The following is a 60,948-nucleotide window of genomic DNA, read 5'->3' as shown; positions in this document are numbered from 1 at the left end:
GGCTGATATCACCAAGTTCCCATTCACTGCTGTCCATTTGAAGAGTGAATATGAGGAAGAGAAACCTCAGTCCTCACAGCTTCATCAAATCCAAACTGAGGAGAACAAAGAGGCAGAGCCTCTAGCCAACAGCTCAAACGAACAAATGAAAACAGAAGCTGATGGAGAGGACTGTGGAGTATCAGAACCAGTCAGGAACTTAGATCCCGCTAGTAATTCACTACCAACTATTGCTGACAAGACATCACATTCTTCTGAACCTGAAAGTGAAGACCGTGATGATGAATGGATGGAAACTAGTGAACCTCAGTCAGGTTTAGACTCTGTGTCAGTCTGTGGTAAAAGTTTTGGTCATAAAAAAGACTTAAACAAACACATGAAAATCCACACAGGTGGACAATTTAATTGTTCAGTCTGTGGTAAAGGTTTTGGTCGTAAAGATCACTTGAAGTCACACATGATAGTCCACACAGAGGATAAACAATTTAATTGCTCAGTCTGTGGTAAAGGTTTTGGTCAGAAAGGACACTTGAAGTCACACATGAGTCAGACACAACACACAGGTGAGACACAATTTAATTGCTCAGTCTGTGGTAAAGGTTTTGGTCGGAAAGCAGACTTGAAGAGACATATGATAGTCCACACAGAGGATAAACAATTTAATTGCTCAGTCTGTGGTAAAGGTTTTGGTCGGAAAGCAGACTTGAAGAGACATATGATAGTCCACACAGAGGATAAACAATTTAATTGCTCAGTCTGTGGTAAAGGTTTTGGTCAGAAAGGACACTTGAAGTCACACATGACACAACACACAGGTGAGACACAATTTAATTGCTCAGTCTGTGGTAAAGGTTTTGGTCGGAAAGCAGACTTGAAGAGACATATGATAGTCCACACAGAGGTTAAACAATTTAATTGCTCAGTCTGTGGTAAAGGTTTTGGTCATAAACATCACTTGAAGTCACACATGATAATCCACACAGGAGATAAACAATTTATTTGCTCACTCTGTGGTAAAGGTTTTAGTCGTAAAGATAACTTTAAGTCACACATGACACAACACACAGGTGAGACACAATTTAATTGCTCAGTCTGTGGTAAAGGTTTTGGTCGTAAAGCAGACTTGAAAAGACATATGATAGTCCACGCAAGAGAGTAACCCTTTGCTATCTGTGGTGGAGGGGGCATTTGAGTGTTTATGTATTTGAGTATGTACTAGTTTTTATTTTTTTATGCATAGAGAATTATGAAGCGGCCTCCTCCGTCAAATTCCGTGCCACCTCCAACTCTTGACAAAACTCTGACAGGTGTCTTCATGGAAAACACTATTTTCTAACAAGTGTTGCCCTCAGTGGATTTCTGTCATTTGTAATTGCAGCATTACGCCGATGTGTTGACAATTTAATGTTGAATATTCTTTAATAAAGTTATTTGTTTAAGAAAGTAGCCTTCTGAATTCCTTTGCATAGTCATATCAGTGCACAATCCACATAGATAATGGCTCTTTTTTAAATGGATGAGTCCACTGTTGGCTTATAACTGTTAGCAATACAGTCAAACAATGATCATTTAGATGTAAAAGTTCACTAAATGTCAGGCTCAGTCGTGTCGGTGGATCAGATCCAGGTTTTGTCTCTCGATTTGTATCAGATAGTGAGGCAAAGTGACCGCCTACTCCCTGCTTCAACACTACCAGATCAGATTTTCATCTGCCATTTATTTTCCCATAGACATTTCCTAAAATGCTTTAAAAAATAGTTGTACTATATATATATATATATATCATAATATGTCCATGCTACAGACCTGTTGTATCAGAGGATTTAGGTCAATGTGCAGTGACGTAGTTTAACAGTGTGAGGCAGCAATGCACCAACCCGTGCCTAGTCTGCCGGAAATCTAAAGAAAAAGAAGAAGAACATTACTTGCCCGGACTTTCAAAGCAAGGAGGGAAAACAAAACAGTGTGGCAGACAGTCAGCTAGCATCGTTAGCAGCAGCAAACACACAGCAGTCCGCCGCGACACAAGAATAAGTTTTAGCAGAAATAGAAGCGTTGGCAGCATCAGTCAGCAGATAAGAAGAATGGCGAAGGCTGAACCGCTGAAGGTAGGTACCGTCACTTTGGTTTATGCACGCAACACGTCGTATCAACGACCGAACTTTAAGTAGCGAACGCTAAATTGGCTAACTCTGGCTACTAGCGAGTAGATTTAGCAACACGATAACGTCGCTAAAATGGCCGCAAGCTACATACACGTTATCAATCACACAATACAACTGTACCTAACGCTACCTCCTGCACACAGTTGTTATCCAAAGTTTGGGACCAAGCGGTCCAATGCCGAGCCCTTATTCACAGGTGCCATGGCACGAGTCCGATACCTCACGAGTCCGACACCTCACGAGTCCGAAAAAAGAGGCTAACTTCCCCCAGACCCTAACCCAAAACCTAACCTCTCCCACCCCCACGCCTAAACCTAACCTCCCCCAGACCCTAACCCAAAACCATGAGGTGTCGGACTCGTGAGGTATCGGACTCGTGAGGTATCGGACTAGGGGGCAGTCCCCTATTCACATGGCAAATGTAATTTCTGCCTCCCTCCCCTTGTTGTCAGTCTGCTTCCTTCTCTCTCCTCCCTCCCTCTGTCCCCTTGTTAGCGCACATTCCTTTCCACCAAGCAGTTGGATTGCAATAGGCTACGGTCTTTGCACACACAGTCCGATTGTTTTCGTATGCGTGTTTTTTAATCCGTCATCTGAAAACACAGACGGGTCCCAGCTCGCAAAAATCTATTGACTGATGCGAAAAACGCAGAAAATCGAACCTCGTCCGAAAACTTAAATGACGGACGTAATTGTCGGACTCGGTGTGTCAATCATGATTGACACAAATGAGGTCGTATTCTTTTTTTTCTTTGGTGCGTCAATTTCGGACGAAAATACGGACTTGGTGTGCAAAAGCCTTTAGTCTGAAAACCAGTGAATGCAAGAATGATAATAATGTCGGCATCTGTTACCATTTATGCCGTTGTAGGAAATGTTCCCCTTAATTTCAAAGACCTTCACTCAAGGATTATATTACGTCATTAACACAAGCCCCCCAACACACATTTACCCCAAACTAAAGCTTCAATTTGTCCTGTGTAGTACCGCAGGGATGACGTATTTTTGTAGGCTTTATCCAGAAATCGCCGCCATTTGGTTCTTCAGTGGGAAAGTCTAGTATGTGGGTTTAGATGGGGATTTCACTTAAATGCATAAAATAAGGTCTGTGGTTAACATAAGTTTATGGGAACGCGAATTTGGGTTCAACACGATACTCTTCACAAACGTGAATAACGTGTATGCCTTTTGGAGCGTTTTATAAAAATCACGTTTAAAAAAAAGTTATTCACGTTTGTGAAGATGATCATGCACAACCCAGATTTACATTCCCATAAACTTTTGTTAACCACAGACCTTGTTTTATGCATTTAAGCAAAACCCCCATGTTAAATCCCATAGACTTTTCCACTGAAGAACCTACTTCCGGACTCATTCCTGCGGCTCTCTATTTACATTTTTCGGAACCCCTGTTTTGTTTGTTTGTCACAGAGCTTGTTCGAGAACAAGCTGGTGGAGAAGACGAAGAAGGATCCTAAGCGGCTGTCGGTGGAGAGGATCTACCAGAAGAAGACCCAGCTGGAGCACATTCTGCTCAGACCGGACACCTACATTGGCTCTGTGGAGCCTGTCACTCAGGTAGGAACCCAGACAGCAATGTCTGTCTCTCTGAAATGTATTGCTTCATTAAATCACATTTTATTGCCTTTAGTTTGTGGGTAAAAATCAACAGGAGATGAGGTCAGGCAGTGTTAGGTGGATATTTCCTTGGAGAATTATGTTCTTACTGCAGTGTTTAGAGATGTTAATAGTTGGGAGGAAAGAACACGCATGTTCATATTCCACACATGTAATGCATAGGGTGCATTCACTCAGTTGACTTCTCTTCTCAGCAAATGTGGGTGTACGATGAAAATGAAGGAATGATCTGCCGTGACGTGACCTTTGTACCGGGGCTCTACAAGATCTTTGATGAGATCCTTGGTGAGTAGAAAACACCTGTCATTGTGTTGAATTGTACATGACATTAAAAGGCAAAATGCTGCAAGCCATCTCATAGTAAACCTACCAGTAGGGCCATATGAGTTCCGCAAAACGGGAAAAACATACGGAATCACAGAATTTGGTAATAAAAATGGAATCAACTGCAAAACATGGAATATTGCAGAATTTTTCATAATTTGGCTGAAATGGATAAAAGTAAGCCTAATTATCAAAATAAGAAGTACGGTAGATCTAATTATCGTAGTAACCTAAATGATTATTTTATAATTAAAATAAGTAAAATAAGCCTAGAGAAATGATTCAGTTTTCGATTGGGGTGTTTTGAGAGGGGGGTCGGCCTTGCGTGGGACCCTTACTCCACATCACAACTTAGTTTTCACATTAAGAAACCTTGAGAAGCTGTCTGAGAAGAGCCAAGTCATGAAAAAAGAAAAAAATGTTCGCCCCTGGCCCTGACCCCTAACTTAAAATTAAAATGGAGAAAACGGAATTCGGGGGGAAAGAAAACGGAATTTGGGAAAAAAAGAAAACTGATTTTATAATTGCTCTAGCTACCACACTATGAAGCAACCTTTGTTTGTTACTCTCCCCACAGTGAACGCTGCGGATAACAAGCAGAGGGATCAGAGCATGTCCTGCATCAAGGTCAACATTGATACGTGAGTATGAGAGCATGGTGCACCCATTTAAAATCCCAAAATATATTTTCAGACCCGCCTCCGTGTCCCTTTTCATCTTAGGTGTTCTTCTCACTTAGCTATCTTCAGTGTTCTCACAATAGCACATGATGAGTGTGTGACTTTTTTCCCCTCTGCAGTGAAAACAACATTATCAGTGTGTGGAATAACGGGAAGGGTATACCTGTGGTGGAGCACAAGGTGGAGAAGGTCTACGTGCCTGCCCTCATCTTCGGACAGCTCCTCACCTCGAGCAACTACGATGATGACGAGAAGAAAGTCACTGGTAAGACTACTTAGGGGAAATCTGAAGGACTCACTTCAGTTTCATTGGTAAACGCCAGATTTACACTACACATACAATGCGGTATAGAAAGATGCATCCAGGGCTTTGCACAAAACCTGCTACACAGCCATGTTCAGCATTTAGTCTAGGTAGAAAACAGCTTACAGCTTTTTCTAGAAACGTAAGTAGCATCTTCATCAAAATGCTTTGTTCTCTAGGTGGACGTAATGGATATGGCGCTAAGCTTTGCAACATCTTCAGCACAAAGTTCACAGTAGAGACGGCCTGTAAGGAGTCTAAGAGGAGCTTCAAGCAGGTGGGAAGGATACTGAACCAAACTGTTTCAAGCCTTTTTAGTCATCCTCCTAACCTTAAAGGGCTAAACCCAGACTTACAGTGTGCCCCCATGTTCCCTACAGACCTGGCATGACAACATGGCCAGGGCTGGAGACTCGAACATCAAACCGTTCGAAGGAGAAGAGTTCACCTGCATCACCTTCAAGCCAGACCTGTCCAAGTTCAACATGAGCATCCTGGACAAGGACACAGTGGCTCTGATGACCCGGCGGGCCTACGACATCGCCGGTACCGCCAAGGGTGTCCGCGTGTTCTTTAATGGCAAGAGGCTGCCGGTATGTTAACATGCTGAACATTTTAACATTTTGAATTTTCTCTCTGCCTGTCATTCATTCATCCAGCTATCAATTATATCGACTATATCTTTAACCAGATTCATAAGGAACTTGATAATCTGCCAACATGAAGCCAGCTGCCAGATATTTCTTTGTAATCTTTGATGCTATGATGATGAATTGAGCTTTATTAGAAAATTGTGCAGTCTTGCTTCCTCCAGCTAAGAACCAACTCTTATATTTTTTTCTTTTATTATTTTGTGGAGAGCTTGATTCTGGCATCAGTCAAGACAAGAGTCTTCAGCTCATACAAAACCTGGCAGCTAGGATTTTAACTGCTGCAAATAAGCAAAATCTCATCGCTCCAATTCTATTCAGGATATTGGAAAAGTGCTACACAAATCCACTTTTATACTATCTAGCTATTGTTTACATTTTGAGGTGTAGTCATTGCATCAGTCAGTAGGGGGTTATTCTTGTGTGAACACACCGTTAAGGCAGCCACTCCTTGTACCCCAGGTGACTGGCTTCCGTAGCTACGTGGACATGTACCTGAAGGACAAGGTGGACGAGTTGGGCGCGTCCCTCACTGCGGTCCACGAGGTGGTCAACGACCGCTGGGAGGTCTGCGTCGCCATGAGCGAGAAGGGCTTCCAGCAAGTCAGCTTTGTCAACAGTATTGCCACCACCAAGGTAACGTCAACAGTTGATTATTATATAGACTGTGCATTTATGTAACAAAGAGTAGGTAGTCATGACCTCCGTGTCACATAATGAAGAATGAAATTGGGTCCAAGTTTGGCTGCTGTCCCTCCCAGCCACTTTGTGGCACTGTGATGTGGATGTATGAGAGTATTCTGTGAATGGGATCTTTAACTTTGTCTTCTGGACCCCAGGGAGGGAGGCACACTGACTACGTGGCCGACCAGATCGTGTCCAAGCTCATTGATGTAGTGAAGAAGAAGAACAAGCATGGGGTGGTCGTCAAGCCATTCCAGGTACAGTCCCCCTCTTGAAAACTCTGGTCTCGCTCCCTTTGCCCGACAACACAAAAGGGGAGATGTTGTCAATGGTGTCTCTGTTCTCACAGTGCTAATACCGTATTCTCCACTTCTTCTCCATCCAGGTGAAGAACCACCTGTGGCTGTTTGTCAATTGCCTGATTGAGAACCCCACCTTTGACTCTCAGACCAAAGAGAACATGACTCTGCAGCAGAAGAACTTTGGTTCCAACTGTTCTCTCGGTGACAAGTTCATTAAACAGGTGCAAATTAACAACCACCTCACACAACCAGACTACAACCAACTCTGAGCTGTAATTTAATTGAGGACACTAGCTCCTCCTCAACCTTATTTTCTCGTTTGTTCTCCTCAGACCGTCTCCTCCGGGATTGTGGAGAGCATCATGAACTGGGTGAAGTTCAAGGCTCAGAGCCAGCTCAACAAGAAATGCTCAGCTGTCAAACACACCAAAATCAAAGGAGTGCCAAAACTGGATGACGCCAACGATGCAGGTATTGTACACAATCTGTTTTTGTTATGTGTTTTTTCCCCCCGTAAATAACATTTTAGGCTTATCAGGGGGGGGGGAATGTCTTGACTGTGATGACCGTGTGCTTTGGCAGGTAGTAAGAACTCTGCAGGCTGCACGCTGATCCTCACCGAGGGAGACTCGGCCAAGACGCTGGCGGTGTCTGGGCTGGGCGTGGTGGGCCGGGACCGCTACGGGGTCTTTCCTCTTAGGGGGAAAATGCTCAACGTCCGGGAGGCTTCGCACAAACAGGTTAGACCCGCCTCCAACACAACAAAGTGTTTTTAGATGGCAGCTGCCTGGATTTACCGATGCATATTAGTGCACTCTGTGCCTGTGGCAGGACCAGGAGGAGCAGATAGATGGCCTGTACTGTGTTTATTCTGAATGAAAATGCCAATTATTACAGCAGCAACAAACTAGAGGCACACAATGCACCAGAGCACTACAAGAAAAGCTAAAAGACGAATGCCGTAGTATCCCCCCCACCCCCAAGAAGAATTATGTTTTTTATGATATGTTAATTATGATTCTCTAATCCAAAAGAGGCAGCCATTAGACTCCCATAATCATTCTGACATTGAATGATTCATATTGGTTTTTGTATTGGTTTGTCTGTCTGTTTGGGGGACGATGGGAAACTGCACTGTTGATCCTCTGTCACACTGATAGTTGAGCAAGCAACTGAGAGTGGAAATCATTTGGTTCCTCACCTTTCAGATTATGGAGAATGCGGAGATCAACAGCATCATCAAGATCCTGGGCCTCCAGTACAAGAAGAAGTACGACGACTCCGAGTCCCTGAAGACCCTGCGCTACGGCAAGCTCATGATCATGACAGATCAGGTACACTTTGCAACCTACTGATCGATTTCATTCGTTTTTCCATCCACTTTTCTTTTGACTCTGACTGTACGGGCAACAGAAGACGCAAGGTACCAGTAGAGGGTCTGCTTGACGTCCAAACTACAGTATAAAGACAAAGCTGTTATGAAATGTCTATTTTATCCTCTTTTTTCTTTTTTCTTATGTCATCCATTTTATGTGAAGTAGGGATGCACCGATCGATCGGCACGTGACCGGAAATGGCCGATTTTCACGTGATCGGCCTCGATCGGTGATCTGTTCCGGTCACTCTAAATAGCCGATTCTGTGAGCCGATTTTCACATGACGTGCGCGCACCCCAAAGCACCGAGACAGGCACCCAGCCACCACACCACACACGCCAGCAGCATACCTTCCTCGTTGTGGATTTTTTTCACCGTCAGTGAAGTAGACAAAGCTCGCAGTTTGTCACACATGCAAGTCGAAAATAAGCCGTGGAGACAGAGATGCGGCCGAGTCCCGCTCGGCTGGAGTCCAGTCAGAGCGGCTCGCCGCACCTCACTGGCCCCTCTCTCTCTGCTCTCTCTCCCCGTGAAGCGGTGCTCCAGCAACCCGCCACCGCGCACAGCCGGCTTGGCGAGGTGAACGCGAGCATTGTGTCCAGCGCCAGCAGAGGCTGTATCATGTAATATCAACAGAGAACCGAGACACGAGCTGAGGAGGTAATCAGGCGTTACTCGGAAGAGACAGGAGAATACACAGGTGCAACGGCCAATATAACCATTCCCCGACCTGCATTCTCCATTCCACATCAGCGCTGCTGCCTCAGACTGTCACTCATGTTGCAACGTGGTGGATACAGGAGAGACTATTTGTTTCGTATTGCAAATAGAGCGACATGAGAACGATGGACATAATAATAAAAATGCATCGGACTCACAAGTGTGCAACGTTTTCTGTGCGTGATGATATTTTTTCGGATGGCAGATAAAAATACGCATACCAAACTTCGGACTGTATGTAAACTCCGCCTGATATTCAGACTGAAGATCGTTACTGTAACTCATAAACTAATTTCCCCTCTACTTAAGAGGACTGGTCTGGAGCCAGGCTATAAACTCCTTGTCCATGGATCATTTTGATGTTCTGTTGCACCTGTTTTCTTTTGGAAAAGTAAATGCATGATAGCTGTGGGATATAGGCTATTGGATTTAATTTAATTTTTGTATTCATTGTATTTGCACAAAAAAGCTCTGTCCAGTAGCCTAACCTGGAACACTTTTATTTTGAGATGTGTTTGAGTGAGATGGTCCTACTTCATGCAAATGATAAGAATTGTTTATTTGTTTATTTGGATCCCCATTAGATCTAAGAATTGTTCTATGAATCTTAATTTTCAAACAAAGTTACAAAAACGTTTGTGTAAGCTGTCAATTGTTGTTTTTAGAAAAAAAAATCGGAATCGGCAAAAATCGGTATCGGCAAGTCAGACTATTCAAAAATCGGAAATCGGAATCGGCCAAGAAAATGGCAATCGGTGCATCCCTAATGTGAAGCACTTTGAACTGCATCTGTGTATGAAATGTGCTATACAAATAAATTTGACTTGACTTGACTTAGGATATCCGGGTATCTTGAAAAGTATTAAAAGTTGATAAATCAATTTAGGGCAAAAAAGTATTAAAAGTCTTGATAACATTTGAGAGGTATTAAATGTTGTAGCTATTGTGCTGATTGTGTTAAATGAGTAATATGATATCGTCCCATATCGATCGCAGACCCCTGAATTGAATCCATATCGTATTGTGGTTGTGGCAGAATTTGTGATATCAGAAAATATTGTATCATTGTCCAAATAATCAATACAAGATCGTATCCTGATGAAACTTGTGATTTACACCCCTACCGCTGATGTGACGAATAATATCTTATTTTACGATTCCATATTCTACCATAGAATTATATCATTGTCTTCATAATCTTAAACCTTGCTTTTCATTCATGATTACCTAACATTAAGGTTGACAGTAGTTGTCCACTTCACATTTGTAAGTTATGACTTGATTTGTTTTTGTGAATTCAATAGGATCAAGATGGCTCCCACATCAAGGGACTGCTGATCAATTTCATCCACCACAACTGGCCGTCTTTGCTGCGCCACAACTTCCTTGAAGAGTTCATCACCCCCATCATCAAGGTACTCGGCCCCCTCTAGTTGCCGTAGAAGGTACTCCCTCTAGTTTACAGCAAACCGTCTGCAATAAACACTAGGGGAGGGATGTGCCATGTGCTGGTGAAGTTTTGGCAGCTTTTGGCAAGGAAGCAGCTTTTATTCCGTGGTTCTGTTGATATGATTTAATTGGCTGGAAAATGGGTGGAAGTAGCTTGTGAATTTGTGCATTTATCAGACGCTGTGTAGATTAAAGTTTAATTCCAGCCTTAATGGAAACCTAAACATACTTAGGAGTTTGGATACACAACAAAACTGCAATCTGGTGACAAAACACTGAAACACTCAGAACTGAATCATGGCTTCTGAAAGGGATGCAGCCTTTCCTCATTTTTGTGGGCCAATTCTACCATTCACATATCAAATAATAAACAGAACCTTTTCACGATTCCTCTTTCATGCTGGTCACATCATATCCAATACCGCCCCCATCTGGCAGTGTCAGGTTATCATATTATGCCTGCTTTTGAACATCATCTTGTGGCTCATATGGCAACCATCAAATTGATGGAAAGATTTTTATTTATTTATTCTGTTTAGGCCTCTCACAAGAAAACGCAGATGTCTTTCTACAGCATCCCCGAGTTCAACAAGTGGAAGGACAACCAGCCCAACTTAAAATCTTGGAAAATAAAATACTACAAAGGTTTGTCTCAAACCCCTGTGTGGTAGTAAGGCAGAGCAAGTAAGCCCACCACATTATACTTGGCCTTTTTGGTATGTCGAGTCGGTCAGCATATTACTAGATCTAATGGGGTCTCCATTGGCTTATGTCCATCCAGGTTTGGGAACCAGCACATCGCAGGAAGCCAAGGAGTATTTCTCAGATATGCAGAGACATCGTATTCCATTCAAGTACTCCGGTCCTGAAGACGATGAGGCTATCACCCTGGTAAGATCTTTTCCCCCGACATTCCCTGTCATCAAGACTCCTAGCTCTTACGTTTATAACGCTCTTAACTTCCTAAAATGTATTTTAGGTGTTTGGCTGATGTTCTTAATATGCAGGGAAATTTGCCATGAGTGCAACAGTAGAATAAGTTCTATTACCTAACGAAAATGACAAGCAACCAATTGGGCCACAGTGCCCCAACAGACAAAAACGAGTGCTTTTTCTGACTAACTTAAAAATGCTGATATTATATTATGAGCCGTTGCCTGGATATTTGCCTTGAGTCAACGATTTGTATGGCCAATATAGCTCATTTCTAAAATGTTTTTTCCCTCGGGCCAGGCCTTTAGCAAGAAGAAGATTGAGGAGCGCAAAGACTGGCTGACCAACTTCATGACCGACCGGCGCCAGCGCAGGCAGCACAACCTGCCCGAGGTACGGCATTAATGACACCTCATTCACTGTCCAAAACTATTGAAGGTCCACACTGTGCTCCTCCGTCACGCTTTGCTCTTAGGTCTCATTGGATTTGTTGTGCTCTCTCTCTGCACAGGACTACCTGTATGGTCAGGCCACCACGTCGCTCTCCTACAACGACTTTGTCAACAAGGAGCTGGTGCTCTTCTCCAACTCTGACAACGAGCGGTCCATCCCCTGCCTAGTGGATGGTGCGTGCCACAATATTGATACAATCACCAGGAACAAATGCATGTTCATCAATTATTTGATTTGTGTGAAGTTTTTGAAAATGAAAAAAAATGTGCTTGAGAAAGTGCTTGAAAGTCCTTGAGTTTCGTTTTGTAATGTCTGTATGCACCCTGTGTGTGCGAGGTGTAGAGAGTGTCTTTGCATTGATTCTGTCTGGCCGTATCTTTATCTGTATGTCAGGTCTGAAGCCGGGCCAGAGGAAGGTGCTGTTCGCCTGCTTCAAGAGGAATGACAAGCGGGAGGTGAAGGTGGCTCAGCTGGCTGGCTCCGTGGCTGAAATGTCAGCCTACCACCATGGAGAGGTGAGACCATTTTCAAATGGAAAGAGCTGCCCTCTTTAGTGATGATTTTAAACTCTAATATAAAGGATGTGGCATATTCTGTAAAGAGCTTTCTTTGCTTTGTTTAGTCATTTAAACCAGACCGCTCCATTAGCCGGCTGTGTTTGACATTGGACTACTGCGTATTGTTGCATTTATATAGAACATTTTGACTTTGCTCTTTGCTTTTATTTGACTTTGATTGTATTCTGCTGTTGTCAAATTTGGTACGCACAGGGAGTCATGCTCAATTTATATATTATAAAATAAAATAAAGTGGATATGTCAGACCAAATGTTCATGCTGAACTAACCTGTCCATTCTACACACCCATAGCAGTTTTGTTAATACTGCAGATTGGATCTCATCAACTCTTTGTGCCCTCTGTGTTTCTCTCCCCCGCAGATCTCTCTGATGATGACCATTGTTGGTTTGGCCCAGACCTTTGTGGGAAGCAACAACGTGAACCTACTGCAGCCTCTGGGTCAATTTGGAACCAGGCTGCACGGCGGCAAAGACTCTGCCAGCCCTCGATACATCTTCACCATGCTCAGGTCAGCAGCTACTGAAAATAATAAGATACATGATCTTCACCATTAGCCTGGGTAAACCCATCCCCCACGTGACCTGCTCTCAGACCTGTTCTCAGTCACTATGACTGGGAACTGAGAGAGCAGGTCACGTGGGGGCTGGGTTTACCTAGGCTACTTCACCATGCCCAGGTCAGCAGCTACTGAAATTAATAGAAAGATGCAGGCTTCCAACATCCTATGGAAAATACATTTTAGAATTTTGAAGTCTTGAAACATTTTGAATTGCACAAGAAGTCTTTCAAAGTTTGAGGCATGTGATGTGTGACTTCTTGTGCTTGCACATCCACCCAATCTTCACGATCCCATGATTTTCAGCTTTAAAATGGTTATGGCTTAGTTGTCCTGTTACCCTGCCATTATCCGGTGCTTGTGCGTACTTATGAAATAGGATCCTGCCGTCGCCACTGCCTTATATTATTTATGCCGTTAAATGTGAACATCAATTTGATTATTGATATTCAAAATGTGAATTTGCGTGCATTAGCAGAAATAATCTAATAATAGTTTTCTGTAATCTGTAGAAAATGATTACTTACAGCCATGTGAATCAGAGCTCAACTGTTAATTTGATTGACTATATAGATTGACTATAAAATACCCTCAATGCAACTACAATGGGGAATAGTGAATGAGTGAACCATTCCGAACACAGCTAGTGAGTGATTCGCTCAAGACTTTCGCCAAAAACAACTCCTTTCCCTGCAGCTCTCTGGCTCGGCTGGTCTTCCCTCCTGTGGACGACAACCTGCTCAAGTACAACTACGATGACAACCAGCGCGTGGAGCCCGAGTGGTACATCCCCATCCTCCCCATGGTCCTCGTGAACGGTGCCGAGGGCATCGGCACAGGTTGGGCCTGCAAGCTCCCCAACTACGACGTCCGAGAGGTCGTCAACAACCTCCACCGCATGCTCAACGGGGAGGAGCCGCTGCCCATGGTCAGCAAAGGAAATGGCTGCTGTTGATTTTTGATTGTATTTTATCTCAGGATGTGAGAAGGACACTAAAAATGTTTCTTCTCCTGCAGCTTCCAAACTACAAAGGCTTCAAGGGCACCATTGACCAACTGATGGAGAACCAGTACCTGATCAGCGGAGAAGTCGCCATCATTGATTCCACCACCATTGAGATATCGGAATTACCTGTCAAATCCTGGACACAGGTTAGCAGTACTTACAACCCTGTCATTCAATCATTCATCATACTGTTTGTTAAATACTCACCATATCAAATTCAATTTTTTTTTTTTTCATTTATTAAACTAGATTGATCTTCTTGACTCCATGTCCGTTTCATCCTCTCCTCTGTGATCTAGCCCTACAAGGAGAACGTGCTGGAGCCGATGCTGAATGGCACAGAGAAGGTCCCAGCTCTGATCACAGACTACAAGGAGTACCACACCGACACCACGGTGCGCTTTGTGGTCAAGCTGACGGAGGAGAAGATGAGGGAGGTGGAGGCTGCTGGCCTCCACAAAGTCTTCAAGCTGCAGAACCCGCTCACCTGCAATTCTATGGTAATGGCTGCCCCACACATCCACGTATTGATTTGATGCAGCAAAAGGATAGAATCTAAGAACTTCTACTCTAGTGCATTTTGATGAAGCACGGCAAAGGGATGTGAAGAAACATTGTTGGAGAACTTGACTTGCGATTTCTTCAAACCCTTCTCAACCTGAGACTTGTCCTTGTTTTAGGTGCTGTTTGACCATGTGGGCAGCCTGAAGAAGTATGAGATGGTGCAGGAAATCCTGAAGGACTTCTATGAGCTGAGGATGAAGTACTACGTGCTGAGGAAGGACTGGCTGGTTGGCATGCTGGGGGCAGAGAGTGCCAAGCTCACCAACCAGGCCCGCTTCATCCTGGAGAAGATCCAGGGAACCTTGGTCATCGGTTCGTGGCTCATACCAAACTAGTTATGACTTCTGGTTGAAGCAGACTGCTACAGTTTGATTTCAACGTGACAATTAACAATTGCTGAATACTTGGACATCAGCTGTATTGAAACATTTGTTTTAGAACGTCTATTGTAGTTGAACATTTTGTTCCCAAATCATTAGTAATTGCAATCACAATATCTACAAAATTGATCGTGATTAGCATTGTAGCCATAAACATGGCTGATGTGATCTGTCTGTTCACCTCCAGAGAACAAGCCAAAGAAGGAGCTGATCAGCATGCTGGAGCAGATGGGCTATGATTCAGACCCAGTCAAAGCATGGAAACAGGCTCAGGAGAAGGTAGGACACCATGAATAGTTTCCAGGTTTTGCTATGATGGAAATTGGGTTTGAGAAGATCGGCTTCCACCTGAACAAATAACATTGTATATGTCTGTCCCTGTTCTCAGAATGAGGAGGTGATTGAGGACTTGGATGAAGAGGAGAAGGAGAAGGAGGACACCAGCGGGCCAGACTATAACTACCTGCTCAGTATGCCCATGTGGTACCTGACCAAGGAGAAGAAAGATGAGCTCTGCAAGCAGAGGGACGCAAAGGTCCGATACTGATCCAGTCTTACTGACTTCATCTTTTCAAATTAAAGCTTGAAATGGCAGATTGGTGATGCTCCCAGAGCGATAAATTAAGTCCGCAACATTCCATCAGGATGTTATGATTCTGCTTGTTTTTTTAAACTGACTTTGTGTGATATTGCTGATTTGATGAAGTGGTCTATCTTGGGTAGATCTTGCTCATTTCTGACCCAACTACTTTCCTGTAGATCACGGAGCTGAACACCCTAAAGAAGAAGAATCCAGCTGACCTGTGGAAGGAAGACCTGGCTGCCTTTTCCGAGGAACTGGAGGTAAATAGGCCTTTACCTATCGACACTAAAGTTATTTCTTATGCCAAACTTTGCGTCAGCTCGGTCCTCAGTCCCGCCTGTTTCACCAGGTTCCTCCGCAGGCTTGGAAACACAGGCAATTTATTTTAGCATTTCTTCCTGGTCCTGCAAAAAAAAAAGTGAATTTGCTCAAACAGTCAAAAGTTTCTGTCAAGGTCTCGACAATATGGTTGTTCTTTCTTGATCCACATAATGTCTGCATCTTTTCAACATAGCCAGTCACCTACAGTCATTTATGTTGAAATGGGGAAACGTGCAGAAAGCTGACTTCCATCCTGCGTCTCCTCTGTCTTCAGCGTGTCGAGGCAAAGGAGAAGGAGGACGCGGCCATGCCCGCCGTGAAGGGGAAGGGTGGCAAGAGCAAAGTGAAGGTGAAGCAGGAGACCATGCCCACGCCGCAGGGTCGCCGCGTCATCCCGCGCATCACCAGTGCCATGAAGGCCGACGCCAACAAGAAGGCTGGCCTCGCTAAAGGAGAGGCCAAGAGGGGCAGGAAGAGGAAGGTCTGCCTCGCTTTACCACTATTTATATCAATTAGATCACACGACCGTCGACACTGATTGTCTTTTAATTTATAGCGTGACTGACTTGGACATGTGTTTTAGCATGAAGTACCAATCTGATTATTTTGTTAGAGATTGCTGTCCACATTGTTATCCGGATTAATAATCCGAATTATGACTATTATTAGTCTTGACGAGTTGAGGAACACAATTATTTTCTACACTTTTACATTTTATATCGGCATCTTGACCATTTTAAACTGGCAGGCATTTGAAATATTTAAATTCTGCTGATATGTCAGTGTTGTAGATTTATTTGATACATAAATAAATTAAAATTGTGATGTGCGGTTTTCCGTGATGTATTGTGGTGATGTGCTATTGATAGATTTGAATTGTAAGCATAAACACCATCTCTCTCTGATCTTAGAGTGATGATGCGGTGATGAAGATGGAGTTTGGAGAAGATGGAGAGAATGAGCTTGAGGGGATGAGCTTGGCCGCACGGCTGAGCAAGAAACCGAAAGGCCCGGCCAAGGACAAAGGTGAGGCTGGACATGGTACTCTAACAACACTTAAAGATGCACTTCAATTAGACCAGTGGTTACACCAATTACCACTATATTATGAGAGGAGAGCCCCACGTACCACCAGTGCTACCCGTACCACAGGTTGAGAACCACTGCATTAGGCAACAACGTTTTGACAAAAACAAATGTGTGTTTTACACCATATATTGAAATGTTTCCTGCAAGTTAGTGTCTGCTGTAGTTAAAAATATTCGATAGATGCAAAAAAAAAATGCAGTAAAATATTTGTACTTTTACAATTGAGACTACCGTAATAATATTTGACAGGATCATGCTCTATTGACCCTTATTGTAATGAATTTCGCAATGCATTTTATTTGACATAACACCACAAACATACTCTACAACAGTGTCGAAGACGGGAAAACAGACCGCCCTTCAGTTCAAGCCTGTGACGAAGGCCAAGAAGAGCGCATCTTCGGACGAGGAGGCGTGGTCCGACAGGGAGATGGAGGTGGAGGAGGAGGTTGCCCCCAGGAAGAAGGCTGATCGCAAAGCTAAAGGTGAGGCTGCTAGCTAATCCCCGACCACTGTCATCACTGACAGTTTGTCCATTGTATCTATTGTCGTTTTATTTATCCTAGTCTCTACACTGCTGAAATAGACCCTTTTCATGGGGGCCATTTTGGGTCAAAAAGGTAGTGGTAAACACGGGTGCAAGCAAAACGGTAATGAGGGTTTCCAATGAGGGTTTACCACTGCCTTTACAAAATGGCCCCCGTGAGAAGGGTCTATTAATCAGATCCCCTAAGTGATGGCAGGGGATTGTGCGCCTCTAGTTTTAGCTTTGTTTGTTTAATCAATCTGATATTGCGTTCTCTGGTGCCCGTCACAGCCTATGACTGTGCTAAATTAATGTCCTAAAACTGTTACCTTGCATATCGCATGAGAGAAGATTTAATCACTCTAACAATGTAAGGCTGTGGCTCAAAAAAAAAATCATATGAAGGACCCCTAAACTGACACAAATTAGACCACAGACTCCCATTTCATAGGATTTTGTCCCACGGTCCCCCATACGATAATAAGATTGATGCTTTAGATGTTTTATTACAGAAAGTGTTTAAAACCCATGACCAAAATAGTCACCGTGTTACTTGAATGGAATTATAGCTCAAATAAATTACCCCCCTTTTGGCTGGGGACCCCCTGGAAACCCTTCCCCCAAGGACCCCGGGGACCCTCATTTGAACCACTGATGTAAGGGAGTTTAACCCAAAAACAATGATAAAACTCTAGTCATTTCCTAAGGCTAATTGGCTCCCTTTCCTCATGTCAACCCTAATTGTGCTTTTCTCCAGCTGTGATTACTGAAAACTAAATTACTGAATCGCAGAAATGCTAAAACAAAACATGTTTCTAATTGATGTAAAATAAAGGTGGAGCGTGACTACGAAACTAATTCCTGTAGTAATTAACCATGGTAACAACAGTTTGTGTGCATTTGTAAGGATGTTTAGGAATATAGAAACATTCAACGGTGCTAATCAACCCATTTTGTTGCCCATTTCTAAAGCTGCGCTGAAGTACAGTATGTCCAGCAGTGAAGATGAGTTTGAAGACTGCGGGAAGAAGGATCCTCCGAAAAGGAAAGCGGTCGTCAGTGACGACGACACCAGCTTAGCCGCCGAGTCCAGCGTCGTGATCGACGACAGCGACACGGACTCCCCAGCCCCGCCTCCTAAAGCCACGTGAGTATGAAGCAGAAGATGGCGTACTTGGTGCCGTCCGTTTTGACATCGCCAATTAAACATCACACGCGATGAATTTAGCAAATTTTTACTCAACCTAACTGTCAAACTTCTATCTCATGCAGGAAGAAAGTGGCAAACGGCAGCTCGGAGATAGTCAAACAAAGCAAACCCAGTGGTAAGTATTTTCCCTGGATGCCCTCGTTTTGAGCTTGTGAAATGTATATGGTAAAGATCTGAGATGTAATTAATGAGCTCTGTGTTTTAACTTGTTCTTACAGCTCAGGCTAAGCCCAAGGCCAAGGAGGCAGCGCCCAAGAAAGAGGCAGCACCCAAGAAAGAGGCAGCACCCAAGAAACCTGCAGCTGCAAAGAAACCCCCTCTGCCCAGGAAGAAAGCTGCAGGTATTGAAACAGGCCCCTGTGCCCAGGAAGAAAGCTGCAGGTATTGAAACAGGCCCCTGTGCCCAGGAAGAAAGCTGCAGGTATTGAAACAGGCCCCTGTGCCCAGGAAGAAAGCTGCAGGTATTGAAACAGGCCCTAGGCTATAAATAAGAATGCAACTTCTCTGTGAGTGAGCAGAAATTGTTAGCCCACAGCGATGCTGTTTCACTTGTGATCGCGCTGAATCATTCGGGAAGTGTAAAGAGCACCCCTGCGAGCAATCTGGGAACCCAGAGTCTATCAGTCTGACGACTAAGAAGACTGGTAAAAAGTGAAGCATGCACATCCACTTGATGAACAGATGCAGGACAAACGATCAGTAATCAATAAACGAAGTAGAGTCCGCACACTGCTTTGTAGACTTCTCCCAGTAGATTGATTTTTGACATTTCAAAAATAAATCTACTGGGAGAAGTCTACAAGCAGTGTGTGGACTTGTCATTGTTTACAGTCCGACAATGTCTCTATGTAGCCATTTATCATCCATATAAAACGTATTAAGTGGGCTCTGTTGGTTTCAGTTTTTGGCCCACATTGTGATGTCACAATGTCTGACATCACTGATGACGTCGGTGTCACTCAAGCACTCAATGTCATCAGTGATGGTCCCTCGAGCAATTGTGATGTCATCAGTGATGCTATTCACTGCACGGGTATTCTGCTAGTTGTAATAAGAGCAGCTATATGTGGTTCATCTCTGTCACAGAAAACTACCACAAGCCAAAGATCAGATCTTTATTTTTTTTTATTTTTATTTTTACACTTAAGGTTAGGTCAAATACATTAGGTTTAAAAAATATGGATTCTCTGGCATTCTTCATCTGAAAAGCATGGGAAAAACATTAACACACTTTGTGCAATACATAATTTAATTTAGGAATATGTTGTTTTTTTGTCCTGTATCCAAACTGCAACCTGATGTGTGGAAAAGTTTTTCTAAGCCCACGTGGGCTGGAGGACATTGGAAGAAAGTGAAATGAAATAAATTGTAACATTTTGATAATATAATTTCTTTACAAGCAACCAAAAACATACTGCAATGATACTGGTTTGTAAATGTGTTTCTAACTCATAACCCTGTGACTCCCATAGATGTAAAGCAGCCGTCCATCTTGGATGCCCTGTCCAAGCCCAAACCTGCCTCCAAAACCGCCGCCAAGAAGCTCCCGTCCTTTGACTCCAGTGACTCGGAGGCTGACGTGAAAGCCCCAGCGGTCAAGGAGATGCCCGCTGCCAAACGCAAACAGGCTGTGAGCAGTGACGACTCGGACAGCGACCTCATGTCCCGCCTCAAGGGCAAAAAACCCGGCAAAGCTACCACCAGCAAGGTTGGTGTTGGCTTGTGTGCGTTTTGACACTTCGGCAGTTGGAGAGTATTTTAAAGGGCTTATATTTCAAAATGCTAATGCTTTCTGGAAAAGTTTCTGCCTGACATAAGTTGTTCAAACCCATAGATAATTTGGTCCTCCGAAAATGCAGCCATTTTGTAAGGAAAGGTCTTAACAAGGGCTCCTGATAGTGTATTGTGCTCGACGATCATGTTGCTAATCATTTTAGAAGAGTAGGTGTATTGGGTATGAGAAAATTTCCATATTGGCCAGCATGCATTTGTGTTTATCCAGTGGGTATTGAAAAGATCTCATGAGCCAAAAAGGCTAAGGCCATTGAAGTGAAAACGTGAGAAACCAGCAATATTTTTCTTGGCATAGGGTTTATGTTTTCACATTCCCTCTTCCGCCAAATAATAATACAAAAATACACCATTTGCCGCAGTCGCTCACTATAACACTTAAAACATGTTTTCCATTAATTCTCTGTGTTTGTGTCATTGTAGAAAAACAAGATTTGGGACGATGACAGCTTCCAGATTTCAGATGAGGAAGTGACTGCACCTTCAGCGGCGCAGAAGACCTCACGAGCCAGGAAGCCAGTCACCTACACCATGGAGTCTGACTCCGATTCCGACTAGGCACATGGTCCTTTTTCTTTTAGATTTGTTCTTGTTACCTTACCTACCCTTTGTGTGTTTTTTTACATGTTTTTATATGTTGTTAAATAAAGTTTATATGTTGTATTGTGTGGTGTTGTTGGCTTGGTTAAAAAGCAGTTGCTTGAGGCCTGTCCTGACTCCTGACTGTCATATTAGTATGACAATGCATTCCTCCATTGTTGAATGATACAGCTACTTAATTTGTAATCAATTATTCACTAATTAGCTATTGCAGAAAGTCCCTCGCTTTTAGTTTCTGATTTCTGTGTGCTGCTGATGAACAGCTCCTTTTATCATTAAGATAAAAAGATCTGTGAGAACACACTATTTGGCCTCATACTGTTTACGGTTGGATGTGGGCTGTGAACATTTTTGAGCTTTTCAAGTGGGCCATGAGTTGGAAAAGGTTGGGAACTGCTGATCTAGTCTAACCACAGGAAAGGGGAAGTTGACCTAGGTTCTGAAAAGGGGCAGGGCTTAGGAAAGGTGAATTGTCTACTGGAAGGTTACCAGAAGGGCAACATTTGTCAACTGTTCTCAAGGACAGGAACACTATTAAAAAAAAACTAAAAATTAGAATGCTCAAATGCTAAAAGAACACAGGCTTTGAGACCAGATACATTATACAATTCGCCCTAACCTGTGTGAAATTGGGCCCGAGTACCATTGCACAAATGCAATGGTTGCTAGACCCGTGTTAAGGTGTGAGGGTGATGTGACGTGCTTATGGGCTAACGACAGCTCATAAATGATCACCTTGGGTTTGAATATTGGAAATCACACCGTCACCGTCTGCAGACGTCTGGTCTGCAGAGGATGATGCCGGGTCTGTGTCCTCCCAGATGTCTGTTATCAGAGAAGGCTGTTGTCTCGCTGACGGCTCAGCCTGGCACCCTGAGCCTGGGCATTATCAATTATCTGACACCAGCCGCTCACAGTGCGCATCATCTCATCCATCAGAGCTGACAACATAATACGTCTTTTATTGGTCACTCAGATTGACTGTTGTGGCAGTGACCAATGGTGTGTTTTTACCACGTGGTCAAGAGAAGTTGTTTTGGGGTGAGTCTGGCATTCATTCAGTCAGGAATTGACAATGGTGATGATGTCATCAGTGCCAAACTTGGGCTGTTGAAATGGTGGTGATGATGTCATCAGTGGTGATGTCATCAGTCATGTCATCAATGGCAAACTTGGGCTCTTGAAAGATGTATATCCTCAAATGGGCTTGAGTTGCATGAAGTCGCCTGGTTGCTCCAGACCAATCCTCTGCATCTGATTGGCCTAGCGTCAAACACTGTTCATCCAATCACATTCGCTTGGCTATCCTAAATACGGTAAACCAAATGCCTCTGCAACAAAAGACATTCGAGATTGACAGGGCTCCCTCGTCCTCCGGGGGACCTGGAGACTGGAGAATGGCCAAAAGAGACCATGCAGTACATTTGCAGCTTCTTAGGGACCGTTCGTTATTTAGAAGGGGGGGGGGGGGATCACGGTAGGGATTTGGGGCGCTCTGAATTAAAAAGCTGTGTGACCCTTCTCTGACCAAAATATATTTTTCCTTGAACCTCCACAAGTGATTTGAAAAATATGATTGACACTCCCTGACAAAATGTTATTTTCGCTTGTGAAACAAATGTGTCAATATAAATAAATGCGAATGCAGCACGCATGGGACAAAAAAAAGCACATAAACAGCTGCACTATGAGATAAAGGCCACATCTGGCCATGAAATTAAATATTAAATTATGATGCATATTCGGACAAGGCAGCCAGCAGGGCCGCGGGAAGTACAGGTGCTGCAGCACCCCCTAGTGGCGAGATTCCAAGAGGGACCGAGAGTCCCTTCCTCCCAGCACCCCCTGCTTAAAGTGACTTCCAGCGGCCCTGGCAGCCAGTGCAGCTCTGCACTGCGCATTCCACAACAAAACAACCTCTCCAGCTCAGATTTTTCATTTGTTTTGTTTTCTCCAGATAGTCCCATATTCTGGTTTACAACTTGGCCCAGTTCAGTATCAGTTGCAGGACAAAACATACCATTATTCAGTATTATGTGTAGTGGAAAAGTAACTGGCTTTGGGTAGGTGAACACTGAACGCAGTTACCGCTCTAAATCAATGGGTGGTGGTAATGCACTGTTGATCAGTAACCCAGTAACAATTTTTATTATACCGGTATGTAGATATCACAAAAAATGATATGTCCCTAAATCCACTATAGCACCCATACAGTCTATGATAGCACCACAGACACATCAGTTCATATATAAATATGATAATGATTATATTGATTTTACATTATCTTTATATTGATGTATGCTATTGTTTGAATTAAGTGAAATACTTGTGTATTTATTTATCTATTTATTATTCATACAGGAAGGAGAAAGTGTCTGATACGTTTTGTATTGCTTTATTGCAACAATACTGCTATCAGACACTGGGTGGTAATGTTTCGCTTTCAAAAGCTGCTTGGAGGAAGTGGAAAATGTTTAACAACAAGGAAGTAACAACCAGCTAGCAAACTGCTGTCAAGATGGCACCGAGTGGGTTAAAAGCGGTGGTAGGAGAAAGTAAGTTATCCATTCGTTGTAATATTGTATATATTCAGATGTATCAGACATTTAAAGCCACATTTTAAATTGACATAATCTTTTAGCGGCTTGGTAGTTGAGCATATCAAACGAAATAGAGGGTCTGTGGGTCGCCCAGACATTTCTTCCTGATCCAGTCTTATCAAAAATGCTCGTTAGCGTTTGGAAACTTTGCCAAAGGAATAAACGAGTTTTGTTTGAAAAGTAGCAGTATGCCGTTGCATGTGTATGTGGCATGTGTTGATATCTACATTTGCTGAGGGTGAACAGTGGTTTATTGTCGTCAAAATTGATGGTTGTGCTTGTGGAAGAGAAATTTCAGACAGGTTGCTGGCGTCAGCTGCTGGAAATGCTGTGGGAGCCTTTATGCTAACGTTAGCTCTAGGAAGTGTGTTCGGATCTCCCTCAGTTTCTCACAGTTTCTGACTGATGAATTTCATTCTATTCTATTCTAGATTTATCCCCCATGAGCCAGAAAAGTATAAATTTATGAAAGCCTCTCTGGTACATTACAGTTGATTGATTGACAGACAGACAGACAGACATTGGCCAACAATTAGGCCTACTTGTTATTCACTTTGTTAGTTGTCAGTCACAGTGAGCATTGTGAAACTATGCAACTCAACCTTAATACAGGTTTTATCGCAATGCATTTTAACCCCCGTTGTATCCATGGCATTTCTTTGAAAATGATGCATGTTACTGTCATTTGATTTGCCATTGATCGAAAGACCAGTACATCACTATGTAGGTGCTGGAATAAGGAAATCTCATCGGAAAAGGAATGAGTGTGTGCTCATTGCTCATGGGCTTCATCTAAGAAAGAGCCTTTGTGCTCCAAACATTGATTGTACATCCACTAAATGTGTTGGAGGAGCGTAGAAGTGTCAGAGCGCTTTCTTATTTCATTGCTACATCATTCATAATCATCAACTCGGAACAGTGACAGACTAAAATCAAGTGTGAACATTTGGAGCTCTCCTACAGGCCAGACAGGCTGAGACATTGGAAAGAAAGTGTGTAGCATTAACATCGCTCGGATTTGTTTGCTATTTCTATGTCAACAAGAGAACTTGATGTTGGCTAGTCATGTGTTCCAATTCCCTTTGGGATTTTAGCACTGCAGGGCGCAATGGAATATTTTGTGATTCAGTCATGCGGTCAGAAATCTGTCAAATTGTGCCAATGGACAGTTTGTCAGTGGGTCTTTTCTGGAAGAAATCCTGACGTCCATATTATCACTCGATAATATAGACGTGAAATTATTTCTTATTCTTGCCAACTACTGTAATGTTACCTAGCTGATTTATGTTCAATATATCCTGGGAACAGTACTGAAACATAATAGCTCTGTCCGGTGGCACTGACTGAAACAATTCATAGCATAATAGTGATTACAATTATGCATAAAGAACAGAAGCCTCCAAATCAAGTCCTAATTATTTAATCAGCCAACTATCACCTCAATTAACCAGAGGATTGTCATGTAATTCGAGTTTGAGCCTTATAGAGCCACTACTGAGTTTCTCCTGATATTAAACAAGGAAGTTCAGTGAAGAATGCAACGTCACAGACTTCTTCTTTTGTCATTATGTCATCCCACGACACTCTACTTCCTTCAGCACAGACATTGGTTGGGCGATTCAAGAAATGGTTTTGCAGTTCATTTTACTATTGGTGTGTAGCATTCATTACAAGGTCACGGCTACAACTAAATTGAATATTGACTTTGTTGAAAGCCGGTTTAGCCACCACAGCGACTGTGCCCGAGAAATCAATGGGCCAACTGTGCGTTTAACTGATCTGTAAACTTAAGAATGTAACACAAGGACGTTGCCCCGAAACAGCTGACCAGGTAGTAAATAGAAGTGACGGTAAATATGGGCTGGTTCCAAGATAGTTCCTGGTTCCTGACATAAAGACTTGTGACACTTGTGGCATGACCACAAGTATAATTAAAATGTATATTTGACGAGGAGTTAACAAACCACACAGGTATCAAGAAAAACCGGTATTAAGGTATATATGTCGCCATATATTTTGCTATTTATTTAGCCACTGCTATACAAGATATTGCATACGTCTCGGCCAAATCACCTTGAATAAACTGCCACACTTGGCTGCTAAATAAGGAGGGTTTTGCCCAAGAGATGAAATGTGTTGATTTCATTCCTGTTTGAGCTGAACTTCTACCTACCTCTGTATTCACAAATGACACTTGGTAGGTACACTTCACATGTCTTGGTTGTCTCTACAGAAATCCTCAACGGGGTAATCAAGAGTGTGAAGAAGGATGGAGACTGGAAGGTGACCATTGCCCCAATTAATAAATTACTGTAAGAGGTTTTCATAGTTTTGGTCCCATTCAGTTTTTAACCCACACTTCTCCTGTGTTCCTTTAGGTCCTCATCGTGGATCACATCAGCATGCGAATTCTGTCCTCTTGCTGCAAGATGTCTGATATTTTGGCAGAGGGGGTGACCAGTAAGTATGCAGCCAATTGTTTATTGTTTATTGTTTAAAAGGATCCCCATTAGCTGCCGCCAAAGTGACAAGCTAGTCTTCCTGGGGTCCACACAGAAAGACAACACAAAATACAAAACATAGCAATACACGAGATACTTATGAAAAACACAATTCACTTAACAATGATAATCTAAGAGCAGTAAAACATGATAGACATCATTATATACATCATCAGAAAATTTTCAGAAAAAGTGGTAGGGGTAGGTATTCATTATTACATTCATACATTAGGTATTTCCACTCCCAAACGTGAACGGTATTTGCTCACATATTTAAGTAGTGCGTTCTTAGATGGTACTTGAAAGATACCTTGCTATTTAAGTTACGTATATTCTGGGGGCAATTATTCCAGTGATTGATGGCACGATAAACAACTGTCCTCTTTAAAGCATTTGATTTTGGGTGTGGTAACATAATCTGTCCATCATCTGCTGACCTGGTGAAATTAATGAGAATGAACCTGACTGAAGGTCTTATATACCCTTAGGATCACTTGCATAGATGGGAAGGGGGGGGGTCAAAGCTTAATATAGTGGGATCCTAATGATCACTTTGGGACAGTTAAAATTGATCACTATAAGCGGATGATTATTATAAGGGTCTGTCGGTCTCCCCCCCGTTTCTTTATTTCTCATGCAGATTACCATCGAATTGGCATTTGTATATTTATTATATGAATACAGTACATATAAAGTAATGAAGCGGACACCGTGGCTATTTACTGAATTTTATCGACTGTTTCAAAAGTTAGCCTACTGTACAGCTGTTTCAAAGACAGCAGTCTCACAGAGACAGACAGACGCAGTGTCTCTCCAGAGACAGACAGACACACACACTAAGCTTTGCTGCTGCATCTCTTTGGCTTGTTTTTGGCAGTTTGTCATACATTTTGAGGAGATTGTTTTTCATTTCAGAAACTGGCTTTCTTGTCATGATCTCAATGTGCACACAGCACCAGCCTGTTACCAGGGTAACGCAGCTGCTATGTGTAATCTAAGTTTTTTAAGTACAAAAAATAAATAAATAAATTAAAATAAATACAATTACCGCCGTTTTAAACATTTGTCCATTGTTCTCATGTATGAAAAGACCCCAAATGATCACTGTAAGGGGACTACAGATTGATTACTATAAGCGACAACAGCATGTGTATAGAAATGATTCTTTGAGTGTCTAATCATGGTTTTGGATGAATACAATTCCAACAATTCAATAAGAAGTTAAGAAATTAAGTAATTACAAATGTAATCATACATTGAATGGATTGAATATATATCAATAAATTTGTAATGATCCAACACAACATTCCACTATTTTTTTTTATCAAAAAGTGCTTCAGTACACACAATACACAGTACACTCAGACATTAGCATGAAGAAATTAAACATAAGCACTATGGCCTGAAGTAATCCTTCACATTTTTGTGAGTGATCACACTGTGCCATAAAAAGAATAATCATAAAATAACCTTGGTAAAACTGGCTTATAGTGAAGGGATTTGAACAGCTTTTTGCTCATCCTCCCAAAGTCGGGGTGTAGCCACTAACCAGCTGTACGAGCCGAGGAGGAGCTAAGCCCCGCCCTCAGTGAACACACACACACACACACACACACAGGACAGAAGCTGATGCAGCAGCGCGTCCGTAAAATTTAATGACACCAAAACACTCAGGATAGTTTATATTTTTTCTGTTAATTCGGCTTAGCTGCTATGAAACAACACTTATAATGTCAGGAAAAACCCAGATTTGTCTAAATTGCAATTACATTTTGGCAAATTCACGATATTCTGCATTTTACTGTTGATTCCATTATTATTATTAAATTCGACTATTCCGTCCGTGTTTTCTGCATCGTGGGAAATCATGCCAACATGCATTGAAGTTGTCCTGGCAGCTGGTGTTGGTGTGTTTTAATGATCACATCACTTCCCATTGGTGTTTTCTTTTATTGTCCTTTTCCCTCCTGCTTTACAGTTGTGGAGGATATCAATAAACGCAGGGAGCCCATCTCCAGTCTGGAGGCCATTTATCTGATTTCACCAGTGGAGAAGGTGAGATGTGTGTCTTTCCCTCATTCCCCCTTCATAATGTCATCATGACCTTCTGTTCTGTGTTTTATTTTCATATATTCCTAATCGTTTTTAAAAATGTGTTTGAACTGCAGTCAGTTCGCGCCCTCATCAATGACTTCAAAGACGCTGCCTTCACTTACAAAGCAGCACACATCTTCTTCACCGACAGTAAGATCATTAGTTGTTTATGTGGTATACACCATAACGGTTTTTGATATACATTATGTTGATGTCATGTTTCTCCTCTTCTGTAGCTTGTCCAGATGGTCTCTTTGCTGAGATTGGGAAATCCAGAGTTGCCAAAGTCATCAAGACTTTAAAAGAGATCAACGTTGCTTTCCTGCCGTATGAGTCTCAGGTGAAGACTGTTATTCAGCTCTTGATTCTCTTGAACAGGTTATGGTATGAGCCTCAGGTGAAGACTGTTCTTCCAGGTCTTGATTCTCTTGAACAGGTTATGGTATGAGTCTCAGGTGAAGACTGTTCTTCAGGTCTTGATTCTCTTGAACAGGTTATGGTATGAGTCTCAGGTGAAGACTGTTCTTCCAGGTCTTGATTCTCTTGAACAGGTGGCACAACTGAGACAATCTTCTTCCCTTCTACAGGTGTTCTCCCTTGACAAGCCCATGTCCATGCACTCCTTCTTTAGTCCCTTTTCAACTGGGGACAAAGGCAAAATGATGGAGACTCTGGCCGAGCAGATCGCCACCCTGTGCGACACCCTCAAGGAGTACCCTGCAGTCCGCTACCGCAGGTACAGGAGCCTCGCGTACAAATAAAGTCAAATGACTACACTACCAATCAAAAGTTTGGACACACCTGATTTGAATGGGCTATGTTTTTCATTATCTTAATAAAGCCATTTTAATCTAAAGGTTTATGCTTAAATGCTTGGAATTTGTTTATTAAACAAACAAATAGTAAAGTTGATGCCTATTTATGAATTTCTTTCCAAAGCCGTTGCCTTTCCATCAAAGGGTGGCTACAATTTTTTTTTTTTTTTTTTTGTTTAACAATTTTTTGGTCGCTGCATAATTCTTAAATAGTAAAAAATAAAGAAAAATGTTTGTGTGAACTTTTGACTGGAGTTGTGTGTCACTGAGTTTCTTGATTGTTCAAAGTTGCGTGCCACTCTGTCTCTTAGGGGCCATGAAGACAACGCTAGACTGGCTGAGGAGGTCTACCAGCGCCTTAATGCTCATAAAGCCGACAACCCCAGCATGGGAGAGGTGAGGAAAGGCTTCAGTAACACCAACACCACCTACCACCACGCTTCCTACTCTGTGCTTTTCTGCCTTTATGGTATTCTCTTGCCAACACGCTTGAACCAACTTCTTAAGACTGCTATTTTCAGCTAAACCAGCTTTTTTCCCCCATATTAGAGTATGAACTCTAGTTGAAACTCTTTATTTATACCGTTTATGGCCTCTGTGGTTTCTGGGTTTTATTTCCTGTTGCTTATTTTCTCACTTTTTGCTGGACCTTGCTCTCTCTCCTCTTCCTGTCTATCTTTAGCTGACATTTCCTTGCACCTGAGACGGCTCTCAAAAGGCATGTATTACCATTCTCTTTTTGCCCCCCCCCCCCCACACACACACACACAAACACACACACACACACACACACACACACACACACATACATACACACACAGCTGAGCTACATCAACATACTTATCTGAGCTTCCTCTATATCTCTTTTGACCGTAGTACTTGACATTTTAACAATTTGTTGAAAAGTGCTATTACAGTAGTTAGTTATTTTTGGTCATCTTTCTATTACATCTTATCTATTCTGAAAAGAACCTGCCTGGAGTTTGTGTTGAATGATCAGTATCTCAATTATGAAGTCTGACAACGATACTGAACTGTTATGGATTAACACCTGTTATCCTGTTGTCCGTCCTTCCTTATTTATATCAATGGGAGCAAGTTAGCAATGTTTGTCTGTTTCAATTTTGGGACAAATCCTCAGCTTTAGTCCAACTGTGCACTGTTTTCTGAGGCCGAAACCCTAGGCTCGCCCGATGACATGTCATTATTGACCAAATCATCTTATGACATCACTGATGATGTCATAGGCATTGTGACAGCATCAGTGACAGTGATGTCATCGGGCGAGCCTAGGGCTTCGGCACCAGAAAACAGTCCACAATTGGACTAAAGCTGAGGATTTGTTCCAAATTACGGTAAGTATAAGTCCACTGCTTGGAAGACTTCAAGATCTGACAGATTCACAGAAACTCAATGGAAATGGATGACAGTATTCATTGATTTCATGCTTGCACCTGCATTACTGTGCATCATTCTAATCTTTTTGTTTCGGTTGCTATCCATAATGTTCATCGTTTTTTAGGGTGCTGATAAGGCGCGATCCCAGTTGCTGATCGTCGATCGTGGCTTTGACCCCATCTCACCGATTCTGCATGAGCTGACCTTCCAGGCGATGACCTACGACCTGCTAGATATCAAACAGGACATCTACAGGTGAGTAAAGCCTGACTGCAATTCAGCTCTCTGCCCACCCGATTGGCCACGTCGGTGTACATGCATACATCTAACTTCATGACCATATCTCCCTCCCTACTCATTTGGGTTATGCACACTTGTTAATCTTTTAAGGTATCAGACAACCGGCATTGGAGAAGCAAAGGAGAGAGAAGTTTTACTGGATGAAGATGATGAGCTGTGGGTTCAGCTTAGACACATGCACATAGCAGATGTCACCAAGTAAGTCTGATGCAGCTAGATGAACCTCATCTCTGCACTCTTGGGTCTCGTCGCCCTTCCCAAGTACTGCTGAAAGTTACTCGCCAATGCCATTACATCAAAGTAATCACTTCCATTGTAAGATTACATCCAGAGGATTAATGATTATTTATTTATGTATTTAAATTAAGGCTGTAGGGTTGGCACGATGGACGATGGCATCGACCATCGTCGATGGTCCTGACCCCCATCGACCTCTGAGCCTTCTACATCGGACCATCGTGATTAATTATCTGTTTGAATAAAATGTTTGCAGATTTAATAATAAAAAAGGCCAACTCCACTCGACACACTGGGGATGCGCGGGCGGCATTAAGCAAGCATACCCTGTCCCCAGTACAGAGAAGCAGTAGAGCGGTGAGGGGGGGAGGGGAGGGGAGGGGAGGATAAGCAGAAGTCGGTTGTGGTGTTGTGAAAATGTTAAGACAAAGAAGAAACTTCATGTTCTTTCCTGTTTTCAACCCAATGTGAGTAACGTTACAAGTCTAAACTGTAAATTCAAGTCGCTCCATTACATAGGCTGCTGCTGTGTTTCTATCTCAAAACTGAGCCCACACGAATCTAGCATTAGCCGCCAGTAACTCTGTCCCGTTTTCTGCCAGCTAGTTAAATTCAACAGACACACGTCGTTGGTCAGGATCTGTAACGTTAACTTTATTTGTTTTGCACCTTTCAGTATAGCCTACTGTTTCAGTCGCCTGGCTCTGTGCTGTTGCTGTAGTAGCCTATCAAGCTTGCTGGTCTCTCATGACATGTAGAGCTCAGCTGTCCTGTTGTAAATGTGAACGTGCAGCGGCGGCGCAGCCAAATGGCACCGCAACGACTTCATAAATCATGAATTAATCATCCACTCCCCCCACCCCCGTCAACGATGATGCCGTCGTCCAGTGTGTTGACTTGTATTTGTATTTTTTTAAAGTGAAGGTAACAGTTTCTTGAATAATGTGTAACGTGACACTGCTGCTGCCCGTGGTAACGAAACTTGAACTAAATCTGTTTCAGGAAAGTGACAGAACTTCTCCGCACCTTTTGCGAGAGTAAGAGGATGTCCACTGATAACGTGAGTTTCTATCTGCAGCATTTTTGCACCTTTAGTTGTTACACACGTGCACATTTGGCTTTTCTTCTGCTGTGTTTTTGGTTTAAAAACGTGTGTCTTGCTCTGCAGGCCAACATCAAAGATCTCTCTCAGATGTTAAAGAAGATGCCCCAGTATCAGAAGGAGCTGAGCTTGGTGAGTTATTATTATCTCATTAAGAAAAGAAAACGCTCAATCTCTAATATCAGTTCATGACCATTTCACAGGGATAATAATCCTCTCTGGGGGAAGTGTTTTTCTGTTGTAACTCATAATGATCTTCAACTGTTCAGTTGGTGTTTGTGAACATCTTTGAAGTCATTGATTAAGAGACACTTTCTGAAGCCACTTGTAGTGTTTCCTTTTGAAACCTTAGTTTGAACCCCTCTGAACTTTAAAATGTGCCGATATTCCAACAAACCATAAACTCAGCCCTGTTCATCTTCAGTCTAGCGAAGTGTCTCTTGATGACGTCACAAAATGAGTTTTGGTCTTCTTGTTTCTAACCCTACCTGTTTGTGTTGACAAAGCTGAACTCTGCTGCTCAATAATGTGAATGCTTTTTTTTCCTTGATTTTTTTAATAGGCAATATAATGCCTTTTGTGTATAACTGTAAACTAATTGTTGGTGGTTAACCCCACTGAATGCATAACCTTTATTTACTTTGATTCACAGTACTCTACCCATTTGCACCTAGCAGAAGCCTGTATGAAGAGATTCAAGTCCTCTCTTGATAAGCTCTGTGAGGTGGAACAGGTCAGTGCTGTCGTGCAGTTCACAGTTTATAATGTCATGGATCTCAAGCAGAAATGACAAAACTGTCGTGATGAGGCGACCAGGTCTGAATTTTGACAAAAATAATTACAAGCAAGTGTTGGAAACAAACGCCATAATTTTCATACTGACAACAGATGAATCAAACTACCTGGGATGTTTTAGAAGATGCAACTGTGAAGGCAGTTGGGGACCTTGGTACGCTCATTAAAATAGAAGGGGTGGAATTGTAGTTGTCAGATAGATCTGAAGTTTGAGATTACGAAACATACTGTTGTCATGATCGTTTAAAAAAAAAAAAAGGCAACCAGACATGACCACAGGTGAACTTACTCTGTGTGAAATTTACACCTCAGTATTTATCCTCATCTGTAATAATAATTGACAGTCTGTAGTTTACATCCCATATTAATTTACAAATGTTTACAGTTCACAGCAGCCGGGAACAACTCCACTGTCCCACCATGTTGCCACTGACTAAGTATCTTAGAGCGTATGTCTGTTATAGAATAATAACATCCTCCCACTCACTCCTCATGACAACATGACCTCTCCATGATGGAATCCTGATTACCAGTTCCTCTGCGGCGTGCACAAACACCACTTCCACTGTGTAGCCATAGTAAACGGGTAATATTGCATAAAGAGCTTGAGACCAGACATCCACCTCCTTCTATGTAAAGTAATGCGGATGCAGCAGTTAGGTCACTACTCAAGAGTAACGACCTTTAACCTCACACACATATGTGCAACTGCGCCATCCGGAAATCCCCTCCATCAGCAGGAGGAAGCTGGGATAAAGCCATGGGCCAGACCCCTGCCAAGCCCCAGTAGACCATCTATCTGATTGTGTCAGCCATGGTTTGTCTGTCGGAGGGTGTGTAGTCTACCAGATTTATGTCCGTATCGGATGAGGCACATGCACAGAAGAACTGATAAACTACGCATGGTTGTGCTATTATGAGATGCGAGTGTTAATGGGGCCTTTTTGTATGAGTGATTCACTCGGCAGCGCACTAATGGATCTTTCACTATGTCTGAAAGCTGTGTCTTTAATCCGGGGCATGTGTGGGCATGTGTTGGCTCTAAGGTGGACAGCTTGAGCCAAGCAGCCACAACTCTCTGTCAGCTGTCCTCGTTTAAACGTTCTGCATTGTCTGGAGCAACTCGATACAAAATACGTGTGTGTATACAACTATATTCGAAAAATGGGTCTATGCTAATATTGTGGTACATTTTGATGTGCATTTCTAACCATTGTCTTGATTTCAGTTGCTCACACACATCTGCAAAAACCCTTCACATGGTGGGAATTTGACATTTTCATTTGTTGACATTTCCATCAATTAGAAACTCTCCCCTATATATACCTTTTTGAATGACTCAGATAGCTCTCTCAGATCAAAGGTTATGAGTATTCTAGTCCGTTATGTGTCTAAAAGTAAAACACGAGAAAAATGGTGTTAAACATTCCACAAGGTTGTATTTTCTACAGTGGCATTCCACCAAAACCATAGAAATACTTTCCCTTTTCTTTTATGAAAATAATTATTCACCATGATGTACGGAGATGCAAGTAACCAAATCACTCCAAATCTCAAAATACCTGCAAAACTCATGTTCAACCTTCTTTGACTCATTGCCACCAATGTACAGCAGCGACATGTGAAGGGTTTCTGCAGTCCACCACACAGTTTTGTTGTTGATTGGCCCGAATGAGGCTTAAACCAAATTCACTATAAAGTTTAGCCAGAGATTTTTAGGAAGGTCACACAGTGCTGAGATTGCTGACATTTGAGGAAAATCCCGAAGCTAAAAGTAAGTATAAAAGCCTAAGTTAAGTAGCCAGCAGTCGCCGGTGGTTTTGAGGTTGTTGATGGATTATGCGCACAACTCTGGGAATTTAAATTGTGCATTCTAGGCCAATTTCTTTGTTTTAAGAATGGTTTACTTGCCTTCTACATTTCATAGTATACAGTTTAGCATCACCAACGTGACAAGCAACCATAAAGGAGGAGTGCAAGGGTCAGAGCTATTCCTCTGACTGTAGCAGGGTCACGAGCGAGACGTGCTTGGGAGGGAAAAGAAAAGAAAAGCTAAGGAGATAGATAGGCAGCAGATACACCAAATGTTTAATGTGTGACTTAACGTCATATTTAACTTTGGTAGAAGATTTTCACTTGACCATATCCACCACCATTGGAGTTCAGGAGTATTCATCCTCCAAAATCAGCTGCCCTGTGAATCAACTGTCTGTATCAGTAACTGCTCACAGGCAAAATTACATGATGAAGAATGTGACCTTGGATCCAGTTAAATAAAATCAGTTGGGGTTACTTGGCTTTACTGTTCTGTGAATTTCCATAGAGGCATGATTGCAAAAAGTGAAAATGTTCTATGAAGTAAAATTCTTTAACATACACCACCACCACCACGCATTAGCTGAGTGAGGGGGGCAATTTGAAATTCAGACTCAAAGAGTACGAATATTTAAACATATTTCTTTGTTCCACAGGACTTGGCAATGGGGTCAAACGCAGAGGGGGAACCTCTAAAAGATGCCATGAAGAGCATCGTTCCTGTGCTCCTCAACAATGAAATTGACACCTATGACAAGATTCGCATCATACTGCTGTTTATATTCCACAAGAAAAAAGGTGGGCCCCTCAAAACGGGAGTTTCTGTTTTGACATTTTGTAACCAACATGGTGTAGAAAATAACGCATACTCCACATGACTAACACTTGAACTGACAAAGTGTTGGAATTGAGTGAATAGCTTTGCAAGAACCAGATGTTTGTCGTAGCTTTGCCATTTGTATATGAAGAGTCTGTGTGGCTATCTGTAGGCATCGCGGAGGAGAACCTTACCAAGCTCATCCAGCACGCCAACATACAGGCAGACAGCAACATCATCACCAACCTGCAGAAACTGGGCTGTAACATCATATCTGGGGTAAATTTCTTGACTGCATTTTGGTTACGGTCACATTGTTGTGTTCTGTTGTATAAAGGCATTACCTCATCATTTGTTATACAAATTGTTTATGTTTTGTCAGGGTCTCAATGCTGGGAAAATGCTACCAGACCGGAAGGAGCGCACTGAGAGCACCTACCAGCTCTCCAGATGGACACCCACCATTAAAGACGTCATGGAGGTATGGAAGTCTCCTGCTGGTAGACATGATCACAGTGTTTCTTTTATCTGTGTGTTGCCAGATTTTGATACACCATCTCTGTTTCTGTGTCCCAGAATGTCATCGAGGACAAACTGGACCGAAAGCAATGGCCGTTCATCGCTGATCCGGCTCCCATCAATACAACCCAGACTGCAGTCAGGTGGGTGCTGGTGGAAAAGGATGACTTTTAATACTAGCTGAATACCCGTCCCTGTGTGACTGGCCAAGTCAGGCCTTGCTCGAGTTGGCATGCGGCCTCTCCTCTCTCTCCACAGAGGGTTTTCATAGTCCACTTCACTGGCTGATTATCACTCCGTTCCTATGTGTGCTGATTCTAACTCCGCTAACCTGTGTGCTTCTCCACTCTGCTCTCCATGGTGATGAACCTGTGTTGAGGCATTTTGGCCAATAATTAGCCATTTTTGCCCATTTAGTCGGCCCTAATTACCTAATCCAAAAATCTGGCTCCGTTAGGTCACAGTGGTGGTGAAAGATTCAGCCCGATCGCACGTCAAATGGCATACTGTAGCTATGGCCAAACACAATTCTGCTCACTCACAGATGTTACTTTGCATTCTTATTATATGATTGTATGACATGCACAATTTTATTTCACAATGTGACTAAAGTGCTGAAGGTAAGGTTAAAGGATAAAAGGGAAATCGTTCTAAAGGGGGGGGTGTAATCCACAAAAACCCCACATGCCTCTGTCTGACATTCCAGACAGGCATTATTATTTAGAAAATGTTTTTTGGTTTTAAGCAATACAAAGATGATCAACTGGGGCAGCAGACAGATTATTATTGTCACATGAAAGCTCTTATCTCTGTAACTAAGTTGGAAGCATGCTTTTGACAAAGGGAGTTGAAAAGGTGAAATTAAGCCAGTTTTGAATGCTGCTTTGAATAGCCGACAATCCCCTTGGAGTTGTCATCATGATTATGATGCTTATACAGACCACTCTCATGGACCTGGGTTGACTCATAATCTGCATTTACTAATGCACATTGCTTTGTCTCCTGCCTGTTGGGCAAAGTACTTTTTCAGCCTTTAAATCTGAGTAGTCATTAATGTCAACACAGATATATCATTATTATGACACCAGCTGTTGATATCTGTACTATATATAACTCCTCTCTGAACCTTTTGCTTACACTTTGTTGACATGTTAACTATTCCAACTTGGACTACATGTAGTTGTTATGTAGCCTACGCCCACTTTTTTTTCCACAGCGTCGATGCAAAGTAGTTTATTTTTAGCATACTGTACAATACATGTTATTATATAAGGACTCCTACTACTAACTCTAAACATTGGCTTTATAGTTGCTTATTTTGGGTAGCTACTTTCATTTCTTTTATCCTCATTTTCACATTGTCCAATAATGGGCTTACGAATCAAAGAGAAGCAATGCATTATTTTTAGAATCAAAGAGAAGCAATGGGGGCGGCTGTGGCTCAGGAGGTAGAGCGGGTCGTCCACTAATCAGAAGGTCGGTGGTTCGATCCCCGGCTCCTCCAGTCTGCATGTCGGAGTGTCCTTGGGCAAGACACTGAACCCCAAATTGCTCCCGATGGCTGTGCCATAGCACCCTGCGTGGCAGCTGGCCGCCTTCGGTGTGTGAATGGGTGAATGTAGGCACATTGTAAAGCACTTTGGATAAAAGCGCTATATAAATGCAGTCCATTTACCATTTACCATAAGCAATGCATTATATTTAGAGGCTTCCAGTTTTTATATTGTAGTTCATGGTGATTACTAATGATTGATCATATCAATGTGAAATAATCAGAGCTCACAAACAGGCCTTAGGTTTATGAAGAGACCCAGTTGCTCAGTTACTGTTTTGATGTCTTTACAGCAGTGCACGTTTCGGACAGTGGCACAAAAATAGATCTCCTACAGAATATCGCTCCGGCCCTCGGCTCATCATCTTTGTGATTGGCGGGGTGTCGCACTCAGAGATGCGCTCCGCCTATGAGGTCACTCGAGCGACTGATTCGAAATGGGAGGTGCTGATTGGTAAGTACTGGAGAAAAGTTTGGACTCTACCATTAGTTCAGAACGTTTGCAGGCAACCACTGTTCTAGAGATAATTTCCTTGCTACCTTCTCCTAAGGAGGAGTATGATTTTGCTCGTTTTTCTTGGTAGGTTCGTCTCACATCCTGACTCCAACCAGCTTCCTTACTGACTTGAAGAGTCTGGACCAAGTGATCAATCCTGATTGTTAGAGAAGACCCGAGGCAGTGAAGAGCACACTGAGATAGGGGGCAGTCTTTCATCTGAGATGACTGCGCACTGCTCTCTTGTCACAGACATCTAAAGTAAAACATAGTCAAATTTTAGGTATAATCACTGAAGGAAACTTTTTTTGTCTTTTAGAATGTTCTTTTTATTGTAATGCTTGTTGTGAAATGGATTGTGTATATACTACTGCTGTGATTGAAACTGTATTAAAAATATTTAATTTGAACATAGACCTTTATTAATATTATTTTGATTATTGTGCCTTATACTGTAATTATATCAAAATTAACAAATTCTTATTATAAATTTAATCTCCCTTTATCTTAGTTTTCACTCATAAAATGGCACCATCTTCACAAGACTCTTATGATCTAATTCCAAAATAGCTATATAAGTCCAATGTAGATGTATGAAAGGCGATGGGAGAAATGTATCAAGTGACATCCAATGTTTGGTACCTTATTCCCCCAAGGTGCCTTATTGTGTTTTATCATCAAATGTAATCTAAGAATGTCTCAACTGCTGTCTTCTTCGGAAATCGTGCACTTTTACCATGTACTTTTATATACTAAGGTTGGGAGGGAGTGTGGTAGGTCTTTGTTGTTTATTTGTTGTCAGTAGAAAAATAATTAATAAAATAAACATGTATTCACTCAATGTTGTGCCTTGTGTATTGTCTCCTAGAGGGCTTTCAGTCCTCCTTAAAAGTTAGTTTTAGGGAGTTAGTTAGCATTGTGGTTGCTTTACTTGCTTAAAAGGGAATACCACTCAGCTGAAGTACTCATATTAGTTTTCCCTGTGCCTTCGGATAAGTCAATTTGCCTTCAATTTGAATACTCCCTATATCCAGAAAGTGGACAGATGAGGCCTGCCACCCGCTCTATGATGTCACATCTACTGTACAACCCGCTCTATGATGTCACATCTACTGTACAACCCGCTCTATGATGTCACATCTACTGTATGTACAACTCCTTTGAAAATGAACCAGAAAAGGAGCTGGTGATAACACAGATTCTGCACCATAAAATCACCATAAATCGCTTAAGTGCTACACCACACTCACAAAGATTACCATTAAGTATGAATAGAGCTGGTCCAGGTTTTGTACATACAGTAGTCATGGTTTTAGCCATGTGTGTTGTTGATATTGACAAATAAGCTGTTTTAGGTCAACGAATAGGTCATGTGGATTCCTAAACTTATCTACAGTCGATGTCACTGTTGCCACATTGGTGTTTTTTTTGGTGGGTTTTGGATTGCATTGTGCAGGGGGGAAATGGGCTTGGGTGGGTTTCCGTAGACAGTAGACATGCATTTGTTTGAGCGGTTTTGTGTGCATTTTGGCGGTTTTTTAACAATCTTTGGGCTGGAAACCATTAGCTGCATCTGGCAACACTGGTAGCTAGCTGTCAATCTGATATTACCTGCCCACTGGACTGTGTATTTTGCACCCGCTTTGTGACTGTGACCAGGCAACATTATTGTTTGAAAATGAGTTCCCCCCCCCCCCTGGACATAATGAACAATACACAGGCAGAAGGAAAGAATCCTATCATTGCTGATTATTCGGGCAGCCACTGTAACTGAAAATGATCAATGATCAGTTTTACACCAAAGACATTTTCTATCTTTCTGATCAGGGAAAATAAGTATTACCCCATCAGTATTTGATACCTTATGGTTTATGAAAAGAAGCATTACCCTGTCAGTATTTGATACCTTTTGGTTCAAGCCATTACTTCCCATGTTCCCTGAGTGCCAGGCCAATTACCATATGACCTGATATTTATCGGTCACTGCCCATTGGCATGCGCACAATTGCTCAACTTTGCCCAATTGCTCATCACTGATGACATCACTGTCACTGATGATGTCACAATGCCTATGACATCACTGATGTCACAATGCCTATGACATCAGTGTACAATGATTTTGGTCAATAATGTCACTGATGACGTGGCCTCGCCCGTAGCTCGGCTGCTGTGTGGCCTCGCCTGCTCTATTGGCATGCACAGCACAGCCCAACTTCACATCACTGATGACATCACAATGCCTATGACATCATCAGTGATGTAATAAGAAGATTTTGGTCAATAATGATGTCACTGAAGATGTCATAGACATTGTGAGTGACATCAGTGGGACAAAGATTTAAACCTTGCCCACTTGCTTTGAAATACTTGCTTTGTGCCCACTTGCTCCCTTTTATACGTACAGTATAAGGAAGGATTATGATTTGTTTGAGCTTTTCTCCACAATCTTAAATCAGGTTGGAAACCAGTTGACTAAATGACAGCATAGTGCAAATTAATAAATAGTTATTTCCTCCACTGAGTTTATGACTACTCTGACGGTTGTGCGTAGCTGAATAATGCTTAAAACTTGACCTGACATATGCCTACTTGCACAATATAGGGGCATTGGGTGGTTGTCAATATGTAAACATGAAATGTAAGTACAGTGTTAGCGCAGCAGGACAACGTAGCAGTGAGAAAGATCATCCCGCTCCAATGTTGAGGATTATGTTTTCATCTGGGATTACAGTTGGCAATATTAAGACGGGGTTCTGGCTGGGCTCCTAATGGCAATGGGTTAATACGGAGGGGCTTACGTCTATTTAAAAGCATTCCCTCAAGCCATATCCAGTATACTTTTGGAGCGAATCGAACCGGATCATATTGTCCATTGCACATGTTATGTTTTATGCATTATTGTAAGAACTAATGAATGGAACCACCACCAACTGAAGGAAGTCGTTTCGTGTAACCTTTCTTGTATTCGTCTTTCATTCTGCATGATGACGGCTGCTGAAGTGGAGTCAAAAAGGGAAGCTAACGGCACCCTGCTGGTAGGACAAGAAAGCCATCAGTGTTATGATAGAAAGTTTGTGTTGCATATGTAACACACATAATATGTAACATAAGTTCATTATTACTTTCAGTGCATTTTAGGGGGCCTTTTCTTTTGATGTCATTTCATTGTCTTGTTTTTCCTAAGTCACAATTGTATCTAATTGCAAAAAAAAAAGATAAGTTGGTAGTTATTTTAAGCATGACTTGTGCTTGTAAATTGGTTTTTGTCATACTGTAAATTGTTGGCATATGATATGATTAACTGTCACAATTTGGCACAGTTAAAATCTCTTGAGGTGATTCTTAACATGGGATGAGGATCCCTGTTGCAGGAGTTGATGTAGACAATATGAAAAGAAAACCCCTTCTTTCCTTTGTAAAACATAAGCATTATGTTTCTATTATGATTCACATGGAGCCATCAGCCACATAGGTTGAGAACAACTGATTTATTGCCATGGCGAGAAACATTGGCTATCTTATTTTATATTCTTCGTTTGTCCCATGTTCATCAGGAAACCCATGATCAGGAGAACATCATGTCTATAATGAATTACTCTCAGCGTGGACGTATGGAGGAACAGCGTTGTGCCTTGGGTCCTGCCAAACCAGCGCAGTCTGCAGGTTGGGACAGTACACACAAACAAAAATACAAGACAGCATGGTGAGGTCTGGGTTTCCGGCTTGGTCAGATGTTCCTACAGATACAATTGGCCATGTCTGCGGGTGGGATGCCCGTTGGGGTATGAGTCATGGTCACTGCACTAGTGTCTCCTCTGGTCATTCGGGGGGAGGGGAACTGGGGGGAATAGCGTCATCCTCCCATCCTGACGGTGAAACTCCTCGCTGTCAGTTGAAAAGAAGTGTCTGACGACTGCACATGTATCGGAGGAAGCATGTACTAGTCTAGAGTAGACAGCAGGGGGAATTGGTCAAGTACAATTGGAGAGAAAATGGGAGAAAAATGTATAAAAGAAAATGCATGCAATGGTATGTCCTGGTGCCTGGCTCATTTCTGCTCCCCACAGGTTCCAATGAGGACTTCTTCCATGCCTTGGCCAACATGCAGGGAAAGCGCCTTGATGACCAGCGGGTGACACTTGCCTCACTGCCAGGGTTTAACCGCAAGGTACTACAGATTGTAGAGGGAGAGAGCATGCATCTGCAGAGATAGCGTGATGAATGTCCTGCTGAAGTCTGCTCCAATACAGTATGTGACTTTTCTTCTCTTAGAGTGGTGCGCAATGGGGCTCTACACCTGACATCGTTCTGACTCGGAGTACGCCAGACTTAACCAGAAAGCTGCTGTCAATCCCCAACAGCCCGGAGCAGATTCATTGTCTGCACAACTCCTCCAAGGCCATACGGGTTGGTTGTCCTCCTACATAATTTTGGCTGTTCTAACCTCGCTTCATTCTCTCTTATTAAATGTTGTTCGTCATCATTTTGGACTGGTCTTTAAAGGATAATTTCACCCAAAAATAAAAATTCTGCCATTATCTACTCACGCCCATGCCGATGGAAGGGTGGCTGAAGTTTTTCAATCCACAAAAGCTTTGTGGAGTTTCACAACAAAACACCGTTGCAGAATTCTAAACAATTGAAGTGAATGCTGATCAACTTTAAAATGTAAAAAAAAGAAGCTTTGATAGTGCTCACCTGGCATAATCAAACTGTCCACAAGCCCTGAGATGCCAAGTTGACTTGAAAAGACATAATTTACACCCTGGTTTTTAGCTGAAATCGTTACTGTAGTCATATGGGCCATGTGAGGTGCAGCTATTGTAGCATGCTATAGTGAAGATTGCAGCTAAAAACAGGGTGTAAATTACGTCTTTTCAAGTCAACTTGGCACCTCACAGCTTGTGAAAGATTATGTCAGGTGAGCAGTATGGAGGCATTACTGTGTGTGTGTGTGTGTGCACACGTGTGCGTGTGTGTGTGTGTGCATGCGTGTGTGTTTTCCTGTTGTTTTTTACATTTGACAGTTGATCGCCATCCACTTCAATTGTTTAGGAGAATTCTGCCACGGTGTTTTGCTGTGAAACTCTGTGAATGTTTTGTGGACTAAAAAACTTCACCTGTCCTATCGGCATGGGGGTGAGTAGATAATGACTGAATTTTCATTTTGGGTGAACTTATCCTTTAATACATTGTTACTGTCAAATAGGGGGCATCATCTGATGAGCAACTGAAGTTCATCTCTATGATAAGCCATGGTCAGCGTGGACGCATGGATGATCAGTGCTGCTCCTTGGATCCTAGTAAGAGTGCCCCCTGCTCACCCCAACGCCCAGAGAGAAAGGCAACTGCAAGTATATTATCAAGTGAGTGAAGGGCAACTAAATCTAACTGTATTGATGAACATCTTATTATCTTTGTAAACAATTCCAGATTTGCGGTACTTCTTTCTTCCTTTTTATGTCCTGACAGGTCCAGATTCAGAGAAGTGTCACTTTCATTTTCATAATTCTTTAGCTTGGTAACATGGTAAAAAAAAAAAAAATTATTCCATGGACACTATCCTACCCCCCATTATATGTCACTTTTAAAGGACTTTTTACTTTATAATTTGAGATGTTTTTTCTGTATTGCTCCGTCTTCCACTATTGATGTGATCGCTGCGCTGAACGCTTGCACTAAAGTCAATTTCCTTGTTTGTAAACTAATTAATTACTGTGCCTATTAAAGTCAATCTTGAATCTTGAATAGGGGGTGATGATAAAGAAGTAATAATTAGGTAATACCATGTAATTACCAAAGTAATAACCAGGTAATAGCTTGGTATTAACACTGGCGGGCCGTTATCAGGGGGGGGCAGATTGCTAGCTGGGAAGTGTTTCCAGGTAATCCATACATCTCTAGATGTTTGGTTTAATCTAATACTATGAAAATAAATGTCCCCATTACTGTATTACCATTTGTTTCTGGCCCTGTTAACCTATTACATCGATTTCAGTCTAATTACCCAGATATACCCATTGTTAATACCAAGCTATTACTGTCACACTATTACCCCTAGCTATGTTGTTACCGAGCTGTAATGTAAAGTGCTAACCACATCATTATTACGTCTGTTTTAATTTCTCCACCTCAGGTCCAGATGCAGAACATTTCTTCAGCCTCCTGGCCAACACTCAGGGCCAACGGCTTGACGACCAGCGAGTGTCTCTTCCTTCACTACCAGGCATACGGAATGAAAAGGCCGCATCCACTACTGGAGACGATTCACACTACTTGTGTTACATGGTCTCCAAAGTCCAGGTTAGTCTCTCCCTATCTCTTTTTCAAAGCTGTTTTGCCTGGAGAATATAATAATCTAATTTAGTTATGGTTTGACATCTATGGATGAAAACGCCAGACCCAAAAGCATGACCTCAGGTCGTCCTCTAAATACTGATCAATTATAAAACTGGAATGTAAACAAAATATTGCTGAAATGAACGATGAGCCATTTCACCCACACTAGTAGTAGTAATAATAATAGTAAAATACACATAGTGCTTCTGAGATTGTTTCCATGTGAGCGACCTGTGAAAGCATGCCATCAAGTGATGGCTTGTGGCTGTAAGAAAAGTTGTGGTGGGACAGTGTTCGTGTTGTGCTTTTCTGTTTGTGTGTGTTTGTGTTTTTTGAAAGCTGACATATTTAAATAGTAAAATTCACAACAGTTGACAACTTGGTAAGCTAACAAGCTTATACTCACGCTTTGTCACTTATTTCAAGCCAGCAATCGTTCGCCATGCCTTGGAATTTTCTGCTTTGAACTAACTGACATAAGTGATTTGCAGGATTGCAGAATGGAGGACCAGAGGTGCTCCTTACCCCAGATCATCCCAGTCGGCCATTCCTCACCTGCAGGCCCGCCACGTTCAGCCTCCTTCACCCCCGGCACAGACATAGAGCGACCAAAGAGCAAAGATAAAAAATCGCCAAATCAGGTATATTCTCAATCAAGTCAAGTCCCAATTGTACTTGGCTAATTCCCTGTCCCGGTTGTTGCCCCACCCCCTCTGCCTGCTGAACTGGGGAGAGTTGTAGTGCACATGCTTCCTCCGATACATGTGCAGTTACCAGCCGGCAGCCGCTTGTGTACGCCTGACAGCGAGGAGTTTCACCGGCAGGACGTAGCACATGGGAGGATCAGTTGCCCTCCCCCGAACAGGTCCCCCAACGACCACTCCAGAGGAAGCACAAGTGCAGCAACCAGGACACATACCCTTAATCCGGCTTCCCACCTGCAGACAGGACCAAGCCGGAGGTAACACGGGGCTCGAACTTGCAACCCTCGTGTTGGTAGGCAGGCAGGGAATCTATCACTGCACTAACCGGACGCCTGATAGTTTTGTCTAATCTGAAAATGATACAAGTAGTTTGGAAATGAACACATTGTAGAACACTGTACCACACAGACTGGATCCCAATTAAACACTTGATAAATCATACACTTGTTATAGCAGCGTTGACTAATCTGGTATAATTTTCTTTATTTCCTGTCCAGGCGATCACTGTGGCTGAACAGGAGGAGTTTTTTTCCTTGATGCATCATGTCCAGCGCGACAGGATGGATGAACAGCGCTGCATCTTGGATCCCAGCAGGAGTCCCAGGTCCACACCCAAACACAATGAAAGCAAGCCCTCCCAGAGCACTGTGCCCACAGGTCAGCCTGCTGCTGTGTGTCTCACAAACATTTCATCACTTTTCTGCCACTCTTTTTTACTACTTTGTTTTGTAAATGATAATATACACTTTCGTTTCCATAATTCTATACATATTTGATCACATGTCTACTACGCTTCTTTTCACTTTCCCAGGTCCAGATTCTGAAAAGTTCTTCAGCCTCTTGGCTGACTCTCAGGGCCGACGGCTTGACGACCAGCGAGTGTCTCTTGCTTCGTTACCAGGGATACAGAATGGAGGCACCACATCAACTGCTGCAGGGACAGATGCAAGCTACTTGTGTTACATGGTCTCCAAGGTCCAGGTTAGTCCCATACACTGTACACTGAAAGAAACTGTAACACTTTATAATAACGTTCCGTCATAAGTCATTTATAAGCCTTTAGTCAGCGGGGTCCAAACTTTTTTAAATGAGGGCCAGATTAGAGCTATTAGGGCCTAGCCAGCTGATTCTCTCATATGGGTAAAAAACAAAAACAAAACGTATAATACAAACAATACCATTGTACTCTAAGGATTTTGTTTGCCGTCTGAAAACATTAGATCCGCCTGCGTAGTTCCTACTTGGTGCTTGTCTACAAACTTGGTAGCGCTGTCATCGTTAGGTGAACGGAGAAAACACAAAGTGAACTTGCTTGAGTAACCAATACTGTGGGGAGGGCCACATATACCGTAGTATATTTTCAGAGTATGAGATGTATCAAATTTGAAAGTATCAAATGTATATTCATGTTTTGTAAATGATTAGTTCATCATTAACTAAAGGCTTATAAATGACTTATGACTGAACGTTATTTTTAAGTGTTACCAAAGAAACATACTCAGAAAAACAAAGCTGGTGACAGTTTTCTGTCCTTAGCTTCTAACCTTCCTACACCATATTGCAGTGGTGGGATATTTCTACCAATTTACCTGCTTTCATTTGCTATTTCAACAAGGAATCATATTTTCATTTCAAAGGGCTCCAGGATGGATGAACAAAGATGTTCTGCACCTCACATCCTCCAGAATCTGGGGACTGATTCCTGTGAAAAGCTCCCCCAGAGGTCTGCCTCCCTCAGCCATGCCAAACCTGAGCAACCTCGGCAGGTGAGATGATCACCTTGCCCAGTACTCCTCATTTTTTACTGTCTCGATAAGACACCATAGACCGTCTAAATTATGGACAGAGTCAGCGGGATGTCACCCATTGGTTTTTGGAGTCCCGTTTTGAAGCCTATCGTGGCCGTCGCCATCTTGGGGTTCTTGCGCAGCTCACAACATGCAACCTGCTTAATCCTGTTGTAAAGATGGCGGTTTTAACATGGGGTGAACGGGGAACGAGAAGCTTTTGGATACAGCTCAAGTGGCCATTCGAGGAACTACATTCAGTAGCAGCTTTCAGTATCACTTCCGCAGCTTCCTTTGTAAAAGCCCAAGCTTGCCACCTGCAAGACACTGAGGTCAGGTCAAGATCGGATAGGGAGGATGATCCCTATCGTTTAATAGATTTCCAATATGTAGGAATGTTTAGAATGTATAGTGTAAGTGTGTTCCACACTTCCTGTTACAATTGTTTTTTCTTTATGTCTTTTCAGGAAGCATCTCAGGCTGAGCAGGACCAGTTCCTTAAGATGATGAATCATGCACAACATGGACGTATGGACGAGCAGCGCTGCTCTTTACAACCTAGTAGCACGCCCACACTCAATGGAAGAGCTGGAAACACTGCCCCCACAGGTCAGGTTAGTCCCACACTCTGTACAGTGGAACAAACATACTCTGAAAAACAACGGTGGGAACTGTTTTCTGTTACTTAGCTCCTCAAAGCTTCCTACACCATATTGCGGTGGTGGGATATTAACAATTTACCTACTTTTATTCGCAATTTCAACAAGAAATCACATTTTCATTTTAAAGGGCTCCAGGATGGATGAACATGGATGTTCTGTACACAACATCCTCCAGAGTCTGGGGACCCCATCTGCTCAGCAGAAAGCCAGGTCCAGTTCTCACAGGGCCAGTTTGACAGATTCCTCTGAAAAGCCCCCCCAGAGGTCTGGCTCCCTCAGCCATGCTGAAATTGAGCAACCTCAGCAGGTGAGGGATCATGCCACACAACACACTGCTCTATTTTTATTATAATATTTTACACATTGTAATTAGCTGTAGCTCAGGGTTTGATTGGTCAAAAGTTTGGATTGGTCAAAAATTTGGAACACACAGCAAACAAGCCTCCCCGTTTCCAGTGATTCCCAAACTGTGGGGCTCCGCCTGGTGCTCCGCCAGAGCATTGCAATTCTTTTTTATTTTTACAGACAGCAGTTTCTACATATACACATTAACCCTGACGAGTAGGTTTGGGTCGATTTTCGGAAATACTGTGATTTTGAAAATGTGCTTTCAGAGGTTGTAAAGCAGAGGTTCCCAAACTTTTCAGACCATGTACCTATGTATCAAACCAAATTTCCCAAGTACCACTTCCCACTGTGGCTACCGACTTTTTTCCCCATTAAAAAAATCACTGATTTAACCATGCAGCATCAGAAAGGCTAAATACTAGTAGGTCTCTGTTGCGAATCAGACCACGTGAAGCTTGGTATGTAGTCGTCATTTGGCATGCTGAACAAATTTCAAATTTGGACCCATAAGGTCCGTCTGGATAGATATTTCTAGCCTAGGTAAACCCAGCCCCCACGTGACCTGCTCTCTCAGTTCCCAGTCACTAGTCACACACCTTGTGACTGTAAGCAGGGTGAGCCTGAGAGCAGGTCACTGGGGGCTGGGTTTACCCAGGCTAAGATATTTCACCATCTTGGAAATTTTGAAAAACATTTGACAAACTTCTCCATAACCGTAAGTCAGTCCAAATTACACCAAATTTGATATGTATCGTCCATGGACATGCCCAAACAAAGTTATTATTTGATTGTGTAAAAAAAGGCAGTTATTAGCCAATCAGATTTGGAAAAAATTAAATCTATCAGAAGTGACAGTGGATCCCCTTGAACCTCGATGGGCACATTTGTGACTGCACCCTTTAGGAACTGTACCAAATTTGGAGTAGATAGTTAGTACATTTATTGCCCAGTACTCCTCATGTTTTACTGTTGATTTAGACAAGGTACTGAGGTCAGGTCAAGATCGGATAGGGAGGATGATCCTCCCCAAATCTTTGTAGATAAAATATGGTTGTTTAGACTTCCAATATGTAGGAATGTTTAGAATGTATCCACCTTATTTTTGAATGCCCCACTGTAAAAAAATAATTGTGGGTACAAGGTCCGGTTTAACGTGACTTATTGTTGCAGCTTGTCATTTCCTTTGTTATACTCGGCTGCAGACCCGAATTATAAACCGGAAACTGGAGTACGTTATAAAAGTTATAAATATAGTCACGTTATAAACAACTAACCAACGCTGGGGGTCCGTATGGAAACAGTGTTACTCGAAATGGTTAAAAGTTAAATCAATTTTGTCATTCAGTGGCGTTTTACTGCCATGTAAAGTAACTATTATGCTAGCTGCTAGCATTAGCCACAGTAGCCGACTACCCACAATGCATTACATTATCCCAGCACCCGAACGACACGGCTGTAGAGCAGAATGGCTCTGCTGTAAAATCCTCATAGATGTTTTTTTTGTCAAGTTAAAACAGTCTATTACACCGGAAGCGGAAGAAGCACCCATCAGGCATCATGGCAGCTAGAAATAAGGTGGATAGGATGTTTGTGTGTTCCACACTTCCTGTTACAATTGTTTTTTCTCTGTGTCTTTTCAGGAAGCATCTCAGGCTGAGCAGGACCAGTTCCTTAAGATGATGAATCATGCACAACATGGACGTATGGACGAGCAGCGCTGCTCTTTACAACCTAGTAGCACACCCACACTCAATGGAAGAGCTGGAAACACTGCCCCCACAGGTCAGGTTAGTCCCACACTCTGTACAGTGGAACAAACATACGGTACTCCGAAAAACATCGGTGGTGACCGTTTTCTGTTACTTAGTCTCTCAAAACCTTCCTAAACCAGATTGTCGTGGGATATTTCCAACAAGAAGTTACCTGCTTTTATTCTCCATTTCAACAAGGAATCCTATTTTCATTTCAAAGGGCTCCAGGATGGATGAACAGAGATGTTCTGCACCTCACATCCTCCAGAATCTTGGGACTGATTCCTCTGAAAAGCCCCCCCAGAGGTCTGCCTCCCTCAGCCATGCCAAACCTGACCAACCTCAGCAGGTGAGATGATCACGCCACCCAACATACAGCTCTTATTCTATTCATCTATTTTGTATTTTGATTGCCCAGCACTCCTCATGTTCTGCTGTTGATTTAAACAAGACACTCAGGTCAGGTCAAGATCGGATACGGAGGCTGATCCACCCAAAACTTTTGTAGATAACGTGGTCGTTTAATAGACCTCCAATATAGGAATGTTTAGAATGTATAGGATGTTTGTGCGTTCCACACTTCCTGTTACAATTCTTTTTTTTTATGTATTTTCAGGAAGCATCTCAGGCTGAGCAGGACCAGTTCCTTAAGATGATGAATCATGCTCAACGTGGACGTATGGACGAGCAGCGCTGCTCTTTACAACCTAGTAGCACACCCACACTCAATGGAAGTGCTGGAAACACTGCCCCCACAGGTCAGAGCAGCTCATGGTCAGCTGTTTGTCTTCTGTCTGTGGGTTACACACCACACAAATAACCCTCCCCCCGCTCCATAACAGGTGCAGAGGCTGATGCATTCTTCAATATCATCACCTCCAGTCAGGGCCGGCGGCTAAATGATCAGCGTGCTGCACCCCCTGCCTTGCCAGGGATAAGTGGGAGTACAAATGTTGCCCAAGTAAGTCGCAAAATTAGCATTGGGTGTGAACAACCAGGATATTGCCAACCTAAATGTTACTTTTGTTATATGACCTGCCACCACAGTACATGGTATGCAGGACATCATGTCATCGGCTGTCTGTCTCCCTGTGTGTGTGTGTGTGTGTGTGTGTGTGTGTGCGTGCGTGCGTGCGTGCGTGCGTGCGTGCGTGCGTGCGTGCGTGCGTGCGAGTGTGCGTGTGTGCGTGTGTGTGTGTGTGTGTGGACACATTCTTGTGAACACAATAAAAGTCAACAGCAATAGATGATAGAAATGTAATACTTACACCACAATTTCTGCCTATAGAGTAGATGATCTGATTTGGTTTTGGACCTTGCTGCACAAATTTATTATGTATATTTATAACACCCATGTTTTATATGAAGACAGCTATGTTGATGTAGAAATGTTTGCAAATTAATTAATGACATAAAAAGCATAGTTTAATATATCATGGAGATTATGACCGGAAATTAAGCAGCTGAACTGCCTCTTTTTATTCTGCAAGTGTCCAGGGCCAAACATCATTCTGACACCAGCTTCGACGCCAGGAACACCAAGGAAAGCTGGTTCCAACACTTCCTCTGACTTGGCTAATGCAGATTCTGGCTTGCCCATGGCCCTACCCAAATCTGCTTCATTCAGCCATGACTCTGAATACCAGAAGAAAGTAGATCCCTCCTCACAGGTAAATTGCCCCCCTAAAATGTACCCCATGCTCATGTTTACCAACCCGTTTGGTCTGTCATCACTTTATACCGAATGATAGCAAAAGGACGAGAGACGTAAAAAACAAAAACAAAAAAACACACATTGGTGAGTCCAGCCTGGATAGAGCACTGCTGTTTAAGAAACTGTTTGAATTTCACTCTTATTAATAGTTCACCCAAAAATGAAACCGTCCCAGAGATCCCCGGAAGAAGTACATTGCAGCTTTCATCTTCGGTCTTCAAAAACAACGGAAAATAACCATAAAAAAACGTACAGCATAATCCAAGTTTCTTCAAGCCAAAAAATCCTAAAGTGACTTAAAAAGCCACCAATATTTACACCATTATTTAGCTGAAATCGCCACTCTAGCTGTTGATAAAAAAAAATGCTGGTAAGTTAAGATCGGTGTATCTCTATGTGGACATTTTTCTCTGTTCAGTTTTTAGGTGTTTTCATGATGATCATCATGGTTTGGTGAACTGGTCTGCAGCCCCTCAGTTATGAATAAATGACTCAACTAGAATAATTTGAACACTGTTGTTCAATGACATGTTGTTTCTATACAGGTGATACTGAGGGTATCTTTGAGCTTCACACCACAGCAGGTAAGTCCAGGCCATTGCCACAGCTTGTATGGAGAGTGTGCCACATGCCTAAAGATATTGCCCTCATACTGTAACAGACACATAACTTACATGATTATTTTATCTGTCAAAAAGGGACGTAAGAATGACGGCCGACCATCTACATTCCCAGAAGTCTTCCTCACTCTAGGAGGCCCAGGAGAGAAGCTTGTGGTTCCTCTGAGCCCGTCGCAGGGCAGACCCCTCTCCCTCAACCTAAACCTTGTGCCACAAGAAGGCTCAAACTCCACGCGCTGCTCCCCAAGTCCCAGGAAGACCCGCTCAAGACCATCGTCTCCCAATGCACGAGCCAGCAACAAGCCACATCCTGCATCTGCGTGCCCACATGAACGCAGGAAGCCTGCGACCAGCCCTAGCAGCGCAGATGAGGACTACGTCACTGTGACCGAGAGGGTCCACGCGCTCCAGATGCAGAAGGGTCACGGAGGAGAAAAAAGCAGAGGGGATCCGGGAAAGGGGAAGGAAAAAGCCGAGCAAGGAAAAGGAAGGGGAAAGGGGGGTGGAAAGAAAGACAAGAAAGAGGGCGGCAGAAAAAGGTAGCCAGGTATGCCTCATTGTAGAGGCGTGTTTCTCTAAAATTGTTCATTTGACCGTGTTTATGAAGTTGGATTTCTGGTTGCCATATAACGTTCCCTAAGAAGCTATTGTCAGAGTAGAATTATTTTCAAGACTAAGTTAGATACTGTTGAATCTTTGGCTTACACCGTACAACTTTCAAGACAGGATATTCCTTTTAGTTTCCTTTAATAGCTTAAAGTTCCATACTATTTTGCTTCCAGCTCAATAAAGTAGGCCAGAGGTGATTATCATCATCATCATATCATCATCTGCTTTTTCAAATATAAATACAATTTATTTTAAACTATTAGTTCCTACTGCTGTAGTTGTGATTCCCAGAGAGAGAAATTGAAGGTAGGTTTGAATTGCATGCAACCACAGATATGGGGAAACTGTATAAAAATGTAAAAAACAAAATAGCAATGAATACAGTAATAAAATGAAAATAATAAATCTGATCTCCAATTCACGTTTGTTCCTGATTAGTAAACCCCAACAATTTACTTCTGTCTCTTTTTTGTTGCTTGATCCAGAGCCTCTTCATAAGAGTTCTTCATCTTGAACAGTTCAGTGCTGAGAGAACGAGCCTCTTTCTGGGCTCCTTCCAGCTCTGCCTGGCCCTCCTCATACTTCTGTTTCCATTCTACCAGGACCTAGTATTATATGGTTCAATCAAAATGATTAAGTCATATTTGTTTTCATCTTTAAAAATATATTTTATTTTATAACTTTGACTTTGAATTAGCATCATCCGCTACCTTATCAAAGTTCCTCTGTTTCTTGTCAAGGTTAGCAGCCAGAGCATTAGCTCTCTCCACATCAGTCATGAGGTCCTCCACCTCACTCTGCAGCCTCTGCTTGGTCTTCTCTAGAGAGGCACACTTTGAGTTCACAGCCTCAATGGATTCCTCAGCATCCTGCAAACGCTGGGCAAGCTTTTTCCTGCAGAGAAAAAGGTTGGCTTCTCTCAAGTTTCCAACAATATATGGATTGAACCTGTTAACAGTGAGGTCTGAAAAGGAAATACAGTAAAAAAAAAAAAAAGTTAAAAGTTTTACTCAGACATGTATTTCAAATAAAACAATTATTCATCACCTACCTTTCCAGTAACTGTGTCAACGGTGGCTTTGCCACCCTCTCTTTTGATGAGTTTCCCCTTGAGGTACATATCATCAATGTCAGCCACAAAGAAGGCGGTTTTGGCATCAAATGGAGCAGCCTGAGCCTCGAACCTCTCCTTCTCTGGCTTCCGGAGGTAGATGGCCGCGGGGCCATATGTCTCCATCTCCGCATCTGTGCTCATGATGGCACTTCAGTGGAGACTGAAACATGAGAAGTTCAAATATACTGTAATCATTGTAACAACATTTAAATTGATAAGTGTTTACATCTAGGCTCATCAGGTGTGGTGAGATTTCCGTTATTGTTATTGTGGCTATTAAACACAACTTCCCTCAGTTGGTCCCAATACAAAAGGAATGCAGGCAGGTCTATTCTTCCGATCCTATATGAATTGGGTGTTACACATGAAACAAATAAATAAACCAAATTTCATATTACCGGTATTCATTTCTAAACTATCCTCAAAATCATACTATAATAGCATACTTTTACATGAGCACAGTCATGTATTTTTCCAGGAAATATTTTGGTTTCATTCTCCTTATGAAATCTAGGTACTACTCATGTACAATGCCCATTAGTGCATTGTCTGGTTTAATGCAGTATGCAGCCATGGGCCTAGGTTTTGGTGAAGCACCCAAATGCCACTGGTGTATAGTTGCAGGACAAACACATATCAGATTTTGGTGGGCAAATGAGACTGGGGTCAAAGCCATTCCATTCAATGTGACTGTTAATAAAATACATTGTTTAACTATATTCTTAACACCTGTAGCACATAATAGCTACTCAGTGGAATGTATTTTATTGGATTGTATACTATATTTAACTTAACACAATACATTTGCATGTGAGGGTAATATTGAACATAGGTTTTTAGGATTAGCACAGCAGATAATAGATGCTTTAAATACACAGACTGATGTGCCAACTGTTGTTGTTTTAAGAATGTAATCTTTATTACAGCATCTCTTGTAAGCACTTATGCACCGTATGCGGCTGGTAGCATCATATAGTAATGTAATATTGGTATGTTTTTGTCTGTGTGTGTGTGTGTGTGTGTGTGTGTGTGTGTGTGTGTGTGTGTGTGTGTGTGTGTGTGTGTGTGTGTGTGTGTGTGTGTGTGTGTGCGTGCTTGAGTTTGTTTTGCTTTTGACTGTTCTAAAAATTGAAAAATAAAAACAAAATATTGACAAAAAAAATAATGTAATCTTTATCTTTTGTAGCTATTCATTTGTGGTCAATTTTATTGTCTGAGACTGCCTGGCCAATCAGACTTTCACCATCTTCGCTGCCATAAGGTCAAGGACCACAATGGAAATAACTCTGAGACTTTATTGTGCCATCCTTGTCCATTTTTAAAGCTATGATGTATTTTGTATTATTGCTTTTTCTAATCTCATATCAAATCAATATGGTGAATGATCTACGATGTAGTTGTATTCGTTTTTTCTAGAGTGGGACATGGCAGGCATGGAGTGTGGTTTTGGAGAAGCACCTAAATGTCACTGGTATACAGTTGAAATAAGACATGCCAAACAATGCGTGACAGGAGCAGCTTAAAAAGAACTGTGACAATTGTCACCCTTACAATGGAAGCACCCTTACAAGGAAGAAGTGTGAATGTGTGAGAGAAGCACCAGTGGTGGAACTTCAGTTCAAGGTCAAGATAGCTCACACAAACACGCGTGCGCACGCACACACGCGCACACACACACACACACACACACACACACACACACACACACACACACACACACACACACACACACACACACACACACACACACACACACACACACACACACACACAAACAAATTAATTCACCCACTCCCTCAAAAACTCCCCACAAAACAGCAGATTTAGGAAAATGACAGCTATCCACCTAGTTTTTGAATGCTATACAATACAATACTGTATACAAAATTCAATATGAGCACTTACAAAATTGGATCAAACAAAAAAATATCGAAATCAACCAAATTATAAATTAAATAAATAAAACAAAAAGTCAGAGTTCTAAACAGAAATCAAATATTATGTATGTTTTTGGTACACACTCCATGCTTGTTTGATTTTTACGTATTGATGCTTTTTCGACGTTAATTATCTCATTCATGAAGAAGAACAGTGGTCTGGCATTTTGAAATCTACATCTGTGAATAAATTGTTTAGTCATAATAATTAAACTATTGTACATCATTTCAATTTGTTTATCTTTCATTATAACTCCAAATTCAATGTCATTATATTTTCAATTGGGTGAACGAGGGTTACTCCTGTGGAAATAGAAACACCATGAACAGTAATATTTCCTACCGGTGAGAGGCAGCAATGTGCCTCAAGGCATCTAGTCTGCCGGAAAGCTATCTGAAGAAGAAGAAATGAAAGGATGCCAACTGCCGTAAAACACAGAAGAAGAAGATCCAGAAGTAGCATTGGGAACGACACACGTTGGTAGAAGTTGTCCCAAAAGCCTACAAGTTTTTGTTGTAAATGCTCGTTTTCTAGAAAAAGAAATGCCTTCACTAAACGGAAAAACAGATGTCATGTTTGTAAGTTCCCCTCCTCAATTTGTAGCTAATGGCATTGGATAATTAACAACGTAATGTTAACGTTAGCTAGCTAGCTAGCTTGGTGTGTAGCTAACGCTAGTTAAGTTAGCTATGTATGTATTCCGTTTATTCCAAAGCTCCCGAATTAGCCAACAACTTAAACATGTCAGCTAATTTAGTTTGGTTGAGAGACATATGTGCTAAAAGTTTGTTACCAGAACACAGTTGTGATTTACCTAATTATGATGTCCTTTGGCTTTTGACTCTATAGGAGGAAGATGATCTTCCTTATGAAGAGGAGATCATCAGGAACCCATACTCGGTCAAGTGCTGGATGCGTTACATCGAGTTCAAACACAATGGGCCTAAATCTACCCTCAATATGATTTACGAGCGGGCTCTGAAAGAGTTACCTGGCAGGTATAAAGCGGGCATATCACTGTTATAGTTATGTTCTGATCAATATTCTTGCTCGTCAACAGATTGTTGTTAGTACAGAGATACTAAAATAATCTGTTGTCAGTCACCATCAGTATTCCATCATCCACCATCACAAATAAGCTGGCGTGCTGAGTGTATGCAATCAGTTGGTAAAATAGTAGCCCCAACGTGACCCTACTGTACTTTGTGTATATATAATATATACACTTGTGCAGTAGTTAGGGTCACGTAGCGTAGTCAGTAATTTAGCCGGTGCTGTTAAAATGATACTGCTGTGTGAAACAACTGTAAAAGCAGTCTTTCCACAGCCTGTGCCGTATTTAGGAGAGGAGAAGCTTCCTAGTGCCGACAGGAACCTTGAGAGTTTGAGTATTTCATGACATGTTTTGCTTCCCAGGTGCGCTGGATTTGCGTTGATCACTGACTGAGCCGCCGCCTCCGTGTGACTGCATGTGTTTGCTCGCCGCGTGCAAGCGGTGCACCATGATAGTGAGATCAAACACACCCTGCTGTAAATTCGGCACAGGCTGTGGAAAGACTGCTTTTAAACGGTTGTTTCACGCAGCAGTATCATTTTAACAGCACCGGCTAAATTACTGGCTTCCGTAGGAGGACTATCATATCTTCGGATCTGCAATCTCCGACGTCGGAGAGCGTCTTGAACAGCCTTTCCCCCTTATTGCCTATGAGAACGCTATGTGACCCTAACTACTGCACGAGTGTATATATTATATATACACAAAGTACAGTAGTAGGGTCACGTTGGGGCTAGTATAGCAGCCAAGTGTTATTACAGTGGTTTGGACGAGTGGGTTGACTTTTGTTTAGTTGTTGGTTTAATACATGTCCAGATGGGCATGGAGTTTAAGCTATTGTTGCTCTCTTTTTTGTTTTTCTCACTCACTGTCTTGATCTTTTTACAGTTACAAGCTCTGGTACAACTATCTGCGAGAAAGACGGAAACAAGTGAAAGGGAAGTGTATCACAGAGCCAGCCTATGAGGAGATCAATAACTGCCATGAAAGGGCCCTGGTGTTCATGCATAAGGTGAGGATTCTTAATCAAGCATTGAACCATTTTGCAATGAGGATACAAAATACAGTGTGCTCTGTGCAGGTGGTAGTTGAAACTAACAGTCTCTCTTCCCCAACACTAGATGCCCAGAATATGGACTGATTACTGCCAGTTCCTGGTGTCTCAGTGTAAGATCACAAGGAGCCGGCGATCATTTGACCGTGCACTCAGAGCTCTTCCTGTCACTCAGCATCCACGCATCTGGCCCCTGTATCTCCGCTTTGCCCGTAACTTGCCCCTGCCTGAGACGGCCATCATTGTGTACCGCAGGTACCTGAAGGTGAGAGAACACTTCAAGCTGAGTCCCACAAGCATCTGTCTGTCATGTAGGCTATAGGTAGGATTCTAATGTCAGCAACTCAGGGAAATGGATATTGTTGTAATGTTGGAGGGCCTGATATGCTGAATACACCTTACTATATTATAGGAAGTGTAACACATTTTGAATGGAACCCTATTCAGAAAACTTTAATAGATGTTGACAGTAAACATTTAGCCCGACAGTTCTTTGTGGTGGTGGTGCTGGTGGGGGGGGGGGAGCGTGTCAAACAGTCCTCAAAAATGTGTTGTTGAGAATTTCAACTTGAGATGTGCTCCCTGCGCTCCACAGCTTTCTCCAGAGAATGCGGAGGAGTACATAGACTACCTACGATCTGTTGGCCGCTTGGATGAAGCAGCTGTGCGACTAGGAGCTGTTGTCAATGATGAAAGCTTTGTGTCCAAAGAGGGCAAGTCCAACTACCAGGTAGGATTTTCTTGTCATCCTCTAAACAACTCAGTATTTTTTGGAAGCTAAACATTAAACTTGACCAATAATTGTTGTACATTCATTTCTTGTGACAGTTGTGGCATGAGCTATGCGACCTGATCTCCCAGAACCCCGATAAGGTGACCTCTCTTAATGTGGGGGCCATCATCCGAGGAGGCCTCACACGCTTCACAGACCAACTTGGCAAACTTTGGTGCTCCTTAGCTGATTATTATATCCGGAGTGGCCACTTTGAGAAGGTAGGCTTTTGCTGAATACCTTTCATGCCTATTCAGTCCATAATGTACATAGTGCATAGGATTAATATATTAATGCTAGACTGCTTTAGTTTTGCTGATATTATCTACCATGTGTATGCTGGTTTGATCAGAATGACTAATGCATCAATGTGTCCTGTCTTTCCTCAGGCCCGTGATGTGTACGAAGAGGCCATCCTTACTGTGGTGACAGTAAGGGATTTCACGCAAGTATTTGACAGTTACGCCCAGTTCGAGGAGAGCATGATCGCTGCCAAGATGGAGACCACCTCTGAGTTGGGGAAGGATGAAGATGGTGTGTTGTGTTTGTTTTAAATGAGAAAAATCCTTTGCTTTCAATTCTCCTCGCCATGCATGTCTTACCTTTGTGTTCCTCTCCTCCCAGAGGACATCGATCTGGAGCTGAGGCTGGCCCGCTTTGAGCAGCTGATAGCCCGACGACCTCTCCTGTTGAACAGTGTCCTCCTGCGCCAGAACCCTCACAACGTCCATGAGTGGCATAAGCGGGTGAAGCTGTATGAGGGCAATCCACGACAGGTGAGTTTTGCAGAAGATCTCGCACAATGCCATGAATCAGAATAGTGTTTCAGTCAGACTTTGCCTCCATGCAATACGTTCCTCATGACTGCATGCTTAAAATGTCTTCTACAGATCATCAACACATACACGGAGGCAGTGCAAACTGTAGATCCAATGAAGTCCACAGGGAAGCCTCACTCCCTCTGGGTGTCCTTTGCAAAGTTCTACGAGGAGAATGAACAGCTGGATGATGTAAGTGAAAGCGGTCTTCCCACAGAGATATGACAAGTATCAATTTCATGCCTATTGTGATTTCCTCCATTGTTTTCTTCTTTTGTTATCTCTGACTTCTTCTGCCCGTGTCACTTAGGCCAGGACCATCTTTGAGAAGGCCACCAAGGTGAACTACAAGCAGGTGGATGACCTGGCCGGGGTGTGGTGTGAATATGGAGAGATGGAGCTACGCCACGAGAACTATGAACAGGCACTGCGCATACTGAGGGTGAGACACAATCCTACATCTTACATCTACAGTCATTCTCACTTTTAAAGTCAGATATATCTGATCGACATTAAGTTGTTCTTTCCTGTGTAAAAATGCTACAGTAGATATAGATGTAAAATGTTATGTTTAATCATCTGAATATAGAAAGCAACAGCCATCCCATCCAAGAAAGCGGAGTACTTTGATGTATCTGAGCCAGTCCAGAACAGGGTCTACAAATCCTTGAAGGTCTGGTCTATGCTGGCAGACTTGGAGGAGAGTCTTGGCACGTTTCAGGTATGTCCTTTACATGTTTGTGCATGTTTAATTTCTAATGAGAATAAACAGTCATGGCCCTCTTCATTCGTTAGGCTAGTTCTGCTTTATTAGCGAGTTCTAATGCAGTGCCCGTTCACTCAAATCTGAATCTTCACCCATCCCTGTGGACTAGACAGATTTAGACCACGTTTGTTTCCATGCAAAATGCTTCGCCTTGATGTTGTCTTGCCTGGAATTGATTGATTCCCAAAATTCCCAGATGGAAAATGATAAAGTGGAATTTGGGTCCAACGTCCGTCCAACAAGGGAGCATTTATTCTCCCTCATTCTTCCTCCCTTCCTAACAAGCTTCCAGTGTCGAGTGTATCCCATAATCCACCACTCTGCTCCAGTGTCGAGTGTATCCCATAATCCACCACTCTGCTCCAGTGTCAAGTGTATCCCATAATCCACCACTCTGCTCCAGTGTCGAGTGTATCCCATAATCCACCACTCTGCTCCAGTGTCAAGTGTATCCCATAATCCACCACTCTGCTCCAGTGTCAAGTGTATCCCATAATCCACCACTCTGCTCCAGTGTCAAGTGTATCCCATAATCCACCACTCTGCTCCAGTGTCGAGTGTATCCCATAATCCACCACTCTGCTCCAGTGTCGAGTGTATCCCATAATCCACCACTCTGCTCCAGTTGCTGAATCTGTGCTGAATGTAACTGAGTGATGTTGTGAAATGATTTCCTATAAATGTATTAAGCTGTCTTGGCAACTTCCAATTTTGATGTAATTTAGTTTCAGTTTTTCATAATGTGGCACCATTCAAAAGTGGGGTGGTTGTCAAAAAGATGCAATGTTTTAAGTGTTTTCAATAACGCAATATCCTTAAAAAAAAGCTGTATTTAATTTGTAGAGACTTAACAATTTTAGCTGCAATTTATTTGGTTACAAACATGAGTAAAACTGCTTGCTCAAAAAGTATTTTTTCATTTATTTTCTCAGAGTAAATACATAGGATTTTGAGGGCTGTTCAGTTTTGACTTT

The 60,948-nt window shown here is 42.4% G+C and overlaps 3 protein-coding genes across 3 annotated transcripts in view; all 3 read left to right on the top strand.

The window, feature by feature from the left end:
* Positions 1-1,984: 1,984 nt before the first annotated feature.
* Positions 1,985-20,884, top strand: LOC310788141 (DNA topoisomerase 2-alpha-like). The gene is made up of 35 exons (XM_083649654.1): positions 1,985-2,108; positions 3,597-3,743; positions 3,998-4,088; positions 4,705-4,768; positions 4,927-5,072; positions 5,291-5,388; positions 5,492-5,704; positions 6,224-6,397; positions 6,601-6,702; positions 6,831-6,968; positions 7,080-7,218; positions 7,330-7,487; positions 7,956-8,081; positions 10,148-10,258; positions 10,832-10,937; positions 11,074-11,183; positions 11,526-11,618; positions 11,737-11,851; positions 12,072-12,193; positions 12,617-12,765; positions 13,510-13,741; positions 13,831-13,965; positions 14,119-14,319; positions 14,500-14,695; positions 14,951-15,042; positions 15,152-15,298; positions 15,523-15,606; positions 15,942-16,148; positions 16,579-16,693; positions 17,089-17,241; positions 18,255-18,429; positions 18,555-18,607; positions 18,711-18,833; positions 19,965-20,200; positions 20,707-20,884. Exons 1-35 carry the CDS (start codon positions 2,085-2,087, stop codon positions 20,839-20,841), a joined length of 4,710 nt encoding a protein of 1,569 aa, XP_083505780.1. The 5' UTR covers positions 1,985-2,084; the 3' UTR covers positions 20,842-20,884.
* Positions 20,885-23,375: 2,491 nt separating this feature from the next.
* stxbp2 (syntaxin binding protein 2) lies at positions 23,376-38,758 on the top strand. The gene is made up of 19 exons (XM_083648861.1): positions 23,376-23,438; positions 25,717-25,766; positions 25,862-25,943; positions 27,963-28,039; positions 28,153-28,228; positions 28,315-28,418; positions 28,666-28,814; positions 29,205-29,289; positions 30,416-30,546; positions 30,682-30,789; positions 31,831-31,888; positions 31,997-32,062; positions 32,583-32,663; positions 35,197-35,338; positions 35,530-35,636; positions 35,740-35,838; positions 35,934-36,019; positions 37,722-37,882; positions 38,013-38,758. Exons 1-19 carry the CDS (start codon positions 23,402-23,404, stop codon positions 38,090-38,092), a joined length of 1,779 nt encoding a protein of 592 aa, XP_083504987.1. The 5' UTR covers positions 23,376-23,401; the 3' UTR covers positions 38,093-38,758.
* Positions 38,759-55,968: 17,210 nt separating this feature from the next.
* xab2 (XPA binding protein 2) overlaps positions 55,969-60,948 on the top strand; it is an 8,460-nt gene continuing 3,480 nt past the window's right edge. Inside the window, exons 1-11 of the mRNA XM_083649450.1 lie at positions 55,969-56,088; positions 56,360-56,508; positions 57,453-57,576; positions 57,686-57,883; positions 58,214-58,348; positions 58,447-58,611; positions 58,780-58,924; positions 59,015-59,166; positions 59,281-59,400; positions 59,519-59,650; positions 59,798-59,929. Of these exons, the coding sequence (XP_083505576.1) occupies positions 56,053-56,088; positions 56,360-56,508; positions 57,453-57,576; positions 57,686-57,883; positions 58,214-58,348; positions 58,447-58,611; positions 58,780-58,924; positions 59,015-59,166; positions 59,281-59,400; positions 59,519-59,650; positions 59,798-59,929 (1,488 nt within the window). The 5' untranslated portion in view covers positions 55,969-56,052. The remainder of the gene's footprint in view (positions 56,089-56,359; positions 56,509-57,452; positions 57,577-57,685; positions 57,884-58,213; positions 58,349-58,446; positions 58,612-58,779; positions 58,925-59,014; positions 59,167-59,280; positions 59,401-59,518; positions 59,651-59,797; positions 59,930-60,948) is intronic.

The sequence above is a fragment of the Poromitra crassiceps genome (assembly GCF_964638095.1).
Source record: "Poromitra crassiceps genome assembly, chromosome: 13".
Taxonomy (NCBI): Eukaryota; Metazoa; Chordata; class Actinopteri; order Beryciformes; family Melamphaidae; genus Poromitra; species Poromitra crassiceps.
The sequence above is the reverse complement of the archived record's forward strand: the minus strand, read 5'-3'. Positions and strand labels throughout refer to the sequence as shown.

Excerpts from the sequence above, each read along its gene's own strand:
- LOC310788141 (XM_083649654.1), top strand. The coding sequence starts at position 2,085 with ATGGCGAAGGCTGAACCGCTGAAG. Across the intron at positions 15,607-15,941 it reads CCTTTTCCGAGGAACTGGAG|CGTGTCGAGGCAAAGGAGAA; the intron begins GTAAATAGGCCT and ends CTCTGTCTTCAG. Across the intron at positions 18,608-18,710 it reads CAAACAAAGCAAACCCAGTG|CTCAGGCTAAGCCCAAGGCC; the intron begins GTAAGTATTTTC and ends TTGTTCTTACAG.
- stxbp2 (XM_083648861.1), top strand. The coding sequence starts at position 23,402 with ATGGCACCGAGTGGGTTAAAAGCGGTGGTAGGAGAAA. Across the intron at positions 28,419-28,665 it reads TCCTGCCGTATGAGTCTCAG|GTGTTCTCCCTTGACAAGCC; the intron begins GTGAAGACTGTT and ends TCCCTTCTACAG. Across the intron at positions 32,063-32,582 it reads ATCAGAAGGAGCTGAGCTTG|TACTCTACCCATTTGCACCT; the intron begins GTGAGTTATTAT and ends TTTGATTCACAG.